This window comes from Myxocyprinus asiaticus, chromosome 37 (assembly GCF_019703515.2).
Source record: "Myxocyprinus asiaticus isolate MX2 ecotype Aquarium Trade chromosome 37, UBuf_Myxa_2, whole genome shotgun sequence".
Classification (NCBI taxonomy): Eukaryota; Metazoa; Chordata; class Actinopteri; order Cypriniformes; family Catostomidae; genus Myxocyprinus; species Myxocyprinus asiaticus.
The window spans coordinates 5,165,940-5,235,813 of NC_059380.1; the positions used below are offsets into that span (position 1 = coordinate 5,165,940).

General features: G+C 37.2%; 1 protein-coding gene across 1 annotated transcript; it reads right to left on the bottom strand.

Annotated features, from left to right (window-relative positions):
- Positions 1–27,344: 27,344 nt before the first annotated feature.
- LOC127427599 (leucine-rich repeat-containing protein 38-like) lies at positions 27,345–57,674 on the bottom strand. Its single transcript, XM_051675275.1, has 2 exons — positions 56,155–57,674; positions 27,345–35,061 (listed from the first exon to the last, which is right to left on the bottom strand). Exons 1-2 carry the CDS (start codon positions 57,020–57,022, stop codon positions 34,814–34,816), a joined length of 1,116 nt encoding a protein of 371 aa, XP_051531235.1. The 5' UTR covers positions 57,023–57,674; the 3' UTR covers positions 27,345–34,813.
- Positions 57,675–69,874: the final 12,200 nt, after the last annotated feature.

Below are 69,874 nucleotides of genomic sequence, written 5' to 3' on the forward strand. Positions count from 1 at the left end.
TACTCCTGAAAAATATAAGGGTGGAATTTTAAAGCAAACAGCTGAATAGACTAAGGGTACAGCAAACTTATTTAACAAGAGTCTAATTAAACCGACAATGACCTCAATAAATGATATTTCCAGGAAAAGTGCATTCGGTTGTGTTTCACTCAATACACTAATTTGGTGCCACCTACTGGGCTGAGGTCAAGATGTATTCTGCAGAAGTTATGACTTAATGAATCTTTTTGGTGAATGGATTTCAAGTCTCGAGTCACTGGGATGAACCAAACTCCCTACCACTAGCGTTCATGTTGTCTGTGCATTTTCTGTGGCTTTTCTGGACATGCTCAAGTAGTAGTTTGACTAAGGAGTGAAGTGTCTCTCGCCTCGTGCTTTGCTGGCCTCTTGTGGGGATGGTGGTTGTTGGTGTAGAGAGTGGAGGCGCATGGATACAAAAATGGAGGGGGAGTAGATACAGTGACACCTGGGACTGAGAGATGCGGTGACCTTGGTGTGCGCACATGTTAAGTCTCCTGTGTGTTGCGGTTGTACAGAGACGGTTCCACCTCTAAAAAACTAAAATGTGCCCAAGACAAAAAAATTACCAAAACGGCAATCGTGAGTGAGGTGGCCAGGCTTCGGTCCATGGTGGCCACAGCCACCCCTTTCCACCCCCTAGCTCCACCACTGCTGTAAAGCTCGAGATTGATACGGACAAGCGAGATGGAATAAATTCTTTGTGAATGTTGTTTGCGTGGTTTGATTTCAAATGCAAAAACTGGGCCGTCAAGATTTAGATGTCCATTAACACAGCTTAGCTACATAAAAACAGGATCATTTACCTGTGTCTGTGAGTTTTGATTTCCACCTTTACACCACTTATTTACCTCAAAATATAAGTGTAGGCTACGCTAAACGATGAAGAGGAAGTGACATCATTTGAGTCTTCAGAGGAGCCATGTTGAAAAGCTGGCACATTCAATTCTCGTTTAAAATTCATAACTGTTTTGTTTTTCATACTTGACAAGTTACGTCAAGCATAGCATGTCCACCCCGTCACATTAACATAACGAAAAATGTACATTTGTTTATTTAAAGTTTGTACTGTTTATGGAAAACTGTAAAGTGATGCTGGGAAGCCACAATCTTGATACAGGGAGCGCAGGAGACATTTTGGTTTAAAATGTTTCCCCCATGTCACATTTCACTACAAATTCAGAATATTCTGACACGTTACCATTTATTAACAGTTACCAACTTTGTCTGATAGTATGTTTAAAATCTTGCAGAAATTTACTTTAAAACTCACTTTTCAAAAAAAGGAAAAGGCTGTTTAATTGAATGACTCATTCAATATACATTTGTGATGTATGCATCAGAAATTAGGAGTAAAAAGTAAAAGAATCACAGCTTACCAATCATATTCATTCATTTTAATTAATAAAAAGGGCACAAGCAAACCATGTAAATTCATATGCTACACGACAATACGATTCATAACATTATATATATTCATGACCAATAATAATTATATTTGTTTTCGACAACATTCTCTGATTCATCATTGAGGTGTTTTGGACACCTGTGGTTGTAAATAATTTATAAATAATCCCACAAATGCTCACATGTAGATCACAGACATTTATTTGATGAGTGTTTACATCAGAGAGTATACAGCAGAGATGGGCCACTACTGTTAAAATGAATGGGAGAAATTGGAACCGCCAACCAAGAAGCTCTCGTGCCCAACGGTCAACCGATGTAGAAAGGAAGTCCCGCCTTACAGGTAAAAGAGCCAAACACCTTTAAGATACAGGCATCGCCTGTCAATCAATTCGAGAACGCGCATGCGCATTAGCTATACAAGCCGGGAAAATTGCGTTTTTTTCTTCTTTTTTTTTTCTTTTTTTTTTTGCGTAATATGAGGTAAAGAAGCACAATTTATGATACCAGTTTTATCCGATTTTACTGATGATTTAAAAGATGCTCTTTGATTGTAATCTTGACCAACCATTTTTTTTAGATTTTGGTGTTCTCCTATTCAAGTTGATAGGAGCTGCACTGGCATGACTGGAAATAGCCTCCCTAGAGCGTTCCAAAAATGGCCACCAGTGGACTGACTTGCTAGAAAGACTTCTAGAAGACGTATTTTTTATTTCTTTATTTTTATTTTTAATTTTTTATTTATTTTTATTTTTTTGCTCATCTGCAATATGTCTATAAATTATCCATCATATAATAAATATCCATGTGGCATTTTATGTGTATGTATGTGCACGTATGGGCATGCAAATCAAATATATTCTCATTTATACTGTGACCTACTAATCCAAGCGATTGTGCAATTGCAGTGTCAGCCTACAACAACAAGATGGCGTTATATACCTTTCATTCGTTTGGTTCATCATGCCACACGGGGGCAGCGTAGCACAAAACGATCCATCCGGCTATTTCCAAAAGATTGTGATTAAACAACAAGCCAGTGAAGCCTACATGTTTAGAAACCTGGAGTAGACCTCCATGATGTAACAGCCTTGATTCTGTGAAGCAGGTTTACATATTACTGCTGAGACACGCCTTTGCTCTCTCAGTTCTTCATAGAGTCCGATTTCTAAATGTTCATAAGAAGCTTTTATTACTCTCAGAACACTTGGTGAAGTCTCTGAATACATTTCCTGAGCACAAGGCCAATGAGCTGATTTCATGCAGCTTTATACATGGCAATTGGTGTAAATGGATGTGATTTACCAGGATTGGGATTGATGTGGGTTTATAAAACCATGACCGTCGTAATGGTGCACTTTGATAAAGCTCTCTGACATAATCTGACCAAGCATCAATCGCTCTTTTACACACTCACAGCCTACATGACACATACACATGCTCACATTTGCAAATACGTGTATAAACAGTGAGTTTATATGGAATACAGCTGTTTATTATGTCTTAGTATATGGTGTGCAAGTCGTGGGTTATTTGGTTTTGGAAGCTGACACATAACATGTCCATAGACTTTTTTTTATCAACAAGATTTTAGGTTAAAATGTACAGGAATTTATAAGGATAATAAGTGTATGTCTTAGATCCTGTAACTGTTCATAATTATTTATTTTTTCACTATTTTCAATAACCTTTTTATCTTCACTGGTTCTTTTTAAATGGCCATATATATATATATATATATATATATATATATATATATATATATATATATATATAAATCAGTGCTATCAGAGAATAGTTTCAGATGGATGTAGTGATATTGCTGATTGGACCTTCAGAGTTCTGGCCACCATTCATTTGCATTGTGAGGACCTACAGAGCTTAAATATGTTTTCTAAAAAATCTTAATTTGTGTTCTGCAGAAGATAGAAATTCATACACATCTGGGATGGCATGAGGGTGAGTAAATGAAGAGAGATATTTCATTTCTAGGTGAACTATCCCTTTAACAAAAGTACTTCACTCAACTACTTGCTTGCATTTGTTAGTATAAGGGAAATGTAATATTTGAAGGCTTTGAGTTTTAGTTTTGGACACAAATCAATTTTAGCAAATCATTTCTGCCTCAATTCTAAAATGAGAACTTGAGTATTGTTTCAGCTGTGTAAAGCTCTGTGTTATAGTGAGCTTTCAACGGTTACTTCAGTTTGATTGACCCCTTGGCTGATTCTGGGATTTCGTCCCCATAGTTCATCACATTTTATTAATCCTGTCTGACATTCACCTACTCTGACAGCACACAATCTTAGTAAAGAGCCAGTAACATGGCTTTCCTGGATTGAATTGGATTAGATTGACCCCGCCACGACGTGTTTCTAAGCAAAGTAAATTATACAAGCTTTGGTTTTCAGTTAACCCTTATGTTCTGGAGAAAATTTCAAACAACTTTTCTGTTCGGGTCAAAAAGGACCCGGTAGCATACAGTAGAAATATTATACAGCACACCTCCCCTTTGATTCTAAACATAAACATTGCCATTGGCTTGTTTTTCAAACTGAACTCAAGCTTTTATAGTAGAATTTCATCTGGAAAGTTTATCCATATTTATACAGTAGATTTACAGTAAAACCTTAATTTTGAGGGGAAAAGCTTATAATTGGAATATTTACTCATATCCGTAATAAATACACCATCATGGTTTATCTTCTAAAATATTTTTATTTCAGAATATAAATGTCCATCTGGCAGACAAACACTTTTTGAAAAATCCCATTGAAACTTCCATTGAAAAGGGCACATATATAGGGATCAGGATGTCATAGAACATTGAGGATGCCCTAGCAACGCCCTGGTAACCATCCAAAACACCCTGACATTGTATAAACAAGTATCATAAAAAAGCAACACTTATTTTGGTTAACTTATTTATTTATTCATTGTTGTGGAGAGTCATTTCGACCAAATACAAGATTAGTTTTTCACTGTTTTTAACTCTTAAATGGGTCAAAAATGACCCAAACATAACAACAGGGTTAAAGGAATAGTTCACCCAAAAATTAAAATACTCTCATCATTAATTCACCTTCATGCCATCCCAGATGTGTATGACTTTCTTTCTTCTGCTGAACACAAACAAATATTTTTAGATGAATATTTCAGCTCTGTAGGTCCATACAATGCAAGTGAATGGGTGCCAAATATTTGAAGCTCCAAAATGCACATATAGGAAGCATAAAAGTATTCCATAACACTCCAGTGGTTAAATACATCTATGCTGAAGCGATATGATGAAATATGAGAAACAGAAAAATATTTTAGTCCGTTTTTACCATAAATTCTCCTCTCTGCCCAGTAGGCGGCGATATGCACGAAGAATGCAAATCTCCTAAAACAAAAGAAGAAGAATGAAAAGTGGAGAGTAACAGTCAAAAACGACTGAAATATTGAACTGTTTCTAACCCACACCTATCATATAGCTTCAGAAGACATTGATTTTACCACTGGAATCTTATGGATTACTTTTATGCTGTGTTAATGTGCATTTTGGAGCTTTAAAATTTTGGCACCCATTCACTTCCATTGTATGGACCTACAGAGCTGAAATATTTGTGTTCTGCAGAAGTAAGAAAGTCATACATCTGGGATGGCATGAGGGTGAGTAAATGATGACAGAATTTTAATTTTTGGGTGAACTATTCCTTTAAAAGTAAAGTATGTTATTTCTTTGCCCCAACTAACCTGTTCGCATACTGATTCCCAAAAAAGTGTATACTGCCTCTGTGGCACAAAACATTGTTTGAGAATCCTGACCAGCCTGATATAGCAACATTGTCTCAACCAAAGGTGAGAGTATAGTGCAGAACTAGCCTATACTGTATGTATTTCGAAAAATGCCAGACAGTGGATGTGTTCGGGAAAGCTGTTTGAAAGCAGTCACTATTTTTGTGATTTAATTTGGTGATGTTACGCTAGTGGTGCAAAAATTACGCACAATTTACCTTTAGAATATTAACAATATGATTTTTTTCTTACCTTAATAACTAGTGGAAGTGTGCACTAAAGTCTGAACTGCAGCTGTAGTTTTACTTTGAACGAATGCACAGTTCAAGCTATTTCTGCCTCTCCCTAGTTTTCTCACACACTTTCATAGATAAACTCAGAAGGGACATGCGAGTTTGCATCATGTGCTAATTAGCTCAGACAGGCCTCTGAAGGGAGCCAAAGAATGCTGAGTGAGACAGGATCAGAGCCAAAGCCTGGTCACTCGCTGCTGTGTAGTTTTCACTCTGAATAAACAAATATAATGTACCTTTTTTTTAAATGTTACTCTTAATGTATGTGTTTGTGTATGTACTTGGCTTTCAGCCCAAAGGGCTTCTGGTCACCGTAATTTAACTGACATGAAATTATTTAATTCCCAGTTAATTACCTCCACCTCGAGTGTTGTTCTCCACTCTCTTTCATCATGCATACATTTATTTTGTATTTACCCATCATTCACACTCCTCGCTCCGGGCCACTGTAGTAGAGTGCTAATTACATCAGATTCATGTACACTAAGCTGAGCAAAAACAAAAGTTGACCTATTCAGATGTAGGCACTTTTCTGTGTGCTTTGTAACTAATTGTTAGACTTTGTGTAAAGAGATGCAGATGATTTTATAAGGATACTGTCTACGACATCAATGAAACAGAGAGTGCTATGTCAGGATAACTGTCTACGCTCATTGTGCAAGCAGGTACATTTTAGAGGCCTTAACAGTGTGCGAGATCCCTGCTGAAAAGTCCAGCTTAGACCAGCATGGATTTCCAGGCTGGTTTAGGTTGGTTAGTGCTGGTTTTGAAGGCATTTATGTATGATCCTAGCTTTGTACGATCAACACCTGCCTTCATTATGCAGTTAATATTTTTAATGTTATTCAACAACCTCTGTAAGTTTATATACATATAGTTAAGTATCTATATGTGAAATAATTATTTGAATCATACCCAAAATGAATTGATTAATTTATAAATGATAAAAAATATTTACTCACTCTCATGTCATTCAAAACCCTTTTTTTGAGATTTTTGGAGTGGGATGCCAAATGTATATTTTGAAGAATCTTCACGCAGGTCTTTTCCATCAACGTAGTCTCATGAGTATTTGTTGCTGTCATTACACAAAGTGTGGTTCTAGCACATTTACGTTTGCTTATGTTGGCATAGACACTGAAACATACAATTTTGATGTATTGACAGCGTCTAAATGTAAATCACTTTACGTATGAATTTAAGAGACGTGCAAATTACTGAATCCATGGTGAACATTAAGGGGTAGGGGTGGGATTAGTGGCTCATAATATATATATATATATATATATATATATATATATATATATATATATATATATATATATATATATATATATTATTTATTTGTATGTATATGTAGGGGTAAGGGATCTAAAATATCTATATAATAGTAAAAATGTAACTATTAAAATTAGGGCTGTCTTTAATTATAGTTAATTAAATAATAATTAACTCAATTAATTATTGCAATTAATTATGCCTTTGCTCTAGACTGTAGGCCAATGATATGTTCAATAATATGGAAATAAACAATACACAGGATTCTAAAGTCAGTTTTTTTCTTGTCAATGCTTTACTCGTCTGCCACAATAATAACAGATAATGCATTTTAATTATCTGAATAAGTTTTATTATATCTATCTATCTATCTATCTATCTATATATATATATATCTCATTTATCATTATTTAAACATATCCATTTATAATTATGGAATCATTATATATTGAATTTTAGTTTTTTTAATTAATCGGCATACCATGTAATTAAATACCAAGTGATTGACAGCCCTAAAGAAAATACATTCATAAAGGATTTTAAAGGATTGTTTAAGTTTCTACAGCTGTAAATACATAAAAACTATTGCTTTTTAGATGCAGTATGTCAATATAGTACATTTCAGAGTACAATAGTCCTTTGTCCTTTTTCGAAAAGGACAAAAACACATTTTAAAGCAACATTTTGAATGAACGATTTGTTATTGTCATATATTATTCTTGAAAAACAGAAACGGATACCTCGGGTCTTTAGTGAACTGGGACCTCATTCCACCCCCTGTACCTCATCCATTTTTTTTGGAGTTGTGCCCACACCTCTTTAGTATTCTTCAGTCTTTCTCTTATACAACCCTAATGGACTACTTGCACAACTGTTTCCGCGTTCTAAGTAGTGCGGCTCAGGTGTTTCCGGTTACAGCTTTCAGCGCGCCTACGTGCAGAGATTTATTAATTGGAAGGCAGATTATTTCTTATTTTAGGGCTGTCAGTTGATTTAATCAGCAAATCATATTTTTGGCACTTACATGACGTCTCAATTTTATAATTTGCTGAAATTTTCCTCTTAATATATATGTTTTTTTCCTTCTCAAATGTAGCTAAACTCCTGAATAATAAATCAAACATATATAACCTGCAGCAGTCTGGTCGTCTCATTAACACGCGTTTCATTCATTAATGATATTTCATACCAGTTGCGATTCAACGATAAATTTCAACATACAATGATTGCAAATTACATTTCTTTGGATAAATGTCTCAGATGTTTTTATCTATAAATACACTAGCTGTTAGCTTACTCTGGCCATGCTTTAAAAATCACTCAAAACTGAATGAAGCAGTTGTATTATCAAATTAAATTAATGAATAACTGCGCTAAAATATATTTAACCACACTACATATATTTAATCTATTTCAAACGTTATAACTCATTATCTTTAGCAGCTCGTACTTATGCATTTGCATTTCAACTTTTAGCGATAAACAGTACTTATCAGTGAAACAGTGACACAAAATAAAGATTAAAACATACATTTAATAAAAACAGGTTGATGTATACGTTCATTGCGTCTTTCTCCTCCCTCACACATGGAACACAGCAGTGACTGCAGCACATAGTTAATTAAAAGAGTGCCACTGGTGCTGACACCCTCTGTCTCATTCAACCTTTTGTCATTTGCATTTCGAGCTGATCTGTGGTTAAATGTCTGCTACAGACCTCCGTGTGAGGAGAAACGGTGAAATGCACTTAGATTGGATTGGAGTTTATACCAGCCATTCTCAGGTCGGCTTGGGCTGAAAAAAGCTCTGAAAACTGTTCTTCCACTGAATTTTGAAAGAGCTGTACATGGTAATGTTCAGAATATTTCTTCTCCTATCTCTGAAAAGATCCGTACTTTAAAATCCTCTTTCGAACACTCATCTTAAGTGGCGTTTCGGGAACTAGGCAACTATGGCGCACGTAAACACATTTAACCGGATACTAGCGGGCTGCAATATTTCAAAGCGAAAGTACGTCATGAGTGCAAATAGTCCATTCCGAAAAAGTTGGGACACTATGAAAAAAACGAGTGATTTGTAAATTATAATCACCCTTTTTTTTTTTTTTTTTTTAATGTACAGTAATTTCAAATCAGATGATTGCAACCCACTCCAAAAATGTTGGGACAGTCGAGTGTTTTCCACTGTGAAACATCTCCATTTCTTCTAATAACACTAATTAAGCATTTAGGCATTGAAGACACAAGTTTTTTACCCCAATCATCCATTATGTAAGTCTTTAGCTGTGCAATTGTACAGTTTCTTAGATGCCGTATTGTGCACTTCATAACGCACCACACATTCTCAATTGGAGATGGTCAGGACTGCAGGCGGGCCAATCTAGCACCCACACTCTCTGCTTATGCGGCCAGTATGTGTTTGAAGTTGTCCTGCTGAAAATTCTGGGACGTCCCTGGAAAAGACGGTGCTGGATGGCAGTATATGTTGCTCCAAAATTTGCACATATCTGTCTGCGGTAATGGTGTTCTCACAGATGTGCGAGTTACCCATGCCATGGGCACTGACACACTCCTGGCCCATACAGACACTGGCATTTGGACCTGATGCTAATAACAGCTTGGATGGTCCTTTTCCTCTTTTGACTGGATAACAAGTCGGCTTTGTTTTTCAAAAACTATTTGAAATGTGGACTCATCGGACCAAAAAACACAGTTCCACTGTTCTACTTTCCATCTAAGATGAGACCGAGCCCAGAAGAAGTCGGCAACGTTTCTGGACAGTGTTGATGTACGGATTCTCCTTTACATAAAAAAGTCTTAACTTGAGCAGTGAGTGGTGTTGACTAACAAAGGTTTACTAAAGTTATCCCAAGCCCATGTTCATGATATCCATTACAGATGAATGATGTTCTTTTTAAGACAGTGATGTCTGAGGGATCAGAGATCATGCGCATTCAGAAGTGGTTTTCGTCTTGCCCTTTACACACCAAGATTTGACCAGATTCCTTGAATCTTTTAACTATGTTGTGCACTGTAGAGGGTGAAATGCCCAATATCCTTCCAATTTGTCTTTGGGGAACATTGTTCTCAAAGTGCTGGATTATTTGCTGAAGCATCTGTTGGCAAATTGACAAGTCTCGAATGATCCTTGCTCTTGAATGACTAGGCTGTTTTTGGAGGCTCCTTATATACTATGACTCAATTGCCACACCTGTTTCACATCGCCTTGTTATTTTAACTTGTCAAATTGTTGTTAGTCTTAAATTGCCGCTGTCTCAACTCCTTTGGAGCATGTTGCACTCATCTGATTTGAAATTATTGTAAATAAAAAAATAAAAAATAAAAATGAAATTCACAAGGTAAAACATCATATAATGTTTAGTTGTTGTGCTTTCAATATAGCAAAGGGTGAATATCATTTACAAATCACTCCTTTTTGTTTTTATTAGCATTTTTCTTACTGTCCCAACTTTTTCAGAATTGGGGTTGTAAATACTGCAATAATAATAATAATATAAATAAATAAATAAATAAATGATCATATAGGGTCATTAGAGGCCCTATAAATGTAATAGTGTCAGTCTGAATTTTTATTTTGATTATGATTTTTTTCACATCTATTTAAGTTTACTATCACATGATATCTATTTAATTGTTTATTAAAAGACAAATGAGTATATTCATACAAATAAATACTATATCACATTGATTTTCTGTGCAGCAGTGGTGAATTATCAGTATCCTATATGTGTGTGCACATACAGTTTACATGCTATTTGTCACTCAAGGTGGCACTGGGGTTACAGTGATTGACTTGATTTACATTTGACATTGCTATTTGATGAAGAAACAACAAATAAGTAAACTATAGCAAGTACAACACATGAACAGGATGAAATGGCTGTTGTCATTTGGGTGTACTATTAAAATATGTAAGTTGTGCATCCGTTTAGACTCAATAAGTACCTAAGAAAATGCATATTTATATGTGTTTTATAACCAGTTGCATTTCATGAAATTTCAGTGTGAAAGTAATGAATCTTGTTCTAGATTTGTCCTGATTTGTTGCATCATCTCTTTGATATATGAAAAACAAAACTTCAAAATATTTCAGAATATATTCTATTCTAGTATTTTCTAATTGTCTTGAAAATACTTTGAAAAATTGATACTATCTGGGCATTTTGTAGATTCATTTGTGATAGATATACTGTACATGCCTGGTCTTTAAAGACCCAAATATGAAAGAGTGTTTTGTTAAATTCCCATGCATTTCAGGGTTAAAAATGTATCACTGCCATCAGGTTTAGCAAATGTATTCAACAAGACGCAAACAAATAAACAATGATCAAACTTCAAAAAGTGACACAAGTTTATCTGAATGCAAAGACAATAACATTCTAATCATATTCAATATCCCCTGCATTATGTCTGAGTGAGCAGAAGGCTTTTGATGACTGGCTAAAAGATCAACCTCATTAAGAATGACAATACTCATTGTGAATTGTGGTCTGTCTTGCTGTCTCTGTCTTTCTGTCCCTGTTTTCCTCCCTCCAGTCAGTTTTTCCACTCTGAATTAATTTGAGAAAGATGAGCAGACATCGATTGGAGGACTATCTCAATAAAACTCATTCACTTTGTACAAGGCCACATCCTATGTTGCACAGGCAGACACAATGCTTGATTGATGATTACAGGGGAAACCAGACACTAAAATTAAAATCTGATGATTACTCCCAATGTGGTTTTGTTTGCACAGACAGCATTGTTGTCTAAACACATGATAGATGACGTGCTAACTGATTCTTTCTTTTAATCCCTGCCATTTACGTCAGTGAAGTTGTTGTCATGGGTCAAAATGACACTGCGATGTTGTTATGCCAGCGATGCGTGTTCTTCGTTAAAGACCCCACAAAATAGCTTGACGAGCGCAGTTTTCTTTCCAGTGTTGACATTATTACTCTTCAAACAGGAAGCTGGGGTGGGACCTATTAAAGGACTTTTCCCTATTTTTTTTATTTTTAAATAGCCAATAGCCTATAGTTAATATCACAACTTTAGTCATTGGTTATTGCTCTACTGAGTTTCAAATAACCAAAACGTATTTACCTACCCTAAACCTTAAACCTAAACCTAACTGAGTGTCATAAAAGCAAATGTGAGAGGAAAAATGTAACCGTGTCATTTTGTGGTGCTTCTATGATACTTTCGGCTTGCATGCTCTTTAGGACTCGTACCCCGGTGCAATGTTCTATCGGTTGAGCTACTGCACAATTTGAATGCACCTGAACAAGCTTGTAAACGTAGTTATTTATGCAATTCAAACATTAAAATGTATCAGCTTTAAGACAAGTGCAGCATTAAAAGTGTTTTGATGTCATAAGATAGCATCGTGTGAGGAACGGAGCAAATAGTAAGCAAATATGAACCGATAAGCTGCAATTTTACCCATGATTTGTTTGAAAGTGAATATTAGTTGTTGTTGTTGTTGCACCTCCAGTGTTCATTTCACTAGGAAACTGCAGCAATACATAAAACAAGCCACTTAAAAATAATTTAGCAAAAATGTAGGTTTAGATTAAGGATGTCCAAAGATGTAACATAGTGTCTTTAACCAGCAAGACAATCTCGGTCAACCAGCGATACCAGAAAGACCATGTTGGTTGTGTTTTGCATGGCTATGTTGGTGCACCAGCAAGACCAGCACCAAACAGCACTATCCAGCATGAACCAGCCTTAACCAGGATGGATATTCATGATGTAAGGCAGTCCCCCCCCACCCAGCAGCAGGCCACGTGCGTTTTTGCATCATAATCAACCTGTCCACACGCCCTCAATCCTTCAGGCATGTGGGAGCAGACAGGAGGTCAGCTAGACATCTCTAATCCATCTTCTCCATGCAGATCCAAGAATCCCAAACAGTTCATGTCATGAAACTACATGCACAGAATTTAGGATGCCGTGAACTAGGGAGCAGTCCTTTGTTGCTGGCATGAGACACGCGTATAACTGACTTTTAAGTGTTTGTCAGTTGGCGTGATGTATGTGGGTGTGATATGTGTACAGATGGACGATATACTGTATACACAGGCTGTGAAATGTACATGGGCCATCCTACCGACTGGTTTAAACTCAGAGTTGGAAACATTTTAAAATGTGTATGTTTTTTCCCCAAAACTTTGTCTCTATAATGTGTATACTGTATGGTACCATATAGGTACAAATATACAGTAAAAGTACAATCAGTTTTCATATTGTATTTTCAGACATTTTTGGAATGTTTTTTGGAACATAATTTGTCACTACCAAAACACTTAGTGTAGAAATACACTAAATTACAATAACTCATAAAATGTTTTATGTTGAAAATATTACAAGCACAAATGTTTTATGATAAATATAATGCAGTTATAAATGATTAAAGACATAATTGTTCCCATCATCTGTATTTGGAAGGACAAACATCACTTTTGTATTGAAGTAAAGGACCGCTTGATCATTCTGCTTAATTTCTATACAGATGACGAATAGTTTAAAACAATAACTGATAATAAGTGGTTTCAGATTAAAAAAGAGAGAAAAAAAAAGCTCAACATTACATTTATATCAAACCTTAGCTGTGTTAACTAATATATCCTCCAAAAGTCTGTAACAAAACAAATAGATCTAGAGAAGTAAATGTGCTCCAAAATCTATAAATCAGTGTGTAACTTTAAGAACTGTCACTACCGAACACGTATTCTTTGCAATTAAATAAACTTTTATGGTTTTTATTATAAAATATAATGTTTTGTTGTATGTACTGCAGTCGACAGTCATGGAGTATGCACACTCGCTAAAAAAACCATCTACCATGAAATATAGAGAGCGCTTGAGGAGAGCAAGGCATTGGAAATCAGGATTCAAAAAAGAATTAGGAAATAAAATAAAAAGCTGTGTTGAAAATGTTTCTAGTCAGGTTTATACATCTAACATTATTCTAATAGTGGGTAGAGAAAAAAGCCCAGTCAACTTAAAGTTGAAGTGTGGGCACAACTCCAAAAAATGGATGAGTTACAGGGGGAATGAGGTCCCAGGTCAATAATAAAAATAAATATTGTTTTAAAACAGCCTTCTGAATACACCCCTCATCTACCATTGATCAATCAAACAGATAGTCCCACCCTCAACTCACTCATTGTTTGAATCAGCATTGCTGTGGCAGACTGGTTGGGTCACTCAGAACAAACAGAGGAATCTTTATAGCACCACAGAGACACGGTGTTTACAGTTTTCGAGAATATTAACCTACAATAGCTCACTAGTTGTCTCTGCAGATTAAGCTGGAATAGGAGAAAGTATTTAAAGACTGAAACCAGCCCGACTGTCACACTTGTGTAGAAAACACAGAAGAATGTTTGAACACAAAGACGATATATTCAGGAAGAGTAACCACTTTAGGAAAGCGATAAAGAGGTCTTCCACTTGTCAATGACGAAACTAGACAATGAGAGTGAACATTTTGCGAGTATATATACAGTATATAGAGTCTGGGTAATGAGGTGATTAGGAACAGGTGAAACTGATTAGAGTGCCGTGAGTTGGAGCGGATGATGGCTGGAGATGGAGAGACCGATGGGGGCGTGACACCGACACAGCAACACTGATTATGGAGTTTTGTGTTCTTTGCCACAGTCGCCTTCGGCAGGCTCCTGAGGATTTAGTACAGTAACCTGAGAGGCCTACTTTACCTCAAGTTTAAGCTCAGAGCATCGAGCCATCGCAGATCTCTCTAGAGGTGTCAGCTTGTTCAGCATTCCTCACTGTTTCTCTCTCAGGAGTTTCTAGGTCAACTTACTTTCAATTCACTTCACGTTGTTGTGCTGAGGAAACACATTCCACGAAAAAACATTATACAGTGTGTGTGTGTGTGTGTGTGTGTGTATATACATGCAGCCATGTGTTTGCTATTGCTATTTTATCTTATGTCATGTCTCTCCATTCAAGTTTTTCACAGCCATTAGCTTGTTATAAAAAGACTTGTTGGATTTACGTTGGCAAGACAAAGTCAGAATGAGCTTTGACAAAGATGCAACTTATTCAATAAACTCTGCTAACTTTCTCTCTGTTTTTGATCATTACTTCTCCTTTTTTGATGCGGATCATTGTAAACGGATGGTAAAATTCCTCCAATGGCTCACAGTGTATTAATTGCAGTAGAAAATGCTCTCTGTACCTCTGCGTGTGGAGAGGATGAGATTTAATCTGTGCCTCATTTCTCTGGCTATTCTTGCATTTCAAATCCTGCGATTATTATGTTATAGAGAGAGTTTTTAGTGTGAGTGATTCTTTGTGAGAAATAGAGGTCACCACCATCTTAATTTGATGAGACATCTCTGTAGTGGCATTATGTGAACCACAACTAATGAGAAGGGACTTAGCTGAAAGTGACCCTGCTTACTGCCTACCTTCACCAGCAGGGGCTCCAGACTATATGGCTAAAACCCAAAGAACACTGTTTACTTGCATGCTAGTGTATTTACCTTAGAACGCTCTAGCCTTTTAGAACGCTCTAGCCTTTTAAAGTATAGTTCATTTGGCTGTGTGCATGTACAGAGGCGGTCGATACAGATGTCTTTAAATTCCTTCAGACTCGAGTTATACAAATACTGGTATCCCCTGACCTTCTCACACGCGTGTTCTTGACGTGCACAACCACTGTTGTTGTGGACGCACTAATTAGTGCAAACAATTCCAGGTGCATGCCCAGACAATGCGTAGCCTACAGAGTACAGGGACAGTGCTTGCACCCTGCTGATGATGATATGTAGGTCTCTCGCCCTTATGCATGTGCCAGCGTATGCGTAAAACATGAAGTATAGACCATTTCGAGAATGTAAACAAAAACAAATGATTTAGAACAGTCCAAATGTATTTCTGGATCCTTTCAACAAAGTCTCTTTTTCAAGGTAAGTCAGTCCACTCTGCGGATGTTTTTGGAATGCACTTTGGCAGTTTGGGCAGCTATTTTTCTATGTAAACAAGAGTCATGAAAGTGCAGCTCCTATCTACTTGAATGGGAAAAGACCGAAATCTCCAAAACAGTTGGTCAAGATTATGATAAAAGAACATATTTCAAATAAGTAGTAAAATTGTATTGGTCCGAGCTTCACTCAAGTGGCCCGGACCCTCACCGCTCCATTCCTGGACCCGTGAAGATGCCAGCAGGTAGAGACCGGTCTCCCGAGGAGAGGCACACTCTGTGTTTAAAGGCAGCGTGTAGAGCCGAGGAGGGCTGGAATGAGACACACCCGGTCCCCAATCAGCCTGATGGGGCACGCGAGGGATAAAGGCGGCCGGGGACGACAGTTCGAAAGAGAGAGAATTGCAGACAGCTGTACTGTGTGTTTTTAGTTGTGGGTTTTGGTTGTGTTTTTTGGTTAATAAATTGTTATTTAAGTTGTCAAGCCGGTTCTCGCCTCCTCCTTTCCACTGAACCCCCTTACACAGCGGTGATGAGGCTGCATTTTTTTTTGGGACCGTTGGCTGCCGTTGGCCGTTCCAATTTCTTCCATTCATTTTAATAGAAGTGGTCCGTCTCTGCTAAATGGTCTCAGTTTTGACAAGCAGGAAATGTTCATGGAACAGTGATGTCACCAACGAACAGTCCTTGAAAAGTTGTGTCTCAAATGATACAATATACACTATGCACTTGGCCATGTAGTGTATACATTTTAAAAGGGTATCACCTCAAAAGAAACTCTACTTTTTTTTTTTTATTACAAGGAAGCATTCTTTGTTTTGTTTTTTAGCTGACGAAAGTGACGTTTCAAACGCACACAATGTGATACCGCTAACTTTAGCGCATTAGCTAACCTCAGTCCAATAGTTATATATTTCAGATCATTTGCATATTCACACTGTATGGCTCGTCATTCAACTCACATTTGTAAGGTGCTGTCTTTACAAAAGTTTTCCTGTAAGGCTGTTTTGAAGTTTAAACTTTAGTTTTTACGGTCATTTTAGGGTTTACAGCGATATGTCGTCATGGCAACGAAGTTGTAAAATTATATATAGTAACTTCACACAGGAGAGGTTAGTAAGCAATATCATGTTAACATGCATATTGTTTACATCTCATGGCAATACTTTCGAAACAGTGAATATATTTAACATATGCGAATTGGCCCCATTCACTTTCATTGTAAGTGCCTCACTGTAACATCGATTATTGCTTCTTTTTTTTTTAAAGAGAAGAAGCGAAAATTCTTCATACATTTCTGTGGTAATCAACATTATGCCACAATGCTGTCATTTGAGCTCAACTTGAACCCAAGATATTCCTTTAATGCATACTGTAGTATGTGGCAAATTATTCATTAACTTGTAAAAGCAAATTGTGAAGGGTGAGTCATGATTGAAAAAACATAGAAATTTAAATAATTTTGCTATATCATTGCTTTCCAGCATCTTTCATCTCGGCAGCTCTGGTATCAACTAGAATTCCTACTGGTATGACTTTGCTTGGTCATTCATCTACTCAGAACTCATAATAACAATATTTCTGACCCCGCCTGAAGGCTTAATTCAGTGAGTGTTGTCCAGATATCATCTGGGAAATAATAACAGTTATTAACATAATTTTTAATCCAATTTTGTGTAAAAATGTGCTAACATTTGACAATGTGGTCAAGTAAGAAACTCGTATTGTTGGATTCAGTACTCTACACAGTAAGCTCTTTTGTATACTGCACAGTGCAAATGTAGTAAGTCATTCAGGTATTCTATGAAAACTAGGGATGGGGATTTTGGTCATTTTGTCTACTCGAGTACTCTGACTAATTACTCGATGAGTACTCGAGGGGCAATGACATGTACATAACTGTATATAATTACATGTCTGACAAACATCTTTGGCTGCTGCATTGCGTCTTGTAGTTCCAGTGTATCGTCTATGCATTATTATAGATGTTATAAAATAATCTGTCACAAAATGTACAAAAAATAGAATGCTTCATATTTTGTCATTATGTGAAGATTCGCTGCCTATCTCAATGAAAGAATGTGCAATGCACATCTGTCTGTTTTTCCTTCAGGTTACCACAGTAATCTTAGTGCATGCACCAGTGTGTTTAGTGACTGTCTAAACAGGAGACGCTATAACCATGGCGTTTTTAATATGCGTGTTAAGTTGAAGTTCAGTTTTGAAGATGCTGCATTCTGTTTCATTTAGCTATGCTCTGTCTAGCTGTTTGAAACATTTGCCTGCTGTATATGCGCTGCTTCAGCGCGTTGAGTCCACTGCCACACACCTGGTGGTGGTGTGTGTGTGCCCACGTGTTCGCTCCTGTGGGGAAAGCTGTGATGCTCTGTATTGTTGTTGCTGTGATGATTCATGAAGTGTTCCATTCAACTCGGAGTGTTGGAATTTCCACCTTTCAACTGGGGAAAGTGCAATGGAGTGACACTTTATGTCGGACTTCTAACTTGGAAACTCGTGCGGAAATATTCAACTCCCATTTCGTCGAGATGCAGGTGTGTGTTACGTCACGCAAACATGTTGGCACCCAGCACAATAGTATCCATCTACAGAGCCGCAGAGCCATACGTCACAGCAGTCTCAGGCCGGAAGTTAGGGCGGAGCTAATGACAACACAATTAATTAATTAATAAAAAAATAAAATAAAATAAATAAAACAAATCACACACATAAAACCCCTACACCTCTCTCTCCACTGTACCTCCCCGAGAGCCCTCCAAAAAAGACAGATATCTGCCACACTTCTTCGCAAACATGTCCAGACTCCCCAGTCTTCTGGATACCCCCTCCTCAAGAGCTGCTACTCTGGCCATCTCTGAACACCACTCCTGAAAAGGGGGTGCTCCAGCCGACTTCCAACTCCTCAAAGTGATCTGTCTGGCGATCATAACACTAGATAGGACCCAGTCTTTCACGTGCTTATTCTCCAAATTAACGACTGCCCCATCTCCCAAGATACAGAGTCTGGGGCAAAATAAAATTTGAGAGGCCAAAACCTCACACATAAAACTCTGAATCCTCATCCAAAATTCCTGCATCTTAACACATCCCCAAAAGACATGGGCTGTGTCTCCCTCTTCTAACTGACATCGCCAGCAGGTGGGTGTGTCTTTAAGACCAAGCCTATGCAATCTAGAGGGGGTCCAATAGACTCTATGTAAATTCTTAAATTGCATGAGGCAAACCCTTGCGTCACTGGATGCAGATTTGACATTTTTTTAGAATCCTAGCCCACTGTCCCTTCACCAATACCAAATTTAGATCTTTCTCCCATAATCTCTTAAGAGAAGTTGAAGTTCCGTCTCCCAGACTCTGAATTAGTAGGGAGTAATACACTGATGTCTGCTGCTTTAGGAGGGTGTAAACCACTCCCAAAAACAGTACAGAGCAGGTGGCGCAGCTGTAAATACTTATAGAACTGAGATCTAGGAATCCCAAAAAGTTGAACCAAATTTTGAAAGGATCTCAACACTCCATTCTCATACAGGTCACCGAGTGTAGTAACCCCCCTCCCAATCCACTCTGACCAGCAAAAAGGGGACTTGTTGATGCACAGTTTGGGGTTCAGCCATATGCTCGAGGCCACATTTAAAAAAATGTCCGAATTAAACAGTCTGGACACTTTAGTCCATACCGAGTTCAAGTGCGAGATAACGGGATGTAACTTAGCTTCTCCGATTAATTTGATAGAAAGGCTCTGCAGTGGCGAAATAGAGGCAAGAACTTCCTGTTCTATACAGAACCAGGGAGGGGCTCTCTCAGGTGGAAGCGACCAATGAGCCAAATGTCTGAGACCGAATGCATAATAATAAAATAAAATCTTGGGTAGGCCTAGCCCACCTTTGTCAATCGGCCTATGTAACTTATTGAAATGTAATTTGGGACACTTACCATTCCAAATGAAAGCCTTTGCTATGCTATCAAATTGTTTGAAATAAGAGAGGGGGACATCTACAGGGAGAGTCTGCAGTAAGTAATTGAATTTTGGAATACAATTCATTTTAATAACATTAACCTTCCCAATCATAGATAAATGTAATGAAGCCCGCCTGCCCACATCGCTCGAAAACCGTTTTATTAAGGGGTCAAAATTAACTTAACTAAATCACACAAATTTGGTCTTTGTAATTTCTTAATAAATCTATCGTTATTTGGTGAACAATGAATCTATATATTAATGCTTAGTATTTATCTGCTTACTACTCAGTCTGTAGGTGTGTTTCTTGTTATTCTGATTGAAGCTTTCATTTTTTGACATGCTTTATTAAAATCAGATATTTTTCCGGGGACATTTCGATACCCTTTGGATTGTGTTTTGTAAATCGGCATTCCGATAAAGTCACTGAAACCTTTTTTTATATTTCTGAATATAAATGGGTTGTTCCCTTTTGTTTTGATTTATTTAGGCCTATGGTTTGTGAGTTTATGGTAACCTACTAATAATACTCTTGAACGCTATAAGTATTTGTTACATTTGTCAAAGTTCCTAAAATTGATCAATGCGTGTGGTGCATTTCTTCCCTTGTAGAGACATTACGATTTGGTGAGGTCAAACATTACCTCAGTTGCAGCAATGCTAAACCTGTTGCAGCGATTTTCACTGCCCTTTTTGCATGACAAGTGTGTTTAAGCCGACAAGACTGGACAAATTAAAATTACATCTCCAAAGCCACTCCAACAAGGCAGTTGTCCATGGAGATATAAACACCTTGGGTTGTTTGTCAATATATGTAGCACAAATCACCAACCACCAGTACAACAGTGCCCACGCCAGCGGTCAGAGACACACCACCAACCGCCAGTGCAACAGTGACCGCACCAGTAGTCAGACTGTGGGGTTTTCATGTTGATGGTGAGGAATATAGAGAAATCATGTTTTTGACATAAATAAACCTATAATTGTGTGCTTTATAAGTATTTGTTGAAAGAAAGAATAAGGACACATGTTTTAACATTTACTCAATTGGCAGATGCTTTTATTGAAAACAACTTACAGTGCATTCAATCTATTGACTTATATGTTAATGCATTTCCTGGGAACCCAAAACATTGTCATTACTATCATCCTTGCTCTATCTTTACCAGTTGAAATACAGGAGCTCTGTAGCTCAACTGGTAGAGCATGGATCATGCTTAACTTGGCATATACAATACTGTAAACACATATTTGCATATCATTTTTTATGCAATTTGAACTGTTCTTGAAATTGTTTTTGTTGTTTTTCAGTATGCTCTACACATTGTCTTGGGCACACCTTTGATTTTACCTCTGTAAGTAATTTATTACCACTTCAAGTTATTAAATTGGACTTCATGATGTTGTTGCAGTTGATATTTAAAATGTTCTCTTTTTTTCTGTCTTCAAGTGTGACCTTCCCTTTGTAAGGAAATGGAGTACTCTAATTCTTTTGGAAAAATGTATAGACATGTACATATAGATATGTATGGATATATACACTGATCAGCCACAACATTAAAACCACCTGACTTATAGTGTGTAGGTCCCCTTCGTGCTGCCAAAATAGCGCCAACCCGCATCTCAGAACAGCAATCTGAGATGATATTCTTCTTACCACTATTGTACAGAGCCGTTATTTGAGTTACCATGGACTTTGTCAGTTCGAACCAGTCTGGCCATTCTCTGTTGACCTCTCTCATCAACAAGGCATTTCCGTCCACAGAACTTCCACTCACTGGATGTTTTTTGTTTTTGTAACAAAATTCTAGAGACTGTTGTGTGTGAAAATCTCAGGAGATCAGCAGTTAAAGAAATACTCAAACCAGCCCATCTGGCACCAACAATCATGCCACGGTCCAAATCACTGAGATAAAATTTTTACCCCATTCTGATGGTTGATGTGAACATTAACTGAAGCTCCTGACCCGTATCTGTATGATTTTATGCACTGCACTGCTGCCACGTGATTGGCTGATCACATGGATGATTGTTGGTGCAAGATGGGCTGGTTTGAGTATTTCTGTAACTTCTGATCTCCTGGGATTTTCACAACAGTCTCTAGAATTTACTCCTAGTTGATGAGAGAGGTCAACAGAGAATGGCCAGACTGGTTCGAACTGACAAAGTCTACGGTAACTCAGATAACCGCTCTGTACAATTGTGGTGAGAAGAATAGTATGAGGGGGACCTATACAATAATAGGCAGGTGGTTTTAATGTTGTGGCTGATTGGTGTACAGGTGCATCTCAATAAATTAGAATATCGTGGAAAAGTTCATTTATTTCAGTAATTCAACTCAAATTGTGAAACTCGTGTATTAAATAAATTCAATGCACACAGACTGAAGTAGTTTAAGTCTTTGGTTCTTTTAATTGTGATGATTTTGGCTCACATTTAACAAAAACCCACCAATTCACTATCTCAAAAAATTAGAATACATCATAAGACCAATAAAAAAAACATTTTTAGTGAATTGTTGGCCTTCTGGAAAGTATGTTCATTTACTGTATATGTACTCAATACTTGGTAGGGGCTCCTTTTGCTTTAATTACTGCCTCAATTCGGCGTGGCATGGAGGTGATCAGTTTGTGGCACTGCTGAGGTGGTATGGAAGCCCAGGTTTCTTTGACAGTGGCCTTCAGCTCATCTGCATTTTTTGGTCTCTTGTTTCTCATTTTCCTCTTGACAATACCCCATAGATTCTCTATGGGGTTCAGGTCTGGTGAGTTTACTGGCCAGTCAAGCACACCAACACCATGGTCATTTAACCAACTTTTGGTGCTTTTGGCAGTGTGGGCAGGTGCCAAATCCTGCTGGAAAATGAAATCAGCATCTTTAAAAAGCTGGTCAGCAGAAGGAAGCATGAAATGCTCCAAAATTTCTTGGTAAACGGGTGCAGTGACTTTGGTTTTCAAAAAACACAATGGACCAACACCAGCAGATGACATTGCACCCCAAATCATCACAGACTGTGGAAACTTAACACTGGACTTCAAGCAACTTGGGCTATGAGCTTCTCCACCCTTCCTCCAGACTCTAGGACCTTGGTTTCCAAATGAAATACAAAACTTGCTCTCATCTGAAGAGAGGACTTTGGACCACTGGGCAACAGTCCAGTTCTTCTCCTTAGCCCAGGTAAGACGCCTCTGACGTTGTCTGTGGTTCAGGAGTGGCTTAACAAGAGGAATACGACAACTGTAGCCAAATTCCTTGACATGTCTGTGTGTGGTGGCTCTTGATGCCTTGACCCCAGCCTCAGTCCATTCCTTGAGAAGTTCACCCAAATTCTTGAATCGATTTTGCTTGACAATCCTCATAAGGCTGCGGTTCTCTCGGTTGGTTGTGCATCTTTTTCTTCCACACTTTTTCCTTCCACTCAACTTTCTGTTAACATGCTTGGATACAGCACTCTGTGAACAGCCAGCTTCTTTGGCAATGAATGTTTGTGGCTTACCCTCCTTGTGAAGGGTGTCAATGATTGTCTTCTGGACAACTGTCAGATCAGCAGATTGTGTAGCCTAGTGAACCAAACTGAGAGACCATTTTGAAGGCTCAGGAAACCTTTGCAGGTGTTTTGAGTTGATTAGCTGATTGGCATGTCACCATATTCTAATTTTTTGAGATAGTGAATTGGTGGGTTTTTGTTAAATGTGAGCCAAAATCATCACAATTAAAAGAACCAAAGACTTAAACTACTTCAGTCTGTGTGCATTGAATTTATTTAATACACGAGTTTTACAATTTGAGTTGAATTACTGAAATAAATGAACTTTTCCACAACATTCTAATTTATTGAGATGCACCTGTATATCATACATACACATATATACCGTATATACATATATACTGTATATATATATATATATATATATATATATATATATATATATATATATATATATATATATATATATACTGCATATGTAGGTGTTGTTGTAAATATTAAAACCAAAAAATTAATTATTCTTTACTCCTCTCTAATGAAGGAGCTACCTATAATTAAAGACTTCAAAACAGTTGAGAAATGGCTGCATGGGAATAAACAGCTGTTCAGGGGCACATCAGTTGAAGAGCCTCGTTTCCTACAGCTGGAAGAAGAGGAGAAAGAAGGGCCATCTGCAATCTTTTTGAAAAACTAGAACTTTCCAGAGAGACCTTCACATTTCATTTTCTTTTTAGGGATGACATGGAGATTTGTTTCCTGGAATTACATGATAAGACGGGCCTAAGAGTCAGTTGTTCTTTTGATGTGTTTTAAGTTGTCTATTTGTTGTATAAAGTTTGAGTGTTTCTGTTAAGATTTTGCTGTTGTTTACAGGTTGTTTAAATTATTAATTTAGTTCTATTTTACTAATATTAACATTTCTTAATAGTTTTCTAACTGTTCAATGTACATTTTTGCCAGGCTTTGAAATGGAATGTTTATTTTTAATTTGATATGATTAAATATACATGACATTATATGCAAGTCAAGTAATTTTTATTTGTATAGAATAGAATCCTTTATTTTGGCCACACATTATACATACATTTTTTGCATATATACAGTGAAATGTATTTGTTTTCACATATCCCAGATAAGCTGGGGTCAGCCATGATACAGTGCCCCTGTAGCAGATGGTGTCAAGGGGCTAATAATAGCACTGGGGCTTGAACCCCCAACCTTCTTGTCAGTAACCCAGTGCCTTAACCTCTGAGCATTCACAAGCTCATGCATTAACAGAAAATGGAACTGTAACATCTACAAAGTTTTAGAGTCATCATTGTGTAGTTTGATCAAATACGATTGTGAATTGTGTTTAAAAGTAAGTAATTAAATAATAATTGTATTGAGAACCTCAGTGAGCAAACTGAAGGCGACTGTGGCAAGGAAAACAAAACTCCATAAGATGTTGGTTAAATTTAGAAAAATATCCTTGGGAGAAACCAGGCTCACTGTGGGGGTCAGTTCCCCTTGGCTAACATCATGAATATAATGCCAATATTACTTATGTATAGTGCAAGTCATGGTTTAAAATTATTAAGCTAAGTGAGTGTTAAGGTCCAGTGTTTAAACAAAGATTTTGTATGAACTGTAAGATTAATGACTAATGACTTTGAAGTCCATCCTGGATTAACTGCAGATGTTCACATAGATGCAATTGTCCTTGTTAGTTGGCTGATGAGGGCTTTTGTTGGCAATTAATTGAGAGTCTATGTATTCCATTTTAAGAGTGTAGTCCATCATTAGACCGAGGTGATGCAGACAGAGATCAGTCAGGTGCATCGCAACTCAACCTGGCCAGTAATTTCGGTGAGGTCTATCCTAAATCCAAGGTTCAGGCAGTGGCATATGAAGTATCCCATGTCTTATGGTTGGAGTTGGCATCAGTTCATCCTCTGAAGTCCATCACAATAGACTGAAGTGATGTTTGGCTGGCACCAGCTGCTATTAGTCATCATCACACAGCGACACATAGCAGTGGAGTCCAGCACGAAGCAGGAATGGAGCTGGATCCTGCTGGTTCTGGTGACCTCAGGAGAGGAGTCCCGAGGTTGAGACAGGGAAACAAATAAAATAATATTTGCATAGATGCCATTCAATTTATTACAGAGTTAAAGATCATGATCACTGTTTGCCTATGCCTATGCTTTGTTCCTTTAAGAACTATTTGTAACATCATGAACATGAAGGAAATCTCATATAAAATAGTCAAATGGGTGACACTTTAAAATAAGGTTCCATTAGTTTACTAAATTTGTTCACATGAATAGCATTTGTTAATCTTGTTTAATGTTAATTTTAACATTTACTAATATATTTTTAAAATTAAAAGTTGTATATGTTAACATTAGTTCATGCACTATGAACTAACAAAGACCAACTGTGTGTTTATCCATTAACAGTACCAAGATTTATAAATAATGGTTAAAAATATAGTTCATTATTCATTCATGATAACTACTGCATTAACTAATGTTAACAAATGGAACCTTATTTAAAAGTGTTACCTTTAAATATTTAAGATAGTCATCAAATGGAAATCGATGTGAAAGCAGCACATTTTAAATCTAATAAAGCAAACAAATGTAAGAAATTACGCTTCAAAACTGTAGGTGGTGCAAGCATCGGTCCGGAAACTGTTGTGGCTCCAGTAGCTCCGCCTTAACCTCCGGCCTGAGACTGCTGGCCTGAAACTGCTGTGTATGAAACCGTATGACTCTGCGGCTCTGCAATAGATATATCTTGCACCCAGGGCAGTGAGGTTTACAGTCAGTGACAAACATTCACTTTTATTAAATAATATCCATTAACAAGTCAAAGTTCTTGGATTAAATGATAATAAAATGTGTTTAGCAAACGTATTGCAGAGACAGGTGTTCAAAACACCATTACTGTCTTTTGATTATCGTAACGATTGCATTGCAGCATCGTACATCAGTTTGGTTGCTATGACAACGTAATCAATCTCAAAATTAAAAATAAGCTCCCTCTTTGACACGTTTGTGTTTAGTTGTCAGGTAATTGTCACTGAATTTCAAAGTAAGTGAAAAGTCAGATCATGCATAATCATCACCGTTTATTGTTTTCATGATCGACCATTGCTGCCATGTCTAAGTTCCCGAGTACTCGTGCTCATCCCTAATGGAAACTTGCATATTGTTCAAATATAGTATACTTACTACAAACTGCAACAACTGTTACAGTAGTGGTAGTATACTATATCAAACAAAGGCATATTCAGAGACGGCTCTCCCAAAAATGCCACTTCCTATTAGTGTGAGGAATTAAGGCTTTGCCCATGACTGTTCCCACCTCTCCCTCCTTGCTCACGCCTCTGCATCCCACCGTGCAAGCCTCTGGCCCTGTAGTCATGACAACCAAATGAGGTAAATGGTTGCAGGAGGGTTCTCATTTTCCACCTTGTGTTGGTATTTTTCACCATTTCTTTTTAAACACAAAGTTTGTGAATAATGACATTAGTGTTTTAACATTCTGTCATGACTTGAAAGGGTGTTGTGCTAATGATATGTCAGTGTCCACCCATGCACATTGTTTGTGCCTTTATGGTGCTGTTAAATAGTCAAGTGGACATAATCTAAACAGTGAAATCAGTTGTTACTAAATCATCCGCTGCATCATAAAATAGCAACATGGGCAAAAACCTGTATCACATGACCAAATTTCTACCCACTGCCCACATTCATAATCTGTTAAAAGCATAATAAACATAAACATTGATTTAGAGACAAGTCCTAAAATGAAAGTATGACATTAATCCATTTGTTACAAGAAAAGAGGTTGTAAACTACTTTCCTATTCAATCATATCTTAACAAAGTCACAAGTCAGTTAATTCCTGTTGGGTAAAATAAAGTCTCGGCCTACAATGTTATTTTCTGAATATCCTGTTTCACTCCGAACATGTCGTATTACCAGGGCCGACGCTGGCCAAATTGATGCCCTACTCAGAGCTCTGCGATCACTGGACCGAGTGGTGGGGGGTTTTAGCAATCCTTGACAGGTGGGGGGAGGTGGGGGGGGGGTGGGGGAGGCGGGGGTATGGCCAGTGAGGCATGGTGCAAATGTGTGAGCGTGAGGCAATCGTCTGTGTTCCGGGACTGCTATCGGGTCCTTGAATAACATATAACTTGCGAGTAAGGACAACCGGTGGTGTTTCTAGTGCTGGAAAGATAGTGAGGGTGACTGCGCAAACTGCGTCATGTGAATATAGGGAGCAGCGGTATTATGGTATTACAGAACTAAAATGGACTGTGAACACAGTTTCATGTTGACATTAAGATAGGGTTGTACTTATTACATCTAGAGCGCAACTGTGGATGCACACCTTTTCGGCCACCTCGGTTCCCAAAGTATTTTCCCCATTTATTTTTTTCCCCATAAGTATTTCATAAAATCCTTCATAAAAGAGTTCTAAGCCATGAACCAACCAGCTGTGATGTGAATCACAACATTACAAACTTTGATTTGAAGCATAAAAAATATTTGAAAATCTGACAAAAAGAAAAAGATACAAGACTGTGTACTTCATGTTTTTAATGAGGGAATGAATTACAATCCCATGAAGCATTGCAAATGACAATCAAATTAAAAACGATGGAAAAATATAAAACTATTGATTGAAAATTGTTCATTTTAAGTACAGAAACAATATATTTTAAGTTTATTGCTAAATATTCAGGTGTATACAAATATATTAGTGCAAGTACATGAGAATGTAGGGAGACCGATTCGATTGCGTTATTCACAGTGTGTCATGCCAATGGGCGGTCGCTGCCGGGCTCTTTTGGCTCACTCTGTCTGCTGCAATTATCTGACTGTTGGATTGTTAGCCTTCAGGATCATGGATAGTTTAGTTCCAGAAATTCCTCTATTAATCACGTTTTGTTTTTTTGTTTTTTTATTAAGATAAAATAACGTGGACTGATTGCTTCAACAGAGGCATACCACCGATTAACAACCTCGGAGCTCACTGTAGGCTAGTATCAATTGTATTTAAATGAAAGGTGAATATTTGAGAGTTTGAGAGTTTATAACATCACTGTTCTCACACCCTTAGTTTGATAATTTTCTTCGACACTAAGTTTTCAGACCTAAGTTGTCTTTGCTCTTGACAGACTGCAGACATGACCTGACAGTTAATTATCACCCACAGAATTACGTCATAAACATTCATACTGGGGTATGAAATTCTGTTGTGGTTGAGTCAGCGCAGTATCTCCTTAAAGTGCTTTCCAATTTCACATTCATTGTCCCTAATGTTACAAAATCCATTAAACTCGTCAATTATCAAGCTTTGTGTGAAAGGTAAATGTGGTGACACTCAAAATAATACATCTGTTAGTTATTTTCTACTTAAAGGGATGGCTCACCCACAAATGAAAATTTCTCATAATGTACTCACCCTCCTGCAGACTGATCTCGAAAACAGTAAGTTGGCTTTCTTTTGCTAAAGTCATTCTTCGCTCACTGAAATGCGAACCACCCCCACAGTGGCCAAAGTGGTAAGTGTTGTTGGGCGTGTAAGTGGTAAGTTGTGAAGTGACTTGTTTTCAGCTGAACAGGCTGTAGTACAGTGAAGAGGCATGCATATTTAAAAATCTGTACCCCTCAAAACAAATCCCCCAAATAAACCTAACCATGTATTGTTAGAGGGAAAAATTCAACCTCTGAATCACGCTCGTCACTGATAAATGCAAACGCAATTACTTTCTGGTTTCAACGCAGGATTTCATCCCAGGTCTCCCACGCTGCTGACACATTGTGCTTGCAGTCGCAACACAGGGGAAGGTAAACACACTGGAGCCGATGCAAAAATGTCTGATAGGAGATGATGCTTGTCAGTGAGTCGGCATAACGTGGCTGATATTAGGGTACCAGAACTCTTGGAAACAACATGCCGACTTCTCTATGATCATGTTGCCTCATGTCTTTCCAAAAGGCATGAGGATGAGGGAGCATGCATAATTTTTTTTTTTTTTTTTTTGCTAAACAGTGCAAGTTCTCACATGAACATGCATGCCATTGTGAACGTGCAACGGAAGTCAAGATTTTCATTAAGACATTACTTGAATTTTTTTTTCCTTCAGAAGACTTGGAAAATGACGCACAAGTCGTATGGACTACTTTTAAAGTGAGATGCTCCAAAAGCGTATGTCTGGCGCTAGTGTACATTGACGCATCCTTTGAAAAGCCTTTAGAATAAATCTGTCTCGGACAAATTGACGAATTCAATTGCAAAAGTGATTGCTGTGGACTGTAGGCCAATGATAGGCTTTTGTTCAATAGTATGGAAATAAACAATATATTGCCTTCTAAAGTCACTTGCTGTATTGTCTTAACAATTACTCGTCTGCTACAATAATGTAATGCTTTTTAATTCATTGAATTATTATATTTAGAATATATTTTATTTTTAGAAATATTACAAAAAAAAACTAGTTATTTAATCATTATACAGTATATTCAATTATTGTTATGTGAGGGGCTTTCTCAGCAAATATTTATATATGAGATAAATTGTGATTACTTTGATTAATTAATTGGCATGTCAAGTAATTTGTTTGATAAAAAGTTTTAATCGATTGACAGCCCTACTTTAAAGTAAAGACATGTCCACTACCATTGTATCGAAAAAGCGGCCCTTGATATTCATTAAAACATCTCCGATTGTGTTCCGCATTAGAAAAAACAATCATGTGGGTTTGGAACGACATGAGGGTGAGTAAATGATGATGACATAATTTTAATGATTGGGTGAAATTTCCCTTTAAAGAAATAGTAAGAATAACAAAATAAGTAAAAATTAAAGCTCTGTAAATTGTTTACCGTTTAATATGATATTGTATTTTATCAACAGTGCACTGCCATATGGAATAAAAAAACAAATCAAAGTATTGAATGCTGTTGTTTTAGGGTCGTCCAGAAAAAAAATAAAAATAAAAAAAAAACATTTTCATTATGTTCTATTTCTGTTTACTGAAACTACATAGTAGTTGGTTTTCTATAGGTATACACAGTGTTCAGTTAAGACTGAGAATGAACATACTACTCTATTTTATCATAGTGCAACACAGATGTCTTTACTACATTGCTCAGTGTGAAAGTTATGACACAGGTCCAGGATATGACTGATGCTGGGAGCTCTGGGCTCTTTTCAAACAATACACATACTGAATTCAGAAACAATTATTTGCTTTGGAGAACAAAGATCAACCAAGAACCAGGCAGTGCAATTTTGCCAACCCAAAGGTGCTTACAAGACAGTAAAGGCATTTTGCAGATTTACTCCCTTAAAATCACTGAATAGCAAGTCTGCTATTGTAGACACAAGGAAAGTGTGAAGATTATGCATATTTGATGCAAAATGTTTCACTGCTTTTCTAAATGTTGTCATGGCAAACAAGGATTTTTCTGCACAATCTCACAACTGAATGTACCTGTATGTGTTTATAAATACATATTTACTGTATACCCATATATTGGATTTCTTTGGGCAGTGGAACACAGCTATACATTTGAACACATACAGCGGCCCAAAGAAGTATTTGGACACTTTTGCACACTTAAAATTGTATGCATTTTATTGCATAAAGTAGATAAACAATCAAAACAAATAGCATTGGCAGACAAATAATGCTAGAGCTTTTCTCAGCACTAACTTCACTTTTCTGAACCAATTTATGTAAGGACTTTTATCTAGCTGTTCTTAAGGTAATTTTTAATGGATAAAGTGACAGTCCTAGCTTGTCTTCATTTTTGACAGTTCATCTATTGTTTTATCATTTGATACCTGAAAAACTTCGCTTAAAAATAGTGCTTGTGCTACATTATATTTCTACAATAAATTTGCATTGCTTTGAGAGTTTCTCATCTAATGCAATGACATTCATACATTTTTAAGTATGCTTAAAAATGTCCAATCATACAATATGACAAATAAAGCTGCTTTATAGAACAATATTGTGAAAAGTGCTAAACAACTCAAATGAATTGAATTAAAAATAGCTGCAGGTTGGATTTTTGCTGATTGTACTTAAAATACTTTAATATAGTATATTATATATATATATATAAAAATAAAAAGATTTACACATTTCAAATTCATAACAAAATTCCATCAAACTGAACTGAGTAATCTTTAATAAAACATAAATAAATATTCTGATTCACTTAATTTAGTTAAACATTACACAATTCAATGTAATTGAATTTTGTTATGAAATTGAAATGCGTTAATCTTACAAAATAGGCTAAAATAGGGGCCTGGGTATCTCAGCGAATATTGACGCTGACTATCACCCCTGGAGTCGCGAGTTCGAATCCAGGTCGTGCTGAGTGACTCCAGCCATGTCTCCTAAGCAACCAAATTGGCCCGGTTGCTAGGGAGGGTAGAGTCACATGGGGTAACCTCCTCGTGGTCCCGATTAGTGGTTCTCGCTGTCAATGGGGCACGTGGTAAGTTGTGTGTGGATCGCGGAGTATAGCATGAGCCTCCACATGCTGCGAGTCTCCACGGTGTCATACACAGCAAGCCACGTGATAAGTTGCATGGATTGACGGTCTCAGAAGCGGAGGCAACTGAGACTTGTCCTCCGCCAACCGGACTGAGGTGAATAACCGCTCCACCACGAGGACCTGCTAAGTAGTGGGAATTGGGCATTCCAAATTGGGAGAAAAAAGGGGATAAAAATTATTTAAAAAAAAATAGGCTCAAATATATATATATATTTTTTTTAAGTGTACAATGCTACAGTCTAGCTTTGAAAGAACAGATTGTGCATTTGGGTCAACCTTGTCTGACACTGGAACATTTACATTACATTAATATGCAGACGTGCTTCTTACATCCAACAAAATAAGATGGTTGAGGTGTGTGAGCAGAATAGAATTATTTAAAAATGCTCTCATTAAAAAATATAAATCGATTTCCATCAAGAATTTTTTCTTTCCATCTCCAATATTTTCGAAGGCTAACACACTGTCTGCCTAATTCTGCAGATCCAATAAATAATTCATGCACAGCAAAAATGAAGTTGCGATACCAGTCTGGGGAAAACAATAGCTACATATTCTCAGAACAGCAACAGTGGGACCAGGGGATTCTAATATATCTACAAATATTAAGATATAAATGATTGCGATTCTTAAAATTGGGAAAAATATATATATATATTTTTTTTCATAAATAAACTAACCCTTAGAAAATTACCTCCATTTAACTCTGATGACATGATAAAGACACCTGAAGCCCTTTTAAATAAAGATATTAAAGAAGTAAAACTGATACAAACTACACTACTTTGCCAAAAGTATGTGGACACTCCGTTCTAATTAACAGGTCTGTCTAGGCCCCTTAATTTCAGTGAAGACAAATCTATGCCCTTGTGTTTGGGTGTCCATATACTGTTGGCCATATAGTACAAATATAAAGGAAAATAAAAACAATCAAATGTCTTTTCTGACATTCCAAAACCATTTTCTCCACGCAATGTATTATTTTCCTGATGATACTGACAATATGAGTGGAAATGTATGCCATTTAGTTATATACTGTATGTTTACACTAGACACCAATCTGAAGACACAAGAATGTACTTTTATGACCCCCAAATTTTTGGACCTATAAGCCACACTTTGCATTAGAAAACAAAACATTTCCAACTTTTTTGAGCCATTTTTCTGATTTCTTTTAACTAACTGGTCCTAAAGTGATTTACAGTGAATGTATGAAATCAGTTCCCCTCAAGTTCACACAGGTGTCCTAGCAGAGTAACCACAGGTGTAAATCATCAATGTTCCATTAAAGGAATATTCCGGGTTCTGATAGGAGAAGGCGCTTAAGGAACTTGAGCTCAGTCGACAGCATTTGTGGCATAATATTGATAACCACAAAAAAATATTTCAAACTCTTCCCTCGATTATTTTGAAAAAAAAAGAAAAAATTGTGTTTACAGTAAGGCATTTACAGTACAATGGAGATGAATGGGGCCAGTACAAAAACATAAAAATATACATAATTTCAAAAGTATAGCCATCAGATGTAAATGTTATCCATGTTAACATGATTTTAGTGTTATAAAATCACTTACCTTATCAGTGTAATATTACATCAAATATTTATTCGTTGCCATGACAACGCAACACTAAAAGCAATATTATCACACTAAAATAAAAAAGAACAACAGAGATTTCAGCAAAATCATGTTAACGTTTAATGTTTCCATCGTCTGGCTATTATTTTGAAACAGTCTGAATTTTTATGTTTTTGCTCTGGCCCCATTCACTTTCATTGTAACTGCCTCACTGTAACCATGATTTTTAAATACACGAGAGACGAGTTGAAAATATTTTCTGTGGTTATCAGCACTATGCCGCAAATGCTGTTGATTGAGCTTGACCCGGAATACTCCTTTAAGTTTGAGTGCCATTTAGCGAAAAGTTTTGTTTGAAATATGTCAAACCACCTTTCTTTAAAATAAATGCCACTTGGATTGATATTTTGTTATTTAATGCAATGACAGTACATTTTTAATTGTGGCTCAAGCGTCTAAATAATCTTTATAGCCATTATATGACTGCATTCGCCAACATACCATTAAGACATGAATAACACAATGACATTTGCAGAATAGTAGTATGTATTTATCTCATAGATATTGTCTTTAGAAGTCACATTAAGGGTAAATATTTGAGTTCCGTAATTACACTAAATAAATGTAATCTTGCTAAGATCACAGACTTTATTTAAAGAAAAATAAATCTATATTCCAAATCACGGTCCCTCTGTGCCTCATTCTTTGGCAGATCTGGGCGGAACCATTCCACCGTGTGGTTTGAGGGCCAGCGTAACTCAGGTAGAAGCATTTTAAAGTGCAGTATTTGCCACGTTCTTCACATCAAGCTCTATTCTAGATCTTTCAATTTCAGCGAATGCCTTCTGAGATCTTTCTAAGCTCACGTTTTTTGGTTTTGCAGCCTTGCAAAATTCAAGAAAAATGGCTTCCATCACATATTCTTGGCTGTATAAAACTATAACTGCAACACTTGACTTAATAAATAACTAACTTGCCTTTCATAATCCTCAGTGCTTTGCCAAACCATTGCTGTCTACCTGTGCTAATTTGGCACAATCAACAAGTAGCACAGTTTTTGCTAGCTTTATATTGACTACATGAAGAGACTCTATGGACAACAATATTCAACAACACTGATAACTCTACCGGAGGACATGACCTTATAGAAATTCCCTTTAACATGTGAATCCCTGGACGTTTCCATACTAAGGCTTGCTTTCATACCAAATATCCATAGATTTCAGGGGTACTTTGTCCATACCAGTAATATTAATAGTGCTGTTGCTATAATGCGTCTATCCAAATGAGAAACGATTGTTTCAGATCATGGATGACTGTCTCTTTCGCCTTCAACCATGTTAGATCAGGTTGAGTTCTAGCTGGTGTCTGGTCAGTCATGCTGTTTGATTGAACTCTTAGCTACCTCCTGTCATGGACTGGCAGCTTTAAATCAGACTGAAGGTCATCGGCTCCAACCTCACCATTCATTCCTCACTCTCTTCCTCGTCTCCTTTAGTGCCTTTGCTCCAACGCTGGAAACAGTGGACAGTGGAAGCCAGGAAGAAGCTGGCCATGATGGCGGCCACAGAGACGGAGATGCCCGAGAAGATGATGATGAGGAAATCGGTGAGGGTGAGTGTGATCTGGCACTCCCGAAAACTGTCCTGGGAGAGCTGGCTGAGAGGCACGCGGCGTCCATCCGTGGGCAAAGAGCACTCCATACCCTGAATACCTGTTTAAGGTGAACAAAAACACAATCTTATTAGAATTAACCATAGGCCTTGCATAGTAGTTTCACTGTGGTAATTGTAGTAAGATCATTATCAGGTGATTCCATGGATGGCTCGACATTACAATGGTAATATCAGTGTAGATATAGTTTCATATAGTATAATATTTTGGTAACACTTTACAATATGGTTATATGCATTAAAATTAGTTAACGTAATAATTAACATGAACTAACAATGAACAATAATTTTGAAGCATTTATTACTCTTGGAAGTGCCACCAGTTGTATGTTTTGTGTTTTTGGCTAGACATAATAGTTTAGTTAAGGCATCTTGGACATTGACTTTTTTATTTTTATTTCTTGTCAGTTTAGAGTTTAAATGGCACTTTTAATTTTGACAGGTTTTTTTTTTTTTGTCATTTTTTGACAAAATGTTCTTTAAATTTAGTCAGTATTTCATGATGACACTCATTAACTTAAGTCAATTTTATTTGGACTTTTAGTCGAGAAAAATAACATGTTGACGAAAATGTGAAAAATGACAAAAACGTACGATATCAAACTGTAACATAGCAAACTTAATCCAAAAATTGAAACATTTTGAAAAAATGTAATGTACAAACTACTTAAAATAAAGATAATTACGTATTAAACATATTAAAGATCATAAACAACATGATAACATTTTCCTGAAACCCTGAGCTCCTGAAATAATAGCATATAATGAATATACTGAAATAATGAATCTACTGTAATATTAGCTATTTTTAGATGTTACTCTGTTCTGCTCCTCTCGTTTTGACAGTTTAGGATATTATGTTACGTGTATCACATTTTTAAGGAAACAGTATATTCACAATGCAAGTTACGCATTCTGACTAGCACAAATACACACACACACACACACACACACACACACACACACACACACTGTATATTGTAAGCTGTTTAAATAATATCTGATATTTGTATTAATGATAATTTGCACTGCTAATAGGTAAGGACAACCTTTTGGCATTTTGGCCGTATTTTGAATTCGGAATTTGACCCAACACAAAGACCTGCATGAAAGACAAAATAACATAATAACCTTAACAATACAGCTCTATTAGTTTACTAAATGCATCAAAGGTCTGGACAGTGGCCATCCAGATCAGATTTTCATCGGACATAAATGGAATCCCTGGACTCCTTTCAAGAACCATTTGCATTTTACGGACGGAAAGGAAATGGCAGGGGGCTTATGAGACGGCCTAAAATAGCTCTCATGTTTATTTATGCCACTGTTTGACCAGGACAAGAGAAAGATAAATCTGTCATTGCTCACTATTTCAAAACAGAAGTAAAACAAATACAGACACTCTCAGTGTGGCCCCACTGAAACACTATGGTGAGTTCATGAGAACAAATCAAGGGCATATAAGATTTGGGCACGTCCATTGCAGTTCCATAGAGAGAAAAATCTGATGACAGCTTTCAGCTGTGCAGAGCAATATAATCAACTTGCATTCTATAAATGTAAATTATATATTTGTGTATGTTAGTAGATGATAATAAGAGTGTGAACAGAGTGAAATCTAACAGAATCTTAATGGGAGAAAAATGAAAAGGAATAATTCTAGAAAAAAATAAATGAGTTATGAAAATGATATCAAGGCAGGCTTGTGCACGAAATAAAGCAGCAGGAGCATATCATAAGATGCAAAGATGATAAAAAAGCAATGGGTGTTTTTCACTCATACTGTATCTCTCGCAGTCATTTAGTGCAGTTTCACAGAAGAATGAGAGTGATGGTGAGTTCCCTCTCATTGCTTTTAACAGCCAGGTCATCTGCCGCACTGGAGCGTGAGCTTCTATGTGGGAGATGTAACTATATCCAGCACTACCTCACAGTTTGTGTGGGATAGCTGCAGAAGAGCAGAAAACGACACAATGGTGAATCTAGCTTCTCTTAGTTTAAACTCACTCTGTACTGTAAAATACTGCAAGATTCTGTATAAACATACTGTATTCACAATTTTACTGAAACCAATGCACGCTAGGTCATTTTATCTCATAACACAACATGTTAAAAGGATAGTTCACCCAAAATTACATTTTTTTTCCCATTTACTCACCCTCATGTTTTTCCAAACCCATATGACTTTCTTCTGCGCAGCACAGAAGATGTTAGGCCAGATGTTAGCTTCAGTGACCATTCACTTTGTGTTATTTTTCAATACAATGAAAGTGAATGGTTAATGGTAACATTCTGTAACATCTCCTTTTGTGTTCCACAGAAGTCAAGCGGGTTTGGAACAACATGAGAGTGAGTAAATAGTTAAAAAACTGACCGGATTACGCTGCATGGTGGAATCCCGCCTTTTCACTTCAATTTAACATGTTTGATTGGGATTTAAGGGAACATGTAGTTGTTATTTAGGATTAATAGAATGTATTAGAATAATTTATTTATTTATTTATTTGGTAAAATGCTGTTTCATTATGCTGGCTTGACAATGCCAACATATTGTTAAGGCTCGGTCACACATACTGTACCTTCGCACTGTGAAATTACACGGGTGAAGAAGGCATGGGCGAATTTTGTGTGAAATAAGCAAGAAAATAAATAAATAGGCCCAAGCAACTTCTTTTTAATGCTGCACTTTATACTCTGGGATCGTGAAATTAAAAAGAAGCTCACTGCTAAAATGATATCCTTGTCCATTGTGAATGTTCAGAGTAGGTGTTTACGAAGCACCGCCCATACAGAGGTCACTGCCAAACCAAACATCTTCCTATAGGTTAAAGGTGCTGTAAGTGATTTTTCATGCAAAAGTATGCAAAAAATGTTCCTACTCCCTTAAAGATATTTATGAAATAAGTGTCCTGAGATATCTCACCGGTCTCTGTGACAGCTGTAGACTTTGTAAACAGCAAACAAAAATGTGTCCGTGGACCGTGGACATTGGTGCTTTTCACCTGTCAATCATTTTGCTCGTTCTCATTCGAAGCGGATCATTGAGGATGTGATTCATAATGTTTGTCAGTTGAGGGTGCTGTTTTGCCACTGTTAAATTTGACAGCCACAGAAACAAACAATACTGCTCTTTTGCTCAGTTTTGGTCTCAAAATTATCTTTGGAAGGTGGGGTTTTGGAATGAGGGGGCGTGGCTAATTCAACGGCTCAGTCACGTGAAAGCATCAGAATGCTAAAATCGCTTACAGCCAGGGCCATAGCCAGTGGGGTGAAAGGTGGTAACGATTCTAGGGGCCCAAAGGTCCAGGGGGGCCTACAACAAATTAGAAACTGTATTATTTTAATAGGAAAGGGGACCAGAACAATACATTGCCAGGGGGGCCAGAATTTCCTTCTACAGCCCTGCTTACAGCACCTTTAACACGGCGATTTCACCTGTCAAAGTTCAACAAACTTGAACTTCACGCGAATACCGCAAGGGATAATTCTTCGCCACTGGAATTCCATCACGCAAAATTCACAATCATGCAGATTCCCAATGAGATGACTGTATTTCGCCATCGGAATTGCACTGTGTGAAAGTATGTGTGACCGCGCCTTTATTCTACAGACTTGGTTTAGGGTTCTTTTAAAATCCCTAAACCAAGACCTGAATTTCTGTTCTGTACTGTTCTGACTCAGGTTGCTATGACTTTTCTGACTGATCGGAATTACGTTTTTTGCACAGCAGAGGATTAAAAATCACCCAAAAACATAGATTTAAATTGAAGACATTTTTAATGGATCAAGACCAATCAAACTCCAACTGACCAAAAAATGCAAAAATTAAAATGTAAACAAGTCCACACAAGATCTATCTTTCTGTCTCTCTGTCTCTCAACTTCTATTTTGTAAAACCTACTTGCAGACAAGGCTTTTATAAGCCAACACCAAAGTTTGTCTTGATAAACTTTATCTGTCTAGTTTAAAGCTGCCGTTTTGGTGGATCAGAAATGACGCTAACCGGAGTAAAACTTGCATGCCCACATGAGCACCACAATGTTGGAGCACATGTGCTGACCACAAGGCCACAAATCAGATTGTTTTGAAACTTTCTTGTATTTCAATAATGTATGAGCTAAATAATACATGATAAGCTATAAATGTATTATAACAATAACGTTATAATTAAATCCATGTTGACCTCACATCACTAACATCTGTATTTCTCTTTCATTTTCAAGTGAGAGTCTATTTATCGATTTATTGATTTCTACTTTAGTTTCAAGGGCAACTCTGAAATGTAAGTTTGGATTGTAGTCCATATGTGTCTAAGTGTCGGGTGCACTATAGGATGATAAATGGCCTCTATTCATATTCACATAGCTTCTTTACACCCTCATCACTCTGCTAACTTCACACAGTGGCCTTTAGCACTTTAAGGAGCTATTCTGTCTGATCATGTGACCCCAACCTGTCTCCACCAATTGATTAATGCAACTTTAGACTTAATACATACCTGCTTGAGATATAATTTTTTTTCTATTTTCGCTGTAGATGGAGAGCACAGGCTGTGTTCCAGGGGACAGGAATTAATCAATACTGTGTGGCAGGAAATATTCTTGACCTCAAAGTATCGTGACCTGGTTACAATTCCTAAATTATTTATTTCTGTCACAGGTTACTGTACTTGTACGGGCAGTCTGGGCAGCAGGCTATATGAGAAATACATTATGTGGAAATGAAGGAAGGGGGTGTGTGAAGTTTCAATCATATTTATATTTTGCACTCCATACACCATCGTTCAAGGACATTTTACACACTGTTTGAGATATAGGTCGTGTTGGACATTATTCAGACAAAAACAACATGTCCCATGAGTCAAATGTCCACCATGTTTGCTTTCAGAATACAAGGCTAAATCTGAACTGTTTTAGTAAGCGGGATGTTCTGATTGATGCTGAGGTGTCAGTATGTTCCCTCACATGAAAAATAAGCTAAAAAGAAAGTGGAGCAGCTTAAATTATTCAGAGCCCTTAAGTGGAGTGTAAGATATGAGTCATTAAAAAGAAAAAGAACAAACATTTTAAAGTTATATGGATCGAAATTAAAAATACTGCACTCTGAAAATGACTTTTGCCAGATTTAGCTAAATTGAAGTATTTTATACTTTTAGGGTGTAGTAATAGCAAGGAATTATGAGGAAAATACATTTTAAAACTACATTTAATAATTGTATTATATTGCTTAAGTCTGGTTAAGTTTTGCAAATATTTTACATTTGTGACACACATGTGGCACTAATGTTCTGGACCTTTGGGACATGCATAAAAATGGATGGTTAACTTGGAAAATGGCAAAACTAGGCAAACATGGCTAAATGTACGAGTTACATTTAAGAATATTACACGTCGAAATATACTATCGACAAGTCAAGACAGCTAGTAGATGAAAATGCACAGTCAAGAATTGTTAAATATTTTAATACTAGAAATTTTTTAAATTTTTCAATACAGTCAAAAATATTGAAAATATAATAATATTTAAATAAATATGTTCCATAAAACTATAAAAATATTTTTTAATAATATTATGAAACAAGAAAACAGCTTTTACATGTCAGACATTATAAAAAAACTCTAAATATTTTAAACTGTAATGTAGTTGTAATACTCTAGATTAGATTAGTGTAATTTACACAGGGTTCAAATCATTTCCATTATATAATACACTGATATGAATAAGGTTGAGATGTTCTCTAAACCTTGGTCAACCACTTCACCTAAAAGACCATGCTAGACCAGCATAAACTAGCCTAAACAAGCATGGCAATTCATGTTGGTGCAAGATCTTCAGGAGTTTCAGTGTATTTTAATCTGGGTCAGATTACTTCAGTTCCAAAGTTTTGCATCTTACATTGTACTTCAGGTACATGTTGACAGTGAAAACTAGGTCTTTTCACAGCATCAGGTGTGAAGATAGAACTGGGAACATCTAAAAACTGGTCAGATACCCTGATAGCGCTTAGAGGCCCAGAGGAAAACTACTACACACACTTGATTTTAATGAGAGGATCTGAGACAAGATGTTCCTTGACGGTGTCAGGATCTCTCATGAGTGTTAAAAGATAACCTTCTGTCCAACATGTGTCCAGGATAGTGATGAATACTTGAATATATGCCATATATTAATGATTACCATATTCATATACCATGATATTTCTGACTGATCTCACAGTGAAACGGAAACAGTAGGTTGACTTTTCTTTAGCTAAATTCGGTGCTAACCGATGTGCTAACTGAAATGCAAAACACTGCCCCCAGTGCCCACAGCAGCAACTGTTTTTTGGGCATATGGGCATGTGTGAGCTCAATTTTCCAGGTGAAATGTCCACAGAGGGGTGCTAAATGAGAGTTGAGAAGATAATACAGTAAATACTGTAATGAATGCAAAGATGAATGCATATTTTATAAACTATTCCCACAACCCAAACCTAAACCTAACCATCAGTGGATTAAAAGTATAATGTTTGAGGGAAAAATGCAACCTCCAAATCGCACTCATCACTGGTTATCCAAACACGATTAGTTCCAGGTTTCAACATTGGATCCAAATCCGGGTTTCCCATGCTGCTGACGCAACACGCTTCCATTTTCGCCAGATGGAAAGGTAAATACGGCTGAGCCAATGCAAATATTTCTGATAGATGACACTTGTCAGTGAGTTTGCATAATGTGGTCGATCCTAGGGTACCGGAACTCTCGGCAGCAACATGCCGACTTCTCGTATGATTATGCTGGGTATTTGCATGATACTCCAAAGCGCTTCAAAGTATATTATTTGATTTTTAACGGGAATGACAACGAGTCTGTGAGGGATAGATGCACAGTCTCTTCAATGGTCTGTACTTTAATTTAAAGTGTTTTTGGATTGTTCAGTGGACAAAACATGGAAACAATATCTTTACAAAAATATTAAGTAGACAAAAACCTCCAGACAACATGAGCTGTAGAAAATTAGATGGGATATAGGAGCTTTACACAGCTTTATCTTGTGTGTGCCATTGAAGAGATGGTAAGTCTATCCCTAAGGACCCTCAAAGCCTTGTTTTCATTCACGTTAAAAATCAAAGACGGCAGCGGGGTCCTCCGCATCCTGGCAAACGGCAACGGCGAGGACTCCGTAACAGCGCATCCTTCCTCCTTCCCGGGTTTCAGCACCAATGTAATAAGGTTTGTTGTTGTGTGGGAAGAAGGAAGCTGGGCCCGGGTTGAACAGTACACATAGACATTTATTATTGCACCTATCAGTCGCACACAATAACACACTGCTTTACGTTGGCACGTAAACACACACACACACACTGCATGTGTGTGTCTCTCTCTCTGGCGTCTCCGGCTCCTCCTTATCTCTCTCTCCTGCTGATTGGGGTAACTCAGCACCAGGCGTACACCCTCATGGCCCGGCCACACCCTCCTCCTCCTCATCACATACCCCCAACACCCAATTCAGGCCAGAGAACCAACCAGTCTGATCTAATCCCTTCCTGGAGGGGCCTCCAGGCTGATGGCAGTGGTGAGGACTCCATGACAGCGTCTCCTTCCCAGGTTACAGCACCAATGTAACAAGGTTTGTTGTTGTGTGAGAAGGAGGAAGCTGGGACTGGGTTGAACAGTACACACAGACATTTATTTCTGATTTCACTGAACTTTTCAGTCACACACAATAACACACTGCTCCACGCTGACACATAGACACACACACTGCCACATGTCTCTCTCTCTGGCATCCCCAGCTCCTCCTTATCTCTCTCTCCCTCTAGCCTCATCATACACACCTCTTAAATGCAGCAAACTTAGTTTTCCCCAGCAGGTCTCCCATCCAGGTACTAGCCAGGCTCAACCCTGCTTAGCTTCAGTGGGTAACCAGTCTAGAACTGCAGGGTTATATGGCTCTTTTTCATCACAATGATTAGCATATGCTGAAATAAAGTTGAAGCAACCAATTCACATGAAACAACACATCAAAGCAGCTTTAGTGTCATCAAGCAAATGGACAGGTGATGTATTGCATTCAGGATTAGTGGCTGAAGAGAAACAAATACACCAGTGTAACACTTTCTTCAGTGATTGATTTACCTGGCAGGTGTGAGCCTGATTTTAGAGTCTGGCATCTTCCCTATCTCGAACTCCATACAGCCCATTGACTGAAGTATCATGAATAGCCGGTGTGCATTTCAGCATATTGACAACCTTGCCTGACCTCAATTTAACTCCCATATTGCACTCTACTTTGTAATACACTGCATAAGCACTCAAAAGCTCTCTTTGGAGGATGAGAATGAGCAGTTTGATTGAGCTCTAAAAATGGTCATGTTTTGTATATATTTGCATATAAACAGAAAATCAGTGTAAAGATGAAGCTCAGCGAAATAGATAGAAAGGTCAAGGAGAGGTAGAAAATGAGGGAGAGTTTGCAAGCGAGAGTGAGTGATATTATATTAAAGAAGCTCTCTGTCTATACAGAGCTATGTGATCCAGCAAGAACTGTGTGTGACTCATTGTAATCAGGAGGGGTTTCCCTCATACAAGGGACTTGGTGAGGTCATAGACACGTGATTACAGCATGAGGAAGACTATATGGTGGATTATTTTATGCATAAAAAGGAAATGCATTGCACTCATGGACACATGCCATTAACAACAGGCAGACAGTTTTTATTATTATTATTATTATTATTATTACTATTAAAACCCAAGTAGTTGCAGAACATACTACATAATATCATCATAAAAACAGATTTATTTACTCTCCATTATATAATGAGGATAAATGCAGAAGTACACAAAGTACAGCATGCCAGTCGATAAGAAGCCTTGGTCATGCCAGGTTGCAGAGTTAAATATTATATTTTGACAAGCATTCTAATATTTTGCATAAAAATCCACCTGCATAGTCAGGTCATATTTTGATCATGTTATAAAAGGCCAGACAGTAAACAGTAACCTGATAGAGAGCTGACAAAAATTCAAGTAATTTGACTCCTCTTTTATTCAAGTGCTTTGTTATTCAACATGAGTTCTGAATGAAAACACTGTGGTCGACCCTGTCACATTAGCATTAGTGGTACATTTACCAGTAATGGCAACCCAACAATTTTTCTGTAATTTCCCTGGTTGCATTTGTGAAAGGGGCTTTTGTGTCAAACTCGTATAACTTTCTTTCTTATGCGGAACACAAAATGAGATGTTTTGGTGAATATTCTGGTCCGTTTTGTCAATACAATTACAGTGGATAGTGACTCACTTTATAGCAGGGACTAAAAACCAGAAGTTTTTCATTTCTGTTCATTCTGAGCAAAAACTGTATTTTTTCATTCTGGTTTAGAAGTTCCGCAGTCTCCGTTCTCATTTTCGATTTCGTTCTGCAAAAAATTTGGTACGTTTTTGTTTTTTGTTTTTGTTCCTTGAACCTCCTTTTCTTTAAAAAAAAATGCAAATATCGAGGTTACAGTGAGGAACTTACAATGGATGTAAATAGGGGCCAATTTTTACTGTAAAAATTACAATTTAAACAACTTTACAGCTCAATTAATACATGAGTTTTAACAGAAGAATTAATGTAAGTGCTTTTATAAAATTATAAACTTCAAATTTCTGCCTTTAAACCCTCCAAAAATTGGCCAAATTCACTTCCATTCCATTCCATTTTTATTTATTTTTTTTTAAAGAAAAGGAGGCCAAGACTAAATGAATGTTTGTGGTAATCAACAATATGCCACAAATGCTGTCGATTGAGCTTCACTTGTATTTAACCCAGAATATTCCTTTAAAAACTGACCCAAAAGCAGTCCCGGAGTATGATGTAAGAGGAAAATCCCACTATCACAGAGCAATGCAGTGGCAGGTTGCAATGGAAAGTCAAGGAAACAAACACAGGAGCAACTGTGGAACATTTGGAAATAAAGTGAAGCAACGAAAAAATTATATGCATACGCATGTATATGCGGGTAAGAAGTAAACCACTAACATAGTGCATGGAATACAAATGACGCTTTTGTGTCTTAAGCAGTTTTTTTCTCCATTTATGTCTTTTTGGTGTCCATGTAAAAGAGCTCACTGATCTGAGATCAGTTTATAATGGTTTCCCTTAACATGTCTTTGGTGGAAAGAGCTGGTTGTAAATCAGTTAAAGAGAGTAACTTCACGCCACTGTAACACAAATCAGGGCAGCCTGAGGTCACAGGTGATGGTTAATTATAGATGCACTTTGTTCTGTCTTAACCATGAGCAGTGATGACAGCAGTGGATCATGTTTACACTTTTTTTCCCTTGTAAAAAATTCAAAAGTGCACTGAGCACATCCTCCCCTGAGGACACTTTGTGAGCAAAGAGGCAAATTTTTCAACAAGATCACACAGGATGTTGTTTCAGAGAGTTCCAGTACCCTTGGATTGGTCACATTACATCGACTCACTGACAAGCGCTTTCTCCCATCAGACATTTTTGCATTGGCTCAAACATGTTTACCTTTCCCTGTGGCGTGATTGGAAATGTGTTGCGGTAAACGCGTGGGAGACCTGGGTCTAAATCCCACGATGAAACCAGGAAGTAATCCTATTTGCATAATCAGTGACGAGTGCAATTCAGAGGTTGCATTACATTTTTTGTCCAATGATGGTTAGGTTTAGGTTTGGGGTGGGGGGCTCAGTTTAAAAAATATTTATTCCTCTTCACTGTATTACTGTCTGTAAAGCTGAAAACAACTTGCTTCACAACTCGCTTTTGGTGCCCCTCTGTGGACGTTTCACCCTGAATGTGGAGCTCAAATGTGCCCATACGCCCCCCAAAAAACATACCGCTTTGGCCATAAGGGGCAGTGTTTCGAATTTCAGGAAGCACAGACTGATTTTAGCTAAAAAAAAAAAAATCCAACGGACTGTTTCTGATTTCTGTGAGATCAGTCTGGTTATTTCCTTAACATCATTCTCATTTTTTCACAACATTTTCAAAAGGTGGTCACAGAGAATTTAAATCTGTTCTCACAACTAATAAAAGCCAATATAGGACACGTTGGATCAGGGCCGTAGCAAGGATTCTAGGGGCCCACAGGTCCAGGGGGGGCCCACAACTAATTCTAAACAAAACAATTTAATAACAAATGGGCCCAGAGCAATGTAGAGTCAGGGGGCCCAAAATACCTTGCTACGGCCCTGCGTTGGACATAAATAGCATCAGATCTCATTTGTTTTTACGTGCCTTGATACCAAATATCATGACGTCAAACCTAGTAGTCACTATATTTGATTTGGGTACTGTAAACTGGAGTTGACCAATAGTTTGATTTCAGAGTGAATATTTGAATGTGGACCCATCTGAATTCTAGTGAGAATTTTCTAGTTTAACGTGGCATGGAGGAAGTCAGTCCTTCCAAACAGCTCAACATCCACGACATGCTAAACAGCACTAAGGAGGAAAAGAGACAACACTGCCAATGCGGCAAAAAAAAAAACACATAATCACCCGTACTAAAATTGATCAGTAGTAACAGTTCTAGTGGTATTTTGACAAAAAAAGGTTTAATTTCATATTAAATAATTTATTAGAATCTAATAGACCTCATATTTATTAAAAACTGTGACGGCTGTAGTTTAAGTTTCTTAATATGTTTAGGCTACTATATTTTCTAAAAAATACTAATTTTATTTATTAATTTTTTTTAAAGAAAAAACTAGCTACATTGACCTAACCACAATAATGAGAAGCCATGTATGGTCTTACCTGTGCTTATATGGCATTGCACTGTAAATATAAGGTCAAGTATTTAAAGGGCTTTAAAGTCTGGACCTCCAAGACTTATGGAAAAAATTATGGGAACATTTTTCCTTGTGTGTAATATATTGTATGTTCTGTCTGAATAATGTTTGATATTAGGAAATAAACTGGATAATAAATATAATAGGTTCATAAATAAATTGGCTAATCAACTTTTAAAAGGGGGAAGAGAGAACTTCCTGTAACTTTTGTTGTTGACATTATAAACAAAAATAATGTCACTTATTACATGCTCTATACTTGAAAACCATGAACAAAACTATGCAAGACCCAGTCTATATTAAATACAAATTATATATATATATATATACCCCCTGTGTTGGGTTTTATTTGGTCATCATTAAAGATATCGATTCACTGTCATATTGATAATCACTATAAAGACATCTTATTCTAATAACATTCATATTTGTACACATAGTAAAGCAGTATACAATCTGCGGAGTGGAGAGGCTTGGCTCACTTTCTGATCTGATGTGATATGACCATTTATATTTTATTTATTTGCATCCATTAAAATTACATCCCTGACGATTAACTATTTGCCACCAGACATAGTTCAGAGGTCATACAGTTAAGGGCCCATCCGTCCATTAAATCATTACATCAGCCGTTATTCATCTCAGCCCACTCTGCCAGGCCGGCCATCCATCCATCCATCCATCCATCCATCCAACTGTCTGTCTAATAGTTTCCAAGCAGATAATAATTATTATATTTAAGCATGTCACATTGCAGGATAGGTCAACTTCCCAATAGTATTTTGTCTATTAAATCTAATGTAACTTCCCTATACACATTTTCAATTCCATCTTTTCCTGATATACCACAAAAATGTTTTCTGTGACCACAAGCTCATGTGATTCAGTCTAGTAATATAAAGCAGGCTTGGCAGTGATTGACTGTAATAGGCACTCGTTTATTCTGATTGTTGATGCTCACTGTGAGGATTATCTAGACACCCTCATTCTCCAAATGAGCCTCCATCTGTCACACATCCCTTGGTGACAATGCACTAGTACGAGTTATGCCCTGAACGCACGTTTGTTAACATATATTGAAAACACACATACAGATTGTAAAGGCTGCATTATTGAACCTAAGTGTTTGCTTTATGGGATAGTTCACCTGAATGACTTCCTTTCATTCAGGGGAACACAAAAGGAGATGATAGACTTAAAGGAACATTCCAGGTTCAATACAAGTTTAAATCAGTCAGCAGCATGTGTGGCATAATGTTGGTTACAACTAAACTTAATTTCGACTTTGAAAAAAAGCATAAATGTGGGTAACAGTAAGGCACTTACAATGGAAGTGAAAGGGTCAATCCATAAATGTTAAAATACTGTTTCAAAAGTATAGGCACAAGATGTAAACAATATGTATGTTAACATGATTTTAGTGTTATAAAATAGCAAGTAATTTTACAACTTCGTTGCCATGACAACATAACGCCATAAACCCTAAAACAACTATACAAACGATGATTTAACAGCTTTACAGCTCAAATAATTCAGAAGTTTTAACAGAGGAATTCATGTAAGTGTTATAAAATTTTAAGCTTCACCACCCTACAGAAACTGGCCCTATTCACTTCCATTGTAAGTGGCTCACTGTAACCTGGATTTTTGCCTTTTTTAAAGAAAAAAAGGGACGAGTTGAAATAATTTTTTATGGTAATCAACATTATGCCACAAATGCTGTCAACTGAGCTTAAGTTGTATAAAAGCAGAATATTCCTTTAAGGTAGCTCCGTAACAACAACCATCATGGCTATTAATATTTGGTATTTCTACATACAAATGGCACAATAAAGGCAAATTCTTGAGAATAACTTAACTTTGGGTATAATTTTGTTCTGAAACTCTGAAATCAGATCAAAAGTGAACTGCATTCCAATGGGATGTAACATAGGCTGGCGAACAGTGAGGGGGTAATCAACAGCAATACTTTTTGGCTTCTAATCCAACAGTTTATTTCTTTTATCTTTTTTTTTCTTCTTCTTCTCATTCAGCCAAAAATAGAAAAAACTGATATTTCCCGCTGTTGGGAAATTCATCTTCTCATTAAAGGGATAATCCCCACTGAGCTTTGATGCCACAGATATGTAATGGTGAATTGTGTCTCTGACCAAGAAACGGTAACTAGGCTGAGATCAGCAGTTCACCAAAGGGATTAAGAGGGTAATAAACCATTTCTCTGATATGAATTTCTCTGTATATTCTGAGGTGGAATATATAGCTTCCCTATATACCCTATTACCTTTCCTCTATATCAAAAGCTGTTTAGAATTTACAAATCACACATCTTAGACCTGCAATGCACCCAAGTGAAGTTCTGCAAAAATCAACAGCTGTATTTCAATTAATAGTTGTGACAGATGACTAGTTGCATGATTTAGCAAGATTCTCTCGTTCAACTAGTACTGGGGTGATATGACGGAATATACCATGCAACTGGTAGAGATTCTGCTATACAACTTATATTTGCATACTATTTTAATTTAACAGGCTTTTGAATTAGGTGTTTAAAACCAACACACAAAACCTCTGCTAGAGAAAACACACATTTGCACATTTGCACATTATCTAAATCTTATCATTACTGAGATATAGCCCTTGTGACAACTAGTCCCGGTCTGCCCTATACCATAATTTAAAATTAATCATACCATAATATCTCCTACCAAAGATTGTGGTCAAACCACCCACCTATAATATCTACATAAATGAAATTAATCTCTAGAGGTATATAATTCAGTGATAAATAACCTGTTTGAATGTCCAGTTAATGCACAATCGGGTCCTCTGTTTATGCATGTTTAAAGGTCATTCTAGGCTATTTGTATTTATAACCAGCTGCTCGCTAACTTCCTCAAGTCATAAGAGCTCACTGAGGCAGAAATAAGTGGAGTGCAACTATGGTAGGCCAGTTGGTGGGTATGCCAGAGGCTTGGCTGCGCTTGTTACTCCCCGTCTGGTGCTGATGCGGATGTGTGCTTGGCTCCTTTCCTTCATGCAATTCATTATGCCTAGCTAATGACTGCTCTGAAAGCCCATGATAAATGTATTTGCAGGAGCCACCGAGGGATCTCATATTTTATCCAGTGCACCAACTTCATTTCAATGCTTCAAAATGCTCATAAGCTCAGGGAAAGAAAACAGTTGTGAATATAATTAAAACGGCACTCGTAGTGAGATGATAGTCAATATGATTATCTGTTGACTGCAACTGCATCATGTGGAACTTTAATAGAGTACAATTTAAGGGACTTAAAGCAGACTGCCCTTTCTGTGAATTCGGAAACAGTAGGTTGACACTTTTGCTGCTAAAATCGGTTGGTGCTAACCAAAATTTGCATCACTGCTCCCCAGTGGCCGAAGCTGGAAGTGTTGTTGAAAGTATGGGCAAGTGTGAGCTTTAATTTCCATGTGAATTGTCTATAGAGTGGTGCCAAAATTGAGATGTCGTAAAGTCAATAGGAATGCACATTTTATTAATTTAATCTCCCAACCCAAACCCCAACCCTAAACCTAACCGTCAGTGGAGTAAAATGTCATTTAGAGCGAAACTTTAATCTCCAAATTGATTCCTGGTTTCCATGGGACCAAAACCCATGTCTTTGAGGTTAGTCAGTAGCGCTAGAGGTAAATGTGCTCACGCTTCAATTGATGCAAAAATGTCTGATCGTGCTTGTCAGTAACTTGGCTGAATGGGGTTGAATTCAGGGCACATGAACTTTCAGAAGCACCATGTCGATTTCCAGTGTGATCAGGTTTGCTTAAATAAAATTGTCCTTTATTAGCCGTGTTGAGGAAGCTACACTGCAATTGTTGCATGATTTAACTTGTTCAACTACAGTCAAGCACACTACAAGCTGCTAATAAAAAGTAACTAACTACACTGAAGCTATTTGGGGTTGGGGGTGTCTGCATAAGGGCTTCAAGAAATCCATGACTAATTTTTTTTTTAATGGGTTTATTCAAATGAACCATCCGAACAAACTGATTCACTAAAATGAATTGGACTGCCCAATGCTTGATATGACAAAGAGAGTGGACATTTTAGATAAGCATGTCGGGGGGCCTGGGTAGCTCAGCGAGTATTGACGCTGACTACCACCCCTGGAGTCGTGAATTTGAATCCAGGGCGTGCTGTGTGACTCCAGCCAGGCTTCCTAAGCAACCAAATTGGCCCGGATGCTAGGGAGGGCAGAGTTACATGGGATAACCTCCTCGTGGTCACCATAATGTGTGGTTCTCGCTCTCAGTGGGGCACGTGGTGAGTTGTGCGTGGATGCCATGGAGTGTAGCTTGGGCCTCCACACACGCTACGTCTCCGTGGTAACATGCTTAACAAGCCATGTGATGAGATGCGCAGATTGACGGTCTCAGATGCGGAGGTAACTGAGATTCGTCATCCGCCACCCAGATTGAGGCGAGTCATTACGCCACCATGAGGACTTAGAGCGCATTGGGAATTGGGCATTCCAAATTGGGGAAAAAAGGATAATTATTGCATTATTATGTTCAGCTGTAATACTGTGTGCGCAATACAATGCTGCAAAAAAATATGGATGTAATTTCAAAAACACGTGGAACATTTTCCAAACTTGAATAAACTAATTTGAATGCTTTACCAGATACGTTTTAATCCAATAATTACAATACTTTTTTGCTTCTAACTAGTAATAAAGGTTTGGATTTGAGGTGGGGAAACTTTTGGATTTGGATTTCCCTATTGATATCTATAGGTTATCATGCCTGTGGCCAGCCTGACACACACTCTGCCTCATAACTTACACTAAAGTTGTAAAATAACCACAAGACAAGGTCATGTTCGTATGTAAACACACAGCCCTACCAGCTCATCTGTTCAAGCTAAATGACAGATAATGGAGCTCTGGGGCTGCGTGACGTTTGCCCATTAGATATAATGTTTGTCCAGAGCTATCTATTTTCCATTTTATCCACAGGGAAATTACATCTGTGAATGGACGGCTAGGAGTATACAGTTTATACAATTTCCAGTAAATCTCTTTGTCCTCATGTGGAATAACCTAGCGAGTAGATAGTGGGTGCCAAGCAGTAGTGTAGTCTAGGGCAGTTGTTCTCAACTTGGAGGTCGGGACCCACTAGGGGGCCACAGCAATCTTCCAGGGGGGCTTCAAGATCTCTTAAAATTATGTAAAATAAGGTAGATTATAATTTTTTTTTTAATAATTATTATAATTCAACTTACTGAAAATGCACAAAAAAAATAAAATAAATAATAATAATAATAATAATAATTAAGTAACTGCCTTTAAAAGATTGATTTTTATGAAGAACATACAGTTCTAGACATTTCTGGAGTCACAAAATGTATCATGATTAATTGTTTTAATCAATTTACGCTTGTAGTTTCTTACATTAAAAACTTTACAGTAGAAGTATCTGAGGAAATATCTTATAATAGATATATCTTATATATGAATATCCAATAGCATACATTGGGGGCCTTTGAATATTTTCTCTGACAGTGGGGGTCCTTGGAGTCAAAAAGGTTGAGAACTACTGCTCTAGGGCATACGCAGTCATATGCCGTGTGCCCACCTATCTTTCTTAGGATTATGCATATGCTCACCTAAAATAAGTGATGATACGTATGGCCGCCTGAACAACGAGTAGGCTTTTGACCCAGAACGTTTTCAATCTACTAAATAAAGGCAGTTTTACACGGGACGTGGTCACCATGCGCTCCCTATACATATTCAATGAGAGAGAAGCGGCAGGCGGAGCGGCCCACTTTCCAAGCTCGTTCACAAGAATCCTCTCGCTTTGATGTGCATGACTGCTTGTGGCGCACACCGCCCAAGATAAAAATATTTTATCTCTCCGCGGCTGCCGCTTGTCATTTACCAATAAGAGGGGATTTTTTTTTTCACAACCAATCAAATGTTATGGAGCTTTTACATAGTCAAAAACATCATGGAGGAGAATGTAGTACTCACTGTGGCAATTTTCCTGAACTTATAACACAAACTTAAATGTAGCACGACGTGATTATTGTTATTTATATGTTATTTAAGGTTTTATAGAATGTATACGAATTTGCCAATAAAAAGATAAAATATCAAAGTCTATTTCTTTAACCATTTGTTAACATAAATGTACAACTCACCTGAGACACGGAATACAATATTTACAGTAATCACCTCAGAGACACAGCATCTTAGCGCTTGCTAGCATTGTTTGAACTGAAACAATAGGGAGCATCAGTGTGCTTGCGCTGGCGCACTTCGCACCGCAACTCGTGTAAACGCTGCAAGATTGCATGCAAAGCCTGCCGCCCACCGCATCCCGTGTAAAACCACCTTAACGCGATGCCGCAGCACCGTTGAGTGAATTGTGTTTTTTATTATTATTATTATTATTATTATTATTATTTAAAAAAGTGTACAGAGATTCTCTTCTAACGCGCACGGCACTGCGGGAGGTGGAAGCACAAATGATGGCACGGACAAGACTGTTGAGTTGATCCACCAATCAGAACATTAATTTCAGACACAATTGAATATTTGCTAACCAATCATATTTTCTGTTTCAGTAAGGGGCGGGACATTTCCAGTGTTTAATGCTGATGCACAAGCATCCCTGGAGTAACCATAATTTACGCTGTAAATGTATTTTCCTTCTAAACGTACATATATACATATATACATATATATATATATACTTTTAAATGTAACTTATGCAATTAAACTTTGTGAAAATACTGCAGATTATTGCACCTATGCTAGTTTTTGATGCTCAGATGCTGGACAACTGTGTCCCATAATTATATTAAATGTCTTTTATTTTATTTTTTTTACTGCTGTCAGTGGTGCCTTTTTCTCGTGATATCAAATCATTTCAATTTATATGTCTAAGTAGGAAAACAATTTCACTATACACAGAAAACACATTCTAGTACACAAATAAAACAAATCACCATTATTTATAATGTAGGCTATATATGGTAATACAAGTCAAGATAATGTGTTAACGTGAACATTACTACACTCATATTAATTATACAATGCTTAACAGTTTATTGCGTATTATGTATGTATTATTTTATGAATTAGAGTAATTATAAAGTATTACCCATTAGCCTAATGAAAGGAGCATTAATGACACCTATTAATTGAAATACATATTTAACATCAAGTTACCATACCATGGTTCTTAGTAGTGTACTGTACACCATGCCAGCAAGAAACTTACCCTGATATACATTTTGTAAGTTCATGTGGGACTATAATTACAACAGCCAATATATTATAATTTTTTTATGGAATAAAATCTATTTCTTACACATTGTACATATGTAATGTATATAAATGTAAATATATGAATTTTAGAGACCGGGTGCATGTTTTATTTTTTTTTTTTTTTTTTTCGTGGGTGGGAGGGTCAACTTGCATTTGGGGGTCCTTCATAAATTCACAGTATGCCCACCGCTTCAGACACTACTACACCACTGGTGCCAAGGTCATTTAATTTGAACTGTCTGATTTTTTGGTTTGTTTTTGACTTGCTCACTGGTTTGCTACATGATCTCAATTGGGAAAAGGAATTGAAATCACCTAAAAACAACATAAACTTTAAGCATTATACTTTATTTCAGATATTTTATTTGGAAAAACTATACCAATATAATATTTTTTCATACTCTGATACCTAAAATTCTTAAAGAGTATTTAGGAGAAAAAAAAAGGACATAAAAGAGACAATTGTTTGCATACAGTAAGAGAACAGAGCTATAAAGAGATAGAGATAAAAGAGATAGCACAGCTCAATTTATTTCCTTTTCTAAGAACTTGATTAGAAATGTTGATGAGTCTATATTGAAATCCTTTGATGTTTGATTTCAGACTTTGGTATCTAGGCACATTTACGTTTAGTGAGACATTGTTGTGATCTCTTCTGAAACGCTGGAGGAAAGACCTGTGAGATTACAGGTGTCTGTTTCTCAGGAGAAAAATCTGAAAATCAGTACTTCAACAAAAATCTCCATCTGACCTCCATTAAGTTCCACTGCTGTCTGGGAGAAACAATTGAGACTGATATTAAAGAGAACTCATTTGTTATTTTCTCTCTGGGTAGAGGAAGTTATTACAATTTTCAGCAGTATAAAAGAAGGAGGTCTGCAGAGGGTACATACAGTACGTGCATCTTACTAAAATAAGCTATTTCAATGACTATCAAATAAAGTGTCCGGTGGAAATTCCCCAGTTTCCATTTCCATCATTATCTATTTCACACAACAATGCTGAGCTCTATTCGCCAGACAATGAATTAAATCTCTCTATAAGCCGATTTTTGCTATTGTGACCCTTCTGCTGAGAATGATGTGTTCTTTAATTTGCTCTCTCTCTCACACTCACAAAATATGTTTTTATTACCATGTCTAAGACTAGAGACAATGCCTGAACAACTACTCTAGAGACAGCAGCTTTTTTTTTCTACTAATGAACCATGTGGCAAAACCATGGTACAATGATGGTATCAGATGGTATTACATTTGTACGGTCATTTACTCATGAACCTAAACCTAAAAGATATTTCAAAGAACAACATGATTTTTTTTTTTTTTTTTTTTTTTTTTGTATTTTAACAGATACCTCACAAATTTCAGTTTTCAGTTTCTACCATGTGGGATCTGTGCAAATGACAATAAATTGACTTATGACATGGTATTACTATGATCCTTTTGGTAGAATTTGTTAGTGCATCAGTTTCTCTTCATTAAACTTAACCTAAACCTCTGTGAATATTACCACAAAGCAATCCCAGATCAACTTGAACAGGTTATTTCTTTCACTGTAACCCACTGTATCACTGTTTTTGTTAAAAACATAACAGCAAGATGTGACTATGATAAAAGTTGCCAGATGAATAGTACGTCTAATACGGGCTGATATATCACACACACAGAGACATGCGCACACACAGGCCTGGCGTGAGAGAGCAGGTGTTCGGCATGCGCTGTGCACGTCTAATGATTCCCAAACAGAATGCAAAATGTAAGCTCTGTAGAAGACAAGGCATCACCCGTTGGTCTCACAATTTTTAAGTACTGTCCTCACTTGTCTTTCATTACACTGGAAATCCCTTGTAGTCATTGTGGGGGTGGGAGAGAAAGCTATTTTTAGATCAGAGGAAGAGGTCCCTTTTATTAACGAGGCTAATATAAATAGCGAAGAATCCTGTCATACAGTAATGTTATGTAACAGTCTAATGTTTCACAGTACAACCCTCAGGAATTATTGCACTGATGTCAAATTCAAGGACTTACCATTGGGAAGCTTGTGACTGTTCTCCACAAGCCAAGTGAACAGGTTGGCAAAGTTGCAATTGCACACCCATGGGTTGCCCTCTAACCTTACCACCCGAAGGGAGGGCAGCTGGCTCAGGGCGCCCACCTGAAGCCCAGACAGGGCGTTGCGTTCCAGTTCTAGTTCACGCAAGGATGTAAGACCCATGAAAGCATCTTCGTTGACCATGCTCAAGTAAGGGTTGTTGCCCAAGCGCAACTTAATTAGGCTCCTCGTCTCTCCGAAAGTCCCTTTGGGGATCTCGGTCAAGTTGTTGCAGCCGAGGTCCAGGAAAACCAGCCTGGAGGATGTGCTTAGGGTGCCCGGCTCAATATGGGAGAGCGTGTTGTTACGGAGGTCAAGATAGACCAGGTCGCTGTAGAGCACTAGGAAGTCCGAGGGAATACGAGGGATCCAGTTGTCAGCCAGCAGCAGCCTTCGCACATCCAAGGGGATCTCGTCTGGAAGACGGGTAAGTCCTCGCCCGCTACAGTCCACCGTATGAGGGTCTGGGCACAGGCAGATGGCTGGACAGTTTTCCCCTGGAGTCAACAAAGTAAAGGACAGCAAGGCAAGGACTGGCTGGAGTCGGTGGACACATGGCAACATGGTCAAGAGAGAAAGGAAAGAAGAGAAGGAATAGGGACAGGAAGGAATAGGATAGGATAGAGGGGTGAGGGTCAGAGGGCAGGAGATCAGGACAGGGGAGGGGAAGGGGAAAACAAGAAGAGAAATTGAGAAATCAGTGCCAGCACAGAAACATCCTGCAGTCCTGGGCAAGAAATTATAATGAAGCTTGCGCATGGAGCAGCTCGAGAAAGACGCTGAAGCTGTTTTCTGAAAGATCATGTAGCAAGCTGCCCTGGAGTGATGAGCAGACGGCTGGCTTTGAAGGCACGAGGGGAGGAGAGATGGTAAGCTGTGGGAGGGAGCGAGGAAACATGAGAGAGTGAGAGAAAGGGGTGGAGAATTCAGCAGATGGAGGTAAACACAGACCGGAGAGGCAGAATGAGTGGAAATTCAGAGGCACGGACAAATTTGCAGCGTGGAAGAGGAGGGGGCTCTTCCAGCCTTTGTCTAACAATTCAGCATAGACCGGCTCTGGCATGATCAAAGAGTGAAATTGTTGCATCTCTCCATTTGTCTCTCAGCTGAGCGCAGGAATGAGTGCTTGCGCGGCAACTGTGAACGTGACCCTTGGCACTTCTGAGCCGTTGTAACCGAGGTGTCATGGTCCTAATGAGGCAAATTCCTATAGAGAATAATGCGCAGGCAAGCGGTTTCCTTTTCCTCTCCCTCGTTTTCTCTTTTTATCTCTCTCTCCTGCGTGCCGTGTGATATGCAGACACGACTGTGTCGGATGAAAGATTGTACGTCGTGGTTTTGCAGAAGAAATCCAAATATCCAAAAAGAAGTTGTCTGCATGCAGATTAGAGAGCAGCGTGTTGAACGGGGGAAGTCTATCAGCATGCTGGCTCATGGACTCCTCTGCTTTTGTCCTGTGCTGTCTTTGAGGTTTAATATGGAGGGATGAGCCAACCATGCAGACAACATGTGATGTAATTTCCTAGTTAGATAGATGGATCAGTCACACTAGAATTACAACAGATTTTTGTCTGTGCCTTAACAGAATAATTATTTATAATATGATGATACTCTTTTTTTGTATCTGTTCTTTGCAATTCTTTTCAAGACGTGTCAACAAATAATACAAATATTTTAAAGGGATAGTTCACTCAAAAAGTCAAGTTATTTTTATTTGTATAGCGCTTTTCACAACACACATTGTTTCAAAGCAGATTTACAGGAAATCATACATTAACAAAAACAAAACTGTAATATCTATAAAGTCTTAGAGTCATCATTATGTAGTTTGATTAAATACGATTGTAAAATGTGTATAGAAATTAAATAATTTAATAATATTTGTATTGAGAACCCCAGTGAGCAAGCTGAAGGCGACTGTGGCAAGGAACACAAAACTTCAAAAGATGTTGGTCAATGGAGAAAAATTACCTTGGGAAAAACCAGACTCACTGTGGGGGCCAGTTCCCCTCTGACTAAACAGCATGAATATAATTCTAATATTAGTTATATACAGTATGTGCAGTGCAAGTCATGGTCAGGGTTGGGGAGTAATGAAATACATGTAACGGGATTACATATTTAAAATACAAAATATAAGTAACTAGTATTAGTATTCCACTAGAGTTACAATTTAAATAATTGGTAATTAGAATACAGTTACATTCAAAAAGTATTTAGATTACTGAAGAGATTACTTTGCATTTTATTGTCATTTGTTTCATTTAATATTTAGTCCTTTCAGATGGAAAACATTTGTGCATATAAATGATGCGATCCAAAGTGCATTTGAACAGCGGTGAAACACTTTCTTATGATGTGTTACATTCATACGAGCAGACAGAGAAGTACGTTTGTAGTAAGTTTGGAGCAGAAGAAATAGAAATAAACCTTGTGTAAATTGTCAGCTTTACGCTAAGCTAAAATGCTATTTCTAGCCATTTTACATGCACAAGTTACCAGGCACGATCATATTTTTTTATCAAGAAAATTTACGTTGAATCATAATTTCTTTTTTTGTAGTAAGACCTTTGATATTAAGGCAAAAATCGTATTCTTGATAATAATTTTTGTATTGTATTCCTGTAAAAATATTTAAAAATCCTTAAAACAAGATCTGTTAGATTTATCTTGTTTTAGAAACAACACTGCATAAGATATTTCGGTTTTTCAGAGAATGTATTTTTAACATGTGTATTTTGTCTTACTGTACTGGCAGAGATTTTATTGTCAAAACAAGTGAAAAAATCTACCAGTGCTGAAGAAGTAATCCAAAGTATTTAGAATACATTACTGACCTTGAGTAATCTGACAGAGTACGTTACAAATTACATTTTACAGCATGTATTCTGTAACCCTCCCAACCCTGGTCATGGTTTTAAATTTGTAAATTAAGTAAGCGTTAAGGTCTATTGGTTAAAAATAAATAAATAAAAAGATTTTCTTTTTTCATTTTTTACTTTAAGATTAATGACTAATGTCTCTGAAGTCCATCCTGGATTAACTGCAGAAGTTCACATAGATACATTGTCCTTTGTTAGTAGGCTGATGGAGTCTTTTGTTGGCAATTAATTGATAGTCTATGTATTCCATTTCAAGAGTGTATTCCATCAATAGACAAAGGTGATGCAGGCAGCGAATAATGAGGTGCATCGCAGATCAACAGAAAATTCTGTAATAATTTAATCATCCTCATGTTGTTCCAAACCTGTTTGAACCTGTCTTCCGTGGAAGACATAAGATGATGTTTGGGAGAAAAACAACCATGATCACTATTCTATTCACTTTTATCATATGGAAAATATACAATAAAAATTGTGTTCATTTTCACACAGTTTTTTATTTTAATCTTGTTATTTTAGTTTTTTACTTTAGTTTTGTCAATATGTCAGTTTGTTCAGTTTAGTCAATTTTACTCTGGCTAAAATGGCTAAGTTTAATCTTCAAAAGTTTAAGTCAACAAAATTCACATTTTAGTTGACTATAATGTGCAAAATGACAAAATCAGGAATCAAACTCTAAAAGACCCAATTTTAACCAAATATTCAAATGTTATGAAAATGTACTTTTCGAACTTTCAATTATTTAAACGTGTATCAAACATCTTAAAAAATAAAACAATTTAAAATGTAAGATTGAACAACATTAGAAAACTGTACTGAAAACCTGAGCGCCAGAAATAAAAGCATATAATGAATATACTGAAATATTAGCTACTTTTTAGAAGTTACTGCATTGTGAATTCCTTATGTTTAAACAGCTGCGTTACCTGTAGCGCATTTAAGGAAACGCTGTATTCACTACGAAAGATACGCTTTCTAACTAGCGCATTTCTTCGTTTAAGTTCACCTGTTCATTCGCTTCATTGTCTGTGCAGATGTATGTTATAGTATTACATTTATGTTGTGGATATAGCTGATAAATGTCACAGGTAACACTTTAAAACAAGGTTCCTTTTAATAACATTAGTTAACAATATTAGTTAACATGAACTAACAATGAATAATACTTTTACAGCATTTATTAATCTTATTTAATGTTCATTTCAACATACTGTATACTGATCCATTTTTAAAATCAATCAGTTTGTTAACATTGGTTAATGCACCATGAACTAACAATGAACTAACAATGAACAACTGTAGTTTTATTAACTAACATTAATAAATGCTGTAAATATATATGTATATATAGTTAATTGTTTGTTCATGATTTCTAATGCATTATTGCATGATAATAGCATTGCATATTATTGCATGGCTCTCTGGTATACTCGATTCTGATTGGTCAGTCTAGTGGTCTCATATTTCTCTGTAATAAACTCACATCCACGTGACAGAATGCCGGGTCTTTGTGAGCCGCGAAAGACCCGGCTCACTAAGATTTGTGATGTCTTTCCTGCTTCTCGGATCACTGTGTGACCTCAATCATAGACTATCAATTAATTGAATCTGTGTAAGCTAATAATTTAAAAAAATAATTTAAACTCAAATCAGTGTTTCATATGCATTTATTTATTTATTTATTTATTTGGCAAGTAGTCAGGTTTATGCAAGGGATAATCTACAGTCAGCCAGTTGTTATCGCAAAATAAACCCAGACAGGGTAATCAGGACCCTGACGTGAAGTGGATAGGTCTTGTATCCCCTGAAGGTGTTTATTTTGCAATAACAACCGGCTGACTGTACATTATCTTGCTTATTACATGGCTACTAATCAAATAATTAAATACATGGACATAAAATATTGATTTGAGTTAAAGTTATGTAACTCTGTGACAAGAAATAAAATCACTGAACAACAGAAATCCAGAGTTCTGTTGGTGTTTATTTTGTGAAAATGACTGTCTGGCTGCTCATTGTGTATCTTATTACAAGACTACTTGCCAAATAAATAAGTACATTCCCATGAAACATTGATTTGAGTTTCAATTATTTTATTAGCTGAGAAATGTCACACCGCTAGGTGGCACCATTGACCAATCAGAATCGAGTATTCCAGAAAGCCATGTTATAATCTGTGATAACAAACGGCTGACTGTACATTATCCCTTACCTAAGAATGGAACTTTATTGTTAAATGTTACCTTGTCATATATTATGGGTTGTGTTTGAATGAGGTAATAAACCTGTTCAATGTACAGGTTGTTCAGTTCATGCAGATCAGATTCCAAACATACAATGACTGGAATATTTGAATAAATTCTTTGTTGATTTCCCTTTTTTTAGGAAAAATAAATAAAAAACAGTGTTGTAGTATGTTTTAATTAAAACCGTTTGATTATCGTCATCATGATGCGTCTTTTTAGCCTCTTCATTATCGTTTACAACAAAAAAAAAGCCTTCGTCAACAAGCATTTTTGGCTTTTTTAACACATTTAACACTGAATGAAAGTGACTGAGACCACCATCCTGCCAATTATCTCTTTTTGTGTTTCATGGAAGAAAGGCCGGTCTTACAGGTTTGGAACAACTTGAGGGTGAGTACTGTAAATGATGACTGAATTTTCATTTTTTGGTTGAACTATCCCTTTAACATTGAGGTGCACACCCACATAACAGATTTTATTCATTCTCTCGGTTTGATCTTCATATGACATAAATCGATATTAAACAAATCCCTGATTTTTTTAAAAAGCGAGGCATACACCGGTCTGTCCCTGTGTCTGTTGTATTTTATTAAGCAGACGTTAGTGCCACAGTTAATTAGGGAAGTTACTGGAAGCAAAGGGCATGTTTATATTCATTTAGCACTCTTCTGCCAGGGCGGTCAATCATTGCTATTTAGTAAAGGACAGCAGGGAGGAGCTAGACAGGTTCAGACAATCTGTCACACAGCTCCTACAACAGCTCCAGACAGGTAAATGGATTTAGGAAAGCAGACCTTGGTCACGACACACTGAAAACCAGGAAACTGCATGAATTGTAGTGTGCAAGTGAAATAGGGCATAATGGGGTCATACAGATATCCGTTGACAATCTAATATGAAAGAGTCGTGACCTAGAGTGAATACTGTAATTTGCATCACTCACTGCTTAGTACACTCTTTCTGAATAAAGGCTGACCGTAGGCTTCAAAACATCTTTGGTAAAGACAGAGTTCGTTCACTTAGTCTGCCTCTTGAACATACTGTAGTAATCTATGCACATATAACACAATGTTCAAAGTCTTCAAGTTTGACTCAAACAATAGAATTCCTTGTGTTGAATTTATCATGTTGAAACAGTTACTGCATCTACTGTACCAGCAGTGCTGCTATGCGTATAGTGTCACAACATTCAGTGGCTTTCTTACCTATAAATACCTCTCATGTGCCCTCCTTGTAAAACTGAAAGGATGAAACAGTGCAGATCTTGCAATGAAAAGAAAGTGGATATGTACTGTATCTAGAACATTTCTCATGTCTTCCATAATGGTGCATGTGTTCCCAATGGGGAAGTTCTCTATTGAAGTTCCATAGTTAACTTTGCATGTGTAAAATTAAGTCTCCTCCCGTCCTGCATCCCCAAAGACCTCAGACCGGCCCAAGAATGAAAGCCTTTGAAGAAACCCTCAAATTATCAGTGGAATGAGGCCATGTTAACATAAAACTGCACAATTAATTAGATACACATTGAAAATATGTAGGGGCGGGTGTGGCTGTGACTGAGGACTGCAATTATGACTTCCCATTTCCTGTGAATAAATATCATGCTTTATATTGGACAACCAAACTCATGTTTATTTATATCGGTCCATTTATAAAGGAATATCTTCAAGTGGCATGATTTTTGTTTTAAACATTCCGGTTATAAGGACTATGTCAGAACGGTATCTACAGAATTCTCATTATTGATTTAGCAGCAAATTCTAATGAAATACATATATATTTGGAAGCAAAATATAAATAACCAAATTTTATTAGAATTAAGAGTAACACTTTACAAAAAGTTCCATTTGTTAACATTAGTTAATGCATTAGGTATTAATGCATTAGGTACAATTAACAATATATTTACAACATAATTTGTTAATCTTTGTTCATGTTAGTTAATAAAAATACAATTGTTCATTATTAGTTCATGTCAGTTCATAGTGCATTAACTAATGTTAACTAATACAACTTTTGATTTTAAAACTGTATTAGTATGTGTTGAAGTTAGCAAACTAATATTAATAAATGCTGTTAAAGTTGTTCATTGTTAGTTCATGTTAACTAATGTTGTTAACTAATGTTAACTAATGGAACCTTATTGTAAAGTGTTACTGAATTAAGTAAATGTTTCACCACTGACCTGATTTTCCCCTAATTCTCACTTACAAGAAATATTGATGTGTCTTCTTCATATTCTGACAAGTCATCAGAAATGGAAAATTACAAAAACTGTTTTATTGTGGACCCTTTATAATGTTTTTGTACTTTTAAAATATGCAGCTGTATATTTTGTTGGGAATACATTTTTAATCAGTTTATGAAATGCAAACAAGACAAATGACAATGAAACTTAAAACAAAACACTTGACAAAACATCAAAATAAAAATACATGACATAAACCAAAGACACATTATTAGTATTATAACTAACTAATAATGAATACAAAAACTATTAAAAAAAAATGTGTGTGTTTGAGTATATATATATATATACGTATATATACACTGCATTTGTATTATTGTATAATCTGTATAATCAATGTATTATTTTTTAGCAGGTTTTTCTTTTTCTTTTCTTTTTTTTCTTTTTTGCCTTCGCTGACATCGATGTCTCTGTAATACAAAATTGTCAGTCTGCTCAGGTGTGTGGACAGCTGTAAATGTGGCCTCTGAGAACTGTAAAACCAGCACTGACCTGTCAGATCAATTGAGTTGGATTGTGTGTCCATCATGCAGAATTAGGCATTTCACCCAAGTACACAATGCATGAATGTCAGACAACTTATTCTTTTTATTGTCTTTTTTTCATAACTGTTTGATATGATAAAAATGAAAACAGAGTTCTTCTATCTTTCCTTTAGTTAGTTTGTTTTTGGCGCCATTACTCGCTTTATTCACAAGGAAGTATTACCTGCAGCCAACAGCGAGCATGCTCTTGGCTCGGGAACTGTTATGCTTTGAGGGTGGATTTAGCGCCAGACACGCTAATGCAATTGAGTGCTGCTAAAATTGCTAACTGCTCAATATTTTCAAAGAGAAGTGGAAAAGGCTCAATTTTATGTGCTAGACCAAAAACTTCAGGTAATTGTTACCAGATATTAACAAGATTGCTTGAATAACTTCTATACCGTAATGGGATCATGATGCTACTAGCCAAATTACTTAATTGATTAAAAAAATAAATTAAAATAAAAAACCTTCATGTCATTCAACGTGATGTGTCCACTTTGGATAATATGAATGTCGTTTTGAGTGACCTGTCCAGGGGTATTCTGAAGGCTGTTTGAAAACAATGTTTATTTTTGCAAGGACGTTCAGTAGTGCAGAAATTACACACTTATGCGACGTAAAATGCTTTTGGTTAGTACATCATTGTGTTAGTACATAAAAAATCCATGTTCAAAACCCTGTCCTTCCCCGGAACCCTGTCCTTCCCCGGAACCCTGTCCTACCCCGATTCCCTATGGTAAGCCTACAATAATGATTTTTTTATTTAGAGCTGTCGGATCGGATTTGCAGTGAAATTGCGTATTTAGGTCATATCCGTAAGCATAGAAAGAATACCCGGCAGTGTCGCGTGAGTGTCGGCTATATTGAAACTACGGCGGTTTAGTCAGTCACAGTTCAGGACCTCAGCGGCAGGACATCAGTTTCCTAATGCATGTTTAATTAACTCCACTGTTTGGCGAAGTTGCTACAGTGCTTGGATGTTTTCTAGTAGGGTTGTTGAAGCTTTATATTGGTTGTCATGTTTTAATGATTCATACATTACTCATGTGTTTAACGATTGTGATGCGTTTTAGGCTGTTTTTTTTTTTCCGGTGAAGTTACTTACTAACATGTTTACTAATATTCATGACTTCTGAGTATTTTATAACATTGCTGCAGTTTCAAGGTTCCTTAAGTGTGTTTGCTGCTGTTTTATTATTTCTTCAACCCCAGTCACAGAAATGCACAAGTTGTTGTCACTTGCCCTTTTAGCAGATAGTGTGTTTAAACAGAGTGCACAATTTACAGTTGCATCTAAAAGCCACGAATGTTTGCTCATTTCAAATTGTTTACAATGTAGCAATTTCATAGCACAGTAATGTACATTCATTTGTTTAGTGTGTAACCATCTCTCTATAATAAATTTACTGCCAAAGAAATGATTAAGGAAACTGTTTATTATTGTAATTGTCATTGCATATTTCTGCATATTATTTTAATATTCATTAAAGCATACGTAACACTCTCAATGGAAAGGAGGTGGCGAGAACCGGCTTGATAATATAAATAATAGTTTAATGAGAAACTTAAACCAAAAGACACACACACAGGTGTCAGACAGCTGTCCATAACTCACTCTCTCTGTCGCACTGCCATCTCCGGTCAGCCTTATCCCTCCGGGCTTAATCAGCCTAATTCGGGGCCGGGTGTGCGGAATCACGACCCGGCCCCGCCCTCCGCCCTGCCACAGTATATTTCATCTCCATAATTATTGAATCCTTGTTTTGTGTTTTTAACAGTAGTCTTATTGTTTGCAGTGCATAGACCTACTACTGTAGTATTATGGTTCAATTGCATTGTCCACTTAAGTTGTAGATTGTAATATAATAAGTGTCTTTAATTGAACTTATTTCAGCCATATCACGAGTTTCACCTCTTAAATTGACTGAATTATTTGAGACACTTTTAAACTCATTTAATAATGCATTTGGTAATTTGGCAACAGTTTTCTGAAGTCCTATGAGTAAAATATGATAAATATCGCAATATATTGCAGTTTTGAATCGCAATACACCAAAAATAAAGAAATCGCAATTATATCGTATCGTGACCTACATATCAATATAATATTGCGTCGCCAGTTACCTTGTGATTCCCACCCCAAGTGAATATCTCTGAGTGATGAACACAGGCAAGGCAGGTAACCTCAAACCATGAGATTAATCCGCCAGAAGAGCAGTGCTGAATCACAACTAACATAAAATGTTCCTTCGCAAGTTTCTTGCAATTTTAGGCTTGAACCACAGATATCGCAAGAGAGCCCAAAGTTTCGTAGTGCAGCTTTAAAATAAACAACTTGCGATTTAAAATAATTTAATTACACTACTTTCTAATTACACTGTATACTATCTGTACAATGTCTGGCTACTTTACTTGCTAATTTCGTTCTCTCTCTTCCTACTCCCACCTTCCATCCAAGGTTCATCTAATGGTCACAACATAATTTTTGAAACACAACATATGCTGTTGACCAGACCCTGGTGGATATTTGTTATTTATTTATTTGCTCTGAATTACTACCACCTACACAGCTTATTAATAATTACCAAGCAAACAAAATAACATCTTTATAGAGTCCCTTTCAAGAATGAATTTGTTGAACCCTTTATGTGCTTGAAGAATAATTATTGCAAATAACCACTAACTCAGCAGACCTTTGTTTTGTTTATGCATTGCTAAAGGGCAACTCTACCAACACTTCCCAGCATGAGACGATGAATGAGTAGGTTTGGGTCTGGACGGGAGAGCAAGCTACTGGGAGGAAGTAAACTGAAAGCTCCCCAGATGCAATTAAAGCCCTACTCATCAATAAGTAATGAATATCAAGTGCAGCATGTTGTTTGGCTTTGTAGGGTGCTGGTGGCCTGTGAAGGCGGCCCAGTGCAGGATGGGCCAGAGGGTGGTGGGGGGTGGGGATAACATAGAAACAACAGGTGTTGGCGGATGTTGTCCTACCATTCCATTGTGAGAGCAGCTTTAAGGGGTATCTGACAATTGTTTAAATAAGTATCTGGACAGAGCTAGCTGGCCCCAGAACAAAGAAAAAAGGGCAAACTTTTCCCAGAGGATGGAAAAAGAGGCTCTGGAAATACTATAAATGTCACCTCCCTCAGAGCTGATCTCGAAATGTGGTGGACATTCAAAACGTTCAGGCAGCTGACAAGTCTAAAGCTGCGGGCAGAGTAAAAAGGTGCGAGGATGCCAACTTTGTGCCAACGTGGGCTAATGTGTCGTTGCAAAGAAGAGCTGGTCTTGAAAGTAGGAGATGGACACATCTGATCCTGAGCTGGGAGAATACTGATTCACACAGTTGTGGATCCATAACACCGTTGTTATATAACTGATCAGTTACACACTCTAAAAACACAAAAACACAGCTAAAACCAGACTAAAGTGTTTTGCTGGTCTTATGTGGTTTAAGCTGGTCTTTACAGTAGAATTCACAAGATCAGAAAAAGAAGCTGTTTTAACCACTCATTGATGACTTAAGGTAACTGTATGCAGCAGTAGATAATTCATATGACATGTAATTTGTCATGTTTACATTCTGCATGCATGGCGCTACTGTGCTAACACACTATACGTGGCCATAAAATGCACCGGTTATGCTCTGTTATTGTAATTTATGATGACACTGCTACTACTGATAGGAGGTGGTGTATGGGCTAAACTTAGAACTGGTGAGCTGGTGAGCCGAAGTTTGCCGATTCGATCACCACAGCCACCACCAATGTGTCCTTGAGCGAGGCACTTAACTCCATGTTGCTCCGGTGGGATTGTCCCTGTAACAAATGTACGGTACTGTAAGTTGCTTTGGATAAATGTGTCTGCCAAATGCATAAATGTGAATGTAATGTAAATGTGCTACTGCAAAGATGGGTGTATAAAGAGTGTTAATGGGCAGAATACCAACAAAATAATGATGATTAAAGGCATATCTCACTTTGGGCGGATGTGTGAATGGCTTTCGGCTGCAGACAACACATGAACAAAGCAGAATATCAAACAACATAGTGAATGGGCATTTAAGAGTATTTGAGTAGATTTTAATACTTTTGTAGACTAAATAAACAAACAAAAAAGACAAGTTCTTGTTCTTGGTAAAAGTCTCTATGTGAAAGATCGTACAGATCTAGATAAGTGTGCACCAGCTTGCTAATAACTCTGCAAGCCGGTATGTTCTTGTTTACTGATCTTAACTGACTGAAGAACGTAATTAGTTGTTGGAAATAGTTGTTGGCCTCAAATTAGGTGGAGCTGCAGCAGAGTTTCCACTAAGAAATTTTGGTGCCGGGCTGACCAACGTGTCTGGTAATGATACAGTTTGCCGGACATTTTGGAAAAAATCCAGTCATCAAATTTTATGTTTATTTTGCGCTGTAACGCGATGTAGGCCTACTATGCATAATAATGTGATATAATAATGACACATTCAAGTCAAATGAACAATAAACATTTGTTCATTTTAACTGCTTTACATTAAAAAAATATATATTTTCTAATGGCCACCATGGAATAAGCATCTCATTTAAATCAAAAATGTTCAACAGGGGGCAAAGCAAAAAAACGCAATTTGCCACATATCTTTGCCAACTGCTTTTCCCACTGTTTTTCACCCTTTCATCAGCAAAGTCTCACGTGATCTAGACTTGTAGAGAGAGGAAATTAAAAGTATGGATTGTGAGGGTACAGCATCGATTTCATCATGGTAGGGACGCACTGTCTCATTCTCTTTAACTGTGTCACTTCTCAGCAGGAGGGATTGGGTGTGAATCCCTTGCCTCCCCTTCTGGAACACCGTGAGGCGAAAATGACACAATCCGCCTTGAGAGAAAAAGTAGAAATGAGATAAAACAAACAGGCAAAGCTAGAGGTGCCATCCATTTAGTTTGTCATTCCCTCATCACTTTGTTTGCCACCTGCCCCATGTCGTCTCTCATCCTCTATCGGGCTGTGGTTTTCCAGTCAACTGCATTAGTGTTGTATTACTCGAACCTCAGCATCCTTCACACCAGTGCTATTACAGGAGGCGTTTATGTGAGTGTGACAGCCAAATGATGACGAGGTTATCAAAGAAAGCATTATGCTTTTCTCGGCTTCAGCAGATGTCAGGTTCTTCGGTGCCACTTTATTATGCTTCGTCAAGAAGGATTTTAAGGCCAGTGTTCTTTTATGGTAGTGTCACTCTTTAAAGTGTCATTTTTGCGCCACTAGCACCACCAAATGGTCTCGCAAAAAGAAACATTGTTTCCCCGGCCTGAATCGGGCATTGGGGGTATGTGATGAGAAGGAGGGAGAGGAATAAATAGGAGCCGGAGATGCCAGTTCGAGAGAGAGAGAGAGAGAGACAGAGAGAGAGATGCACGTGGAGTTGTGTGTGTGCGTCAGTGTTTGTAATGTGTCTGATTAAAAGTCTTTGTGATTGTTCATCCGATTCCTGCCTCCTCCTTTCCGATAAGCAAGAGACCTTTTTGTTACACTCTTTTATGAAGGATTTTATGAAATTTCTATGGGAGAAAACGTTAATGGGAAAAACACTTCTCTCAAAGGACTCAATAGTATGGAATAACATGAGTTACAGACAGATTCGTTTTCTTTGACGTAAGCCCTATCCAATGGTTAATTGTCAGGATTCTTGCTCGAACCATCAGATCCTGCCGGAAGGCGAAGACGGCAGGGTAGAGGAGCATACTCCTAGAGCAAGACGGGACCTA

What these genes read in the sequence shown, in the direction of transcription:
- LOC127427599 (XM_051675275.1), bottom strand. Translation starts at nt 57,022, where the DNA reads ATGATCTTTCAGAAAACAGCTTCAGCGTCTTTCTCGAGCTGCTCCATG. An exon ending in CAGTCACAAGCTTCCCAATG is followed by an intron (nt 35,062 to 56,154) that starts GTAAGTCCTTGA and finishes CACCTTAAACAG; the next exon opens with GTATTCAGGGTATGGAGTGC.